The 72,089-nt window shown below is 39.0% G+C and overlaps 4 protein-coding genes across 4 annotated transcripts; 1 reads left to right on the top strand and 3 right to left on the bottom strand.

Moving 5' to 3' along the window:
• Positions 1 to 7,335: 7,335 nt before the first annotated feature.
• Positions 7,336 to 17,857, bottom strand: LOC139717766 (protein FAM76B-like). The gene is made up of 9 exons (XM_071629268.1): positions 17,665 to 17,857; positions 16,589 to 16,653; positions 15,380 to 15,440; positions 14,352 to 14,504; positions 12,451 to 13,070; positions 11,322 to 11,390; positions 9,215 to 9,356; positions 8,216 to 8,317; positions 7,336 to 7,654 (listed from the first exon to the last, which is right to left on the bottom strand). Exons 1-9 carry the CDS (start codon positions 17,755 to 17,757, stop codon positions 7,553 to 7,555), a joined length of 1,407 nt encoding a protein of 468 aa, XP_071485369.1. The 5' UTR covers positions 17,758 to 17,857; the 3' UTR covers positions 7,336 to 7,552.
• A 6,507-nt stretch (positions 17,858 to 24,364) lies between these two features.
• Positions 24,365 to 39,775, bottom strand: LOC139717767 (splicing factor 3A subunit 3-like). The gene is made up of 15 exons (XM_071629269.1): positions 39,654 to 39,775; positions 37,857 to 37,904; positions 36,892 to 36,944; positions 36,158 to 36,263; positions 35,163 to 35,327; positions 34,109 to 34,191; positions 33,434 to 33,572; positions 32,549 to 32,617; positions 29,624 to 29,808; positions 28,938 to 29,007; positions 27,627 to 27,788; positions 26,973 to 27,083; positions 26,374 to 26,464; positions 25,744 to 25,799; positions 24,365 to 24,621 (listed from the first exon to the last, which is right to left on the bottom strand). Exons 1-15 carry the CDS (start codon positions 39,747 to 39,749, stop codon positions 24,544 to 24,546), a joined length of 1,512 nt encoding a protein of 503 aa, XP_071485370.1. The 5' UTR covers positions 39,750 to 39,775; the 3' UTR covers positions 24,365 to 24,543.
• Positions 39,776 to 41,190: 1,415 nt separating this feature from the next.
• LOC139717799 (pyridine nucleotide-disulfide oxidoreductase domain-containing protein 1-like) lies at positions 41,191 to 52,555 on the top strand. Its single transcript, XM_071629298.1, has 5 exons — positions 41,191 to 41,346; positions 42,585 to 42,807; positions 44,478 to 44,735; positions 51,111 to 51,253; positions 51,842 to 52,555. Exons 1-5 carry the CDS (start codon positions 41,191 to 41,193, stop codon positions 52,553 to 52,555), a joined length of 1,494 nt encoding a protein of 497 aa, XP_071485399.1.
• Positions 52,556 to 57,592: 5,037 nt separating this feature from the next.
• On the bottom strand, positions 57,593 to 62,267 carry LOC139717768 (protein MIX23-like). Its single transcript, XM_071629271.1, has 5 exons — positions 62,219 to 62,267; positions 60,257 to 60,382; positions 59,710 to 59,856; positions 59,018 to 59,077; positions 57,593 to 58,096 (listed from the first exon to the last, which is right to left on the bottom strand). The coding sequence occupies exons 1-5, from the start codon at positions 62,261 to 62,263 to the stop codon at positions 58,040 to 58,042; spliced, it is 435 nt and encodes a 144-aa protein (XP_071485372.1). The 5' UTR covers positions 62,264 to 62,267; the 3' UTR covers positions 57,593 to 58,039.
• Between the last annotated feature and the right edge of the window lie 9,822 nt (positions 62,268 to 72,089).

The raw sequence follows: 72,089 nt of genomic DNA on the forward strand, positions 1-72,089 counted from the left end.
GAGAAATCATCATCAAATTGGGCAAAGTGGCTACACCCTAACAGAGACCATTACAAGTACACTTCGTAGATGGAATTCCACTTATACTGGGTAATGTCATTATGCATTTGAATACATTCAAGACAGCAAAAAAGAAGATGAAGAAGAAGAAAACCAAAATATGATGGCCAACCTTTGGTCTGGTCACTAATGAGGTAAAAAAGAAGGAAACAAAAGGAAGAAAAAAAGAGAGCACACTTCGTAGCTGACAATGACAGAAATGAAATGAATAAACTGCTTACTACACATACAAATATGCATGAGATGAGGACAGCTGCTGCCATATTACCTCTTCCGTCTCTTCGTCTCTTGAGGCCCGTTTAGACCTAGCACGATAACAGCAACGGTTCATATTTTTTGCTGTGGTGCGCCAAAAGGAACCGTCTCTGTTTCTGTTACTTGATCTTGATATCCTTGATGTACACTGTACAAACGCCTGGTGTGGCTATCCCGTACATGTAGGTAGCAATATATGCTTGAGTCGGAGGCATATCTTATTCACACTTGGTATTTTCAAGAAGGTCTTTAAATTTTTGGATTGTAGAAGCTTCTCTGACATTATCTGGGAGGTTGTTCCACTGGGGGATTGTCCTTGGGTATAGAGACTGCCGGTAGCAGCTCTTATTTGCTCTTATATGGTCGTACACAAATTTCTTGGAGGAGTGCCGTGTGGTTGGTTTTCTCTTGGTCGAATTGGAGCTTTGTAAATGTTTAATATTGCTGGGGATTAATCCTTGGGTCTCTTTATAGATGATGAGAAGGCGAGATTTGATTCTACGTCTCTCGAGGCTTTCCCATTCCAGTCGCTTCATCATATTTTTTACACAAGCTGATCTGTCATAATTGTTGTATGCAAATCTTGCAGCTCTTTTTTGGATCTTTTCGATTGCTTGTTTGTTGTTTTGTTGACTTGGGTCCCAAACTGCGTGACAGTATTCCAAGAGTGGAAGTTACAATATCACTTCCCTACCAATAATTTTGTTTCAAAATTAATCTTCAACTAGTGATTTTGTTGCTCTTGATTTTGACATGAGAATAACATTTTGGGTAATTTGTACCGAATTACTACCTTTTTTCTCAAAGATCCAGACATGGTTCCTTTTGGCACACCATAGCAAAAAAAAAAAAAAAATAATAATAATAATAATCGTTGCTGTTACTGAGGACGGTGTAAACGCACCCTAACACTATACGTATGAGATTGGTGGCATGGTCGATAGGGCTGCAGGACCTTCTAGCAGGATGATCTCAGTTCAAATCCCTGTACATTTGTTTTTAAATCTTCAATTCCACATATTTGGGGGTGAAGAACGACTACCTTGCAGTCTTGTGGGTAGTGATAACGGCAGGGCCCTCCTGCATGAGCAGTGTGTTGGACTGGAGAAACAGGTAAATTACAACTGGGGGGCATTTCATGAAGCATTTTGTCTGACAAACTTGTCAGACACAATTGCTCTCAGCCAATCATATGCAAGGATTTCAGTAGCTTATAACAGTTTGTCAGAAAAATATCCGACCAAAACGCTTCATGAAATACCCCGATAGCATGATTGTGGCAAAATTCATGGATGGTATTTTGCAGAATAAGGGCTACTTCGGTCCAGAGTCCCACTTTACTGTGTTAGCCAAACATTTTGATGGAAATGGAACATGATGATTTCCTGGTTTAGCTTCATATCGTTAAAAAAGAAGAGATCTTGGTATTTGTACAGACAATTTACACAAACATACACAGTTCAAATAATCTCGCCCTTTTCACTTCTATAGTAATATCAACACATGTAAAACTCTACAGTTGTTAATTTCCTAGCAATTAAAAATCTGGCTCAGAGGAAAGTTTCTACAATGAACGTTTCCAGTGCTACAAAAATATGACCACATTTTGTATAATCTGCTCTACATGTACAAATTTGCACATTTCGTCTCTAAGCCATTTTTATATACAATTTACAAACATCACAATATTTTGAAAACAAAATTTCTGTAGGTTATTTCCTCAATAATGCAAATCAAACAAGTCGATAATAATCTTCAGAGCCTACAATCAGTCTTTAACATACTTGCAGTAGTTGACAGTGCATTAAGAAACATAAATATATCATTAGTATATCCGATTAAGGTCAGATTACTTAAAAAATTATTCAGTCTACTCCTTTGCTAATAGAAGCAAAATGCAATGAGCTAATGACACATAAAACTGGACATACATTCATGAAAAATGGAGGCATAAAAAAAGCAAATGCTAGAAACAGAAATACAGCATTTATACATGTACATGGCTGAGTTCAATGGTCTACAATTAAGCACTGTTAAAATATGAACATTCACAGGCAAATCACACACTTTTTCACAGTGATACCAGATTAGGTTTGAACCCTTTTATGCTGAGAACACTTGAAATCACTTTACAGTGAATTCCATAACTTCCCAAAGCATTGTTACTAAAGGAGACCTCCTGATGATCGTCAGATTTTTACATTTGAACTATAAAATAGTTATACTAAGGACAGAGCTTCTGAATTTATGATAATCGGGATGAAGAATAAGAATATTTTTGAAATTTATAAAAAAATTGCAATGAACAAGGATAACGACATGGCAGGGTCACCATAAGAATACATGAGTAGGGACTCAAGGAAGCTGAACAAAAGAAGATGGTATGCATAGATTATACACAGGAGAACTCACAAGCAAGCAGTATTGTAATGGAATTGCACTGCTACATTTCTGAAATATGTGAGGCTCCTACGTCATCATCCTTGTTCAGTGTAATTTGTTTAAGGTTTTTCAAAGTGTTGTTTCTCTGCTCAAGAACCACAACAAATTTCACAAATCTATACAAGGAGCTCTTATTTTATGATACATGATGTGAAATTATGAAAATCGTTTGGAATGCCCCTTTAATCCTTTCTGCACCAGGAACTTTGGATAGCATATGCAATGCTGCAGAGTTTTCTGTGCTAATCAGTGCTCAGAGCGCATAAAAGGCTAAAACTGGAAAGATCAAATTGTCGCAGACAGCTTTCCATCTAAGAACATCTTTCATTACTCCCCTTGTTTCCCTCATCTTAACATTTTCTTGAAGGGAGTGCGCGTAATGAAGAATTGGGGAAGGGCTGGGGATGTGGAATGACTAATTAAGCTGGGGTAGCACATAGGGGGAGAGGTCCCAGAGTAGGGAATTGAAATTCCTGAGGATTTGCATGTGGACCAAGGAGGTTAGAAAGAAAAGAGCAACTGCAAAACAGATGGAAATATTCAAAGAGACAGAAAATAAAATATGGCATGTTCTGTTTGAGGAGAAGCTTATTCTGAACACTGAAACGGAAAATGGCTTCATATGATTTACAAGTCAAGTGGAAAAAAGCAATTGTTCAATCCTAGAAATTTGAAGAAGAATTTCAGGCAGGCTCAAGTCTAACTGATGAAGACTAATAGATGTTCAATCTCTATTACTGTATACGCCATGTACTTTGCGAGGTTTTAAGTTTCAAGAATTTCGCGAGTCGGGTGTTATTTGTGAATTTAAAATCATGAAAAATTGATGATCCTGATATGAATGCGGCATGCACGCACATAATATTTCTTGAACTCATTACGGTGCTCCACGATTGCGAATTTTAACAACTCACGAAATCGTCGGGAAGTCCCTGTTCACAGAAAATTAGACTCACTAAATATGTGGTGTATACAGCATGTGAATCAGCTACTGTCAGGTTATTGTTAACAAAGACAAAGCATATTGATGGAAATGTCGTAATTTGGTGGACACAACCTATTGCCTATCCCCCCCCCCCCCCAAAAAAAAAAAAAAAAAAAATGGTTTTCGTACCTTTACCCCTTTTCCCTTATCAATGAGATTTTCCTTTTTCTCAGCTAGGGTTGCTACAAATACTGGTCGGGTGGGAGGGGGGGGGGGGGGGGAATGGGTGGATTGTGGGGAGATTGGGAGGTGGAGGGTAAATTGTGTAAGGGGAACAAAAATAGAATGTGAGGACAGGAAGACAAGATGACGGAAGTTACACAGTTACAATGGGTGCGTTCTAGTGCTCAAAAGTGAACTAAAGCAAACTGAACCAAAGCGAACCGTACCAAACTGGGCCAGATTTGGAGTGTTCGAGTGCTCTGTTGAGAAAGCATACCTCATGAGTTATTTCTAGAGGGGGTCACACTTTTTGTAGCAACAGGGTCATTCACCTCACTGGCGCACTCAGACTACTTACAGATGTCCAGAAAAAAGAGAATGAACTATTGGCATAATGATGTATGTACGCGTTATGCCCATTCTCCACACGTGAACATTTGGTAAGCTGTTGGACCACTTTTGGCGTACATCATGAGGAGGTGGTCCACTTTTGGCTCAGTTCAGTGTGGTACGGTACACTTTAGGAGCGTTTGAGCGCTCCTCTGGCTCAGGTACAGTATGGTCCAGTTTGCTTTAGGAGAGCGCTCGAATGCACCTAAGGCTGCGTTCACATAGAAGTATACTATTCGGGTATTCGGGGCTCGTTTTCGAGGGCTCGCGAATAGCTTGAATCGAACGATAGGATTTCCTCACACCGGTTCACATAAGAGGGCACTATTCGAAAGCACCGAATAGCTGCGAATAGTATAGCAAAGTGGGAATCGAGCGTGTTCGATTTTCTTGCAGCGTATACCGTCTCTCGTTTATGAAATAATGACAATTTTGGTCTGGATTTGCCCTTTAGCAAAAATAAGCATGTAGACTGATATTCTGATGCAGTTTAAAAATTGTTAATAAGATTTGCTGGGATGTAGGAGGAAGAAATCCTCACTGCATGGGATGGTGAGTTGACGGTGCGGGTGATGGTGTACTGGGTGCCCGAATAGCGAATAACGAATACCGAATACCAAATACTTCTATGTGAACGCAGCCTAACGATGGAGGAGGACAAAGAAAGAGAGAGAGAGAGAGAGAGAGAAAGCGACAAAGACAGACTCAGTCCAGACAAGGGAGCGGGGGAGGAGTCATATGGAGGGGCAGGACAGAATGGAATAAAAATACTGTGAAAGCAGAAATCTTTTCAATTTTGCGAATTTTGTGAGAGTTAAGATTCGCTTAATATCAAAATGCACTGAAAAGTTCTTGTCCGCACTATTATGCATTGAATGCCAGTGGCAATTCGTGAAAAATTAATGCCGCCAGAAAGGCCGTCAGCTCCAATTCACAAAGATCCTTAACAATACGTCAGTTTACTGACATATTCAACTTGCATGAATGAATGTATTAAAGGTTGTCATTGGAAATCAGAAAGCTTGCCTTACATTTGCCCGACACATCAATAACTGCTGCATGCAAACTGGAGATAAATCAATTATATACCTTATTACTACCTCTTCAGGGAGAAACGTCCATCAATTATACATTAGTAAACTAAAATATCTTTTTGTAGGCTGGATGCACTTTCATTCATCATGGCTTACACAATTAAACATATGACTGTTATTATGAGATTTGCTTTGTCACCCATCATAAAATATATGCCTTAATTGTATGTATGCAATATCCCCCCATCCCCACCTCAAGATAGACAGACACACACAAGCACAAACATCCCAATCCTCAATAGGCGTTTTCACATCAGCCCGATAAAAATCCAAGCTCGAGATATTTTTTAATGTCCCAAGTCAGAAAAATAGCGCGCTATTTCGAAACATTGGGCTGATGTGAAAACACCTAATGTGACCATTCAAAAAACTGTTTTCAGCACTTGCCTGCTACAATATGTCAGGGCATTTTACTAACATTTCAACATTTCATTATTACATTTTGTTACGAAACAAGAGTCCAGAAATGATCTCCAAACCACAAGCAATTGATCGCTACTTCAACCTGACGAGTACGGAAGGAAAGTGCATTCAACTTTAAAATCCTAGAATGTGGCCCGGACACAATTGGTTTATGATTTACTCGTACATGCATGTAACAAACACACAGTGGATGGATTCTATGCATATCCTCATGGACAGGTCAATATTCACCTCTTACACCCAAACATCCCTTGGAGGATACTGTATACGCCAAATATTTTGGGATGTTTATATTTCTGCAAGTTGGGTGCTATTCATGAATTTAAAACACATGAAAATATTACTTCCGCTCCCGACATGAATGTGACATGCACACATACATTGTCTGTGATCTGTACTGTTCTCCACAACTGCGAATTTAACCACTCATCAAATTGTCGGGAAGTCCCGATTCGTGAAAATTTATACTCGCTATATACGGCGTATACAGTATGTGGGAGACACAGACCTAACCTTCTTCCTCTAAAACCTAGAGAGACCAGGACGGAATGACCGATAGCACTATTTCTGACCAATGTCCATCCTTTCAATACCCTTAACTCTCTCAGCTGACCATATAGGGTTTTTGAGTGCTCTGCATTTTATGAAACTTGATCAATGTAAATGCATGCATCAGATACATGTCCGTATGATGTTGACCTGTCTGGTCATTACTTAAAATCAAAAGCATAGAATTACCTCAACGTAACAACAGAGAAATACACAAATCTTGCTGTAAATAATGCATTGAAAACTGCCCAGAAGGCGGCGAGAACAGTATTCCAGGGTCCTCAAGCAGGCGATAAGTTGTGACAGCTGTAACTTTCAACCAATCACAGGTCACCGTGGCAAGAGTTGGCAGAACACCTTCACCCTCCTCTGTGTGCATTTGGACTGTTGCCATGGTAGCAGCAAATACTGTAACTCAAATTTACCACCAGTTCCCTCCATAAAACGCTGCAAAAACAAGGACTTATATTACCCAACAATACACTACATTACAGGTTACTCATAACATTGACGGATAGCTCGGATAGCTCCGATACCTAATATATATGAGAGAAAATAGGGAATATCAAAGCTCTATTGCATAAATATCAAACTCTGTTTAAAACACGCCTGCGGTGACTGGGCACCATATAAAAGCAGGACAAATATGATCAGTGATTTAATAGTTTATTAATATTCAAAGACTTAGTTTGCCTTTTGTCCTGTTCTAAATAAACTTAGGTCCACCAGGAGTAGATGCAATCCACTCAATGCGATAAACAGCACCACAGAATGGCTTCTCTGCGCAAACTCCAAAGCCTTCCGTTGGTGTTAAAAATGCAGAATCACAAAAGTGACAGCGACAAAAAAGTTTTGATGTCACCTCCTGAGTGTTGAAGCAATGCCTCTCAGACTGCTCAGCTCCGTGTATGCATAGACGGTGCAAACATTCTGCAGCGGTGTCGACACAGATGGCAGTACGTGGGACTGAGAAAAGATCATCGCTATCTGCAGCGTGACGCACACAAAAAAACACACACTTGATTACGTACTGCCCCGTCGAAAGTCGACGCGGGAGAGTGTTTTTCCACGTGGCTCGGGATGCCGCTCACACTCGAGCCTCGACGTTTGTGCTTCGCCATTGACGAGAAGAAAATACAAAGAGAGAGATCGTTTCTGTTTGCTCTACGGGCTCCAAAACCTGACTAGTCTGTCATATAGTCACCTTGTCTCTCTCCTTATCTTTTTCCTTCTCCTTATCTTTTGATGACTTGGAAAGCTGGGCGACCTGTTTTGTAAGGGCACGATTTTTGGCCTGCAGACAAACAAAATTTACACACATAAAAAAGAGAGATCTTGAAACAATTCATACCAACAGGTGCATCACAGTCTTATACACTACAAAACATATGTTTTTATATTCACTTCATTTGGTTCTGAATAATGGATCATATTCTTTTCAAACATACTTTTTAGGGTTGAGCAGCAATATCTAAACAAAATGACAGATATATATTGTCTTGGAAGCTGAAGTTTGTTTGTCTGTTTGTTTGTTTTTTCAAAGTAATAAATGCAAACAAAGGGAAACTGACGTGAAATAAATAAATAACAAAAGTAATAACACAATTATCGAGAAGTTTGGACCAACATTTCTTCTGAATGAAATAAAGACAATAAACAAAAGCCCAAACCAAGCAATCAACATTCAAAGAGTTGGTCATAGGCTAATTTTCTGGTTTGAGATTTCCTTTGCAACAATGTTCAACAGAGCCTCTTGTTGTGTGATCCTGGGAGAAAAGATTTCAAAATCATTTCTTATTTTTGGTAATTGCTGAATTCGTTTTCCAGCCTTAGATGACACACTTAGCACACACACCTGTAAGTCATCGACCGTATCCTGATGTTCCTTCTGCAGAGTTTGGAGTCTTGTGCGAAGATCTCTCTCGATCTGCATGTGGATGGCTTTCAGCTCTGTGATCTAGTCAAAAATGCAGCAAACAAATTGTCAAGAGACCACAAGGATCAAAACATACAGGCATTGTGAAGATATGTGTCACTCCTTGCACTGTGTAAAAATCCCATTGAATAAAAAAAGCTTAAAGGTATAATTTACCAAATGCAGATGAAACAACACCCCCGAATAAGTGCTTCAAAACAGTTCTAAAATGTGAGTTAAGGATAGAAACAACTAATGTAAAAATTTGAACCAGTATAATCGATGTTAACTACTGTTAAATACTTACACAAAATGTGAACAGTAGTTACAATAAAAATGTTTCCAGACTAAACCGTCTACAGTTATGGTTTAGTGAGAAAAATAGTGATACATTGTATCTCCTTATATTTCGGGATTTATTGCAAAATTTTTGTATGGTTGGATGTTTCGTGAAACAACTGACCTACACATATGCATCAAATGTGATATCTTGAACATTTTTTAAAATCAGGCTCCCAATGGTAAACAGTACCTTTGACAAAATATTGCCGAGGTACATAAGGGAATGCACAAAAATTCCAAGGAAATTTCATCTTCATCTGTACATGTAAAAAGCTACTCACCATCATCAGATGATATGCTTTGAAATATTTGATTATCCTGTTTCACAGTAGTACTGGCATAAGATATGAGTACGAGTTTGAAAATCATTTCATATTTTATCAATATGGCATCATCTGATTGACCTCACACAATATTTCATTTGCCATCGATCACTGAGACCTACGTTCTAGGTCATGTCACTATTTCTAGCCAATGTGAGCATATTTGGAAGCACACCCTCTTACATCATCTCCGGTGAATGAGAGGGACTCTGTCGTTAAAAATCTTGGAGGAAATGCCAGAGAAGAAAATTGGTTATATGCTTGACAAGCATACCTTCTTATCACGCTCCAAGATGGATTTCTCTTTCTCCGCCAGCACCTTCTTCAGGGAGGCCACCTGTTCTCTGAGCTGTGTCATGGCAACCATGTGGTCTGTGTTGCCGGGGTCGATAAAGGTCATATCTGTCTTGGATGATCTACAAAGTCAAGAGTGAAAAGGACATTAGTCCATCATTGTGATGTACAAACTGCATTGTAAAAAAACAAAAAACAAAACAAAACAAACAAACAAACAAACGATACGATGTGCTGTCAGGGTCAATGAAGGTCATGCCAGCCTTGGATGATCCAGAGAGAGAGAGAGAGAGAGAGAGAGAGAGAGAAGCAGAGGCAACATCCTAGCTCCATCACATAAGCTTGTATGTGTTGTGTCATGGCAATCAAGCGATATACATTGTCCAGTCTTTGTAAATCTACGGGGAAGAGGACAGCAGCAAAAAGAGATAACACCAAAATATATGACCTTTATTGTGCATCATGATCACTATGTACATTTGTAATCTCTATTACTTGGGCTTGATGATGTCTTGTTGAGACCACACAATCTGCATGGAAGATCCAAAGATGCGAGTGTAATGTGTGGCCTCCGGTAAGCCTCTGGTTATTTGCAAAACAGCTGATCTCTCTACAATCTTGTGGCTGGGTATGGTGCAGAACAAAATCCAGTCACAATGTACACCATCTCCACCTCCTGAAGAACATTTCCTGTCAATTCTAGTTGGCCGGATCTTAACCCTAATTAGGCCGGGCTAGGGGGGGGGGGGGCCTCCCAGGCCCCCCCCTCCAGATCTCGGCCGTCGACTGCACGATCGCGACGAAAATTCGCACACACGTTGCCTATGATGTAATCTAAAGTACCATGAAGTTCAATTTTTTTAAAAGTATCATTTATGCTTAATTATGCTAATTTATGCATAATGATGCATGAAATCAGACACTTTGGTATAAATCCCTAAATAAAGCTCAAAATGGGCACATTTTTTTGTGTAAATATTCTTTTTAGTGTCCTGAGCAAATATGAGAGAAAAAAATTGTGCCATCTGGAAAAATTTCTTAAGTATTTTATTGTTTTTTGAATTTCTTATGTATTTCTTTGTTTTTTCGACTTTATGTTTTTCATTTTTTTCGATGAAACTTGTTCGCGACATTGTTCCGAACAAGAAAATATGTTATTAACTGATTTTAATTGGTAAAACCCCAAACCTGTAAGCACAGTTTGCATTGAAATTGTACACGAATTCATGTTTTTGAGCAATATTTGGTCTGACATGCACGTACATATTTATGCGCAACTTCGGAACCGCGCGCCCGGGCATCGCAAATTTGGTGTCAAAAGATGCGGGAGACTCGAAAGAAAAAAGTCATGAAACGTCGCGGCGTTAGCTTTTCGCGTTAGCGATACATCGCGCAAAACGTCGAGGGGGGGGGCCTCGGAGTCATGAAACGTCGCGGCGTTAGCTTTTCGCGTTAGCGATACATCGCGCAAAACGTCGAGGGGGGGGGGGCCCTCCGCCTAGTTAGGGTTAAGACTGCTGTATATGGGGTTTTCCCACCCTGATAGTTTTCAGTTTGCAAACCTAGGACAGAGCAGAAATGTATTTGGATTCTACTACTATTGCCTGAACCTGTAACAATGGACACAAGTTCCAGCTGGAAGAACCAAGCATTTGGCGCAAAGCTATGAATATATAAACAAATCAAATAAAAAATACAACATATGATTTTGAAATATGTGTCGCCACAGTTTACGAGACAGTCAATTCAGGATAATGTAGACATGGGAAACCAAACACACACATATTGCTTGTAATGTTTGTGTCAACATTATGCATGTAAGCAGCATGTTCGATCAAATTTGTTTTTGATGCAAAAACTAATGGTTGAGGAATCTTTTCTTAGAAGGGAAATGAAGACAAATCTGTGTTTATATGATGAAAGTACAGTGGTTAAATGCATTTTATCTTATTCAATATGTCAAGCTCACAATATGACTTTCAGAATTCATTTTGTGTTGCTTATGCTCGGTATGAAAATTAATTCCGTTAATAGGAACACACATCTTGACTTCACAAATCAGAGAAATGAATGAGAACTACACTTACGCAGAAGGTAAGGCGCCGTTGCTGGAGTGTTCTGATTTGGTCCGTTTCAACTCAGGCTCATGAAGTGTTCTAAGGGTCAGAGTGAAAAACAAACACTTATTTACTATGTCACAGAAAAATCCTTTGAATGGAAAACAGGCAAATAAATTCCACTATACACACAAAAAGGGGGAGGGGGTAATACTGAAGAAACATGAAGGTATTTTGCTCCCCTTTCAATGTGAGTGGGTAAAATAGTACCAAATATGATTGAAAGATTCACTTTCCTGCTCAAATTACCAAAAACATCACCTACAGAGAACTTTATTTCTTACACATATCATACAAATAATTTCACAATTTCCTTCTGGTCGCATTCTCTTTATGATCTTTCAAGATGAACTCGGGGCATGCTGTTTTGAAAATCCTCCCACACAGAATATGAGTATATTTTTGTGAAATTTACAAATTTACCCAAAAAAAAAAGAAAAAAAGAAGAAGAAAAAAAGTCTGCTACACATCTGTGGCCTAGTAAAAACACATCAAGAAAAAAAAAACACACATCAAAAACCAAGAAAATAAAGATGACTAAAACAGTCTTGTGTACATTAACTTGCATGGTAGCAAAGTTGTACACTAAACAAGATATAAACATAACTGAGATTTTATACTTGCCTTGACACAGCTCAAGAAAAACATATTTTTCTGCCAAAGCAAAAGTATCTCAGAGTAATTGTTTCAGTTGAAAGAAGGGATGCATAAAGCCATATTTGTGCCAAGGAAATATGAGGCCCATACTGTTAGTTTGTCTAGGAGATTCAGACACATTCATATTGAGCACGGTTGCCACTTGAATATTGAATTGCTGTCTTGTACATAAACTGACCTACAATGTATGTCTTGCTCCTTGACTAAAACAAAACCCCCACCAGGACTTCTCAAAACACAGAAGTGTCTCAATATCGCGGCATTGCACTTTATGTGAGATGGTAAGCTATTGCTTCGGAGTAGTGATTGATTATCAATGTTCCTTCTTATCAACAGAAACAGACACATGGAATTATGTATCTAGAAAGATACTACATAAGTGAATAAATAAATCGCCCAAAATATGACATCCAAATATCGACAAAATTCCAGCCACACTCACTGTTTCTTCTCGTTGGATTTTGAGTTGTGGTGCCGATGGTCGCGGTCATCCTTTTTCTCCTTTTCCCTGTCACGATTCCTGTCTCTATGTCTCTCTCTACCCTTGTCCCTGTCTCTGTCCCTATCTTTCTCTCCTCCCCCTCCTCCTCCTCCTCCTCCACTTCCTCCTCCTCCCCTCTCTCTATCTCTGCCTTCTCTCGTTGATGAGTCCCGACTGAACAGGCTCCCGGTTCCGGGGCCGCTGGACGCGTTCTCACTGCGATTTCGCCCCACTGAGGTAGGTGTGTCGCGGTTGGTGTTCCTGTTTTTCAGGGGCGAGGCAGTGTTCTGTGACTGGGCGGTGGTGGTGGCGGTGGGATTGCCTGTTGGGGTCAGGGCTGTGGGCGTGGTGGCTCCTCCTCCTCCCCCATTTCCCCCATTCCCTCCTCCGCCCCCACTCCCTGCAGTGGGTCCTCCCCCTGCGCCCCCTCCTCCACCATTGCTGCTACCCCGCGTCCCTCCATCACTCGAGGAATTCCGATGGTGATCGCGATTCGTCAGGTCGTATTTCCTCTTCTTCGCCTTTTGAAGTACCCGTTTGTAAGACAATGTACACAACCAACACAGAAGTTTCCCATCAACCTGTGTGCAAAATTAATTCATAAAAGACAGGATAAATGAACAACTAATGCCTTTTCCTGGTATGCATTTGTTACAAGGAAATAAAAAACGAATACACAAATGACAACAAAACTTTGATGGCTCCTCAATTTTTGCTATGGGGCCTTCCTCTTTCATTTCCTAGTCAGCATTGGGATAAAATGTGAAAATACCTGCCAAATGATAATACATATTGTTGTTTTCTAAAACATAAACTTATAATGTTTTTCTTTTCGAATGGTCTGTTTAGTCTGCAAACTCTTCTCTCTTCCCACACGCCTCATATCCAAAGTGATCTACATCTTGAAAATTGTTTTTTTCTTCACAGTACATGCAATTAACTGAATACAACTTAGTGACTTCTTATCAAGTTTACAGATCATTATAAGGGCACCACATTATCGAATGAGGGTTACATCTGTCACTAAGAAGTCCTTGTGAACATTCTGGACATTAACAATGGGCCTCATGGCAAATTAGACCTGTCAAAATAACAACTTGCTGCAACTATGTCTATTCAGTTTACTACTGGAAATCATGTTCAAAATCTTCTTTTCTTTTCTTTCCCCCCCCCCCCCTAGTACATGCAATGAAGTACATCTTCGTGACTTCTTATCATGTTTACAGATCATTATAAGGGCACCACATTACTGAACAAGGGTTAAATCTGTCAATAAGAAGTCCTTGTGAACATTCTGGACATTAACAAAGGGCCTCATGGCAATTTAGACCTGTCAAAATAACTTGCTGCAACTATTTCTATTCAGTTCACTACTGAAAATCTTCTTTTAGTTTCTTTTCTTTCTTTTTTAAAATATTAGATGCATTCATAGAGAGTAACTCACGTGGTTGGTAAAAGCAAGGTCTGTAGTATACTTGGTGAGTTTCACTGCAATCTCTTCATTATTGCATGCATCTTGAACATGTCTTTTAATGTAGTAAATATAGCATCAAAGGCCCTGGCATCATTTCATGAGTTTGCTCAGATTTATGGTTCAGAAGCCAGCTTCTATACTTCATGCAGGTGACCAGAAAAATGTGTAAGTTTGTGATATCAGCTTTACTGAAATACAGTAATACCAACTACTGAAAACATAACCTGGAATACTGCATAGTAGTTAAGTTTGTGAAGTTTGTGAAGTTTCACAAGCTGCCTAAAAACAACTTATGTTTATGACTGACTTCATGGACATATCATAAACCAGTTATGTGTCCTCGCTGGCCCGAGCTTTCTTTCTTTTTGACTGAACATATGTTTAATACCTTCTTCCTCTCATCCTTCCGGTCAAAAGCACACTTTTGTTTACACTGCTCGCACGTGTGTGGGGGGCCATACTTCTTCTCCGAGTTTGAGCACCTCTGGCATTTGTTTCCGATGAATGCAGCGATAACGTTGCAGTATTCGCAGGGCTTGGGCTGTATGTGTGAAAGTGGATGATTGACGGAGTCACTGGAATAGGCACACAAACCTGATATTACTGAATAGAAGTGAAAGCCAATAGAGAGCCTTCATGCCAAAGATTAGCCTTCTGGATGGTAAAGAATACACCAATTTCTACTTTCTACACGACAACAATTATCCAGGACATGCAAGTACTTGTTCAATTGTACACACGTAGTTGATTGGAACTTCTTCTCCAGTAACTCTCAATAATACACAAGATGAAAATTAATTCACACAAAGTTTTGGATGGTATAGTATTGGTGGAGGCAAAGATTGGGCTTTTAACTTTTTGCGAGATACCAACAAACCATCTATGAAATAGTACAGAGCGCACCATTCTAAGACAACTTCAAACTTTATTTGATGGAAATCGGTTTTGAAATGGCCGAGACATCCAAAAACAACGTAAAATAAAGTGATTGTAATAAAAGGTGGGTTCCACCTTGTATTAGGATTACTCTGTTTGGGGCATCCCAGCCATTTCAAAACCAATTTTCATCAAATAAACTTTGAATTCCTCTTGGAATTACGTAATCTTTCATATTTCATAGGAGATTTCTCATTAATATCTCACCCAAAAATGTTAGAAACCTGAAGTTACGTCTCAACCAAAACTATATGATCCTTTACTTCGCTTTACCAAAACTTTATGTACGTACCATGTACCAACATGGTGACATTGGCTTGATGTTTCAATACTATTTTTTTTTAACACCAAGATGTATTTCCCTCTTTTTTTCTAATATCTTGTAAAGTCTGCTCCTGACAAAAAGAAGACCTACAGTTGTACTCACAGCCAATGTCAATTAAACGATGATGGGAAGAGAGATGAGATGGCAGAACTTACCGTGCCGTACGTCTTCACATTCTGTGCACATTTCTTGCAGATTGCATTTGTGCTGCTCTTGCTGCAAAGAGAAAAGTATGGTCAACACTTCCAGTTTGCATCCTGTCATAAGTGCCTTGTAATACAACACTGCGTGTATGTCTTTTCATCACAAATAAGGCATCTACATGTATATGGAACTCGAATTCATCATTGCAGGTAAAGGCATTGATCAACATCGAATTATATTGGGAATTTGTACAGTGCATCTACAACAGAAGATTTATCTTTCTTAAAGAATGAATTCAGTGAAATTATTGAACTGTGGGAGCTTGAGCAAAAGAGGGAGGGCAGCAGTACGAGTTAGGACATTTTTTATAGGATAAGAATTCTCAAAATGTATTTCATCAAAGCATCCTACGGAAATCTCGAAATAAATCAATGGATGAATTAAAAAAAAGAGCTTACAATAGTGTACTAAACTTACAAAAGTCAGTCCCCAGATTAAAATGCCTTGTGCAAGGTATTAAACAACTGAATGCTACAATGTACAATGTATGTAGGATACCTTGACAATGCTAAAATGGAACTAACTTGAGAATACACTTCATACTTGGCCAATTTCACTAAAAACTTAGAAGTATCTGCTCTGCTGCTTTTGTTGCAGTTACTACAAAATGTTCAGTGAACTGTTGCACACATTTGTTGCCAAATAGAAAGACATACAAGTGTATAGATATGCCTTAGATATTAATGTTTCACACAGCAGATAAATATTTCTCCACAGACAAAGCTTGATAATGTATCTTCACATCATCTGTCATCACAGTTCTCACTGCAGTAGTATGTTCAGTCATTCTCATTTGGATTTAATTGGGTTGTTGATGTATAAACCTTCTAAAAGTGCAATTTTGTCTCATCTTGATTTGTAGTCAGCCCCTAAATCATTACAAACTCAAGGAGCATGTACAGTTTTATCAGTTTTGAAATGACAACATACAGACTGTGTAATTCATATGTATGGGAACTCTGAAAGGGTTGAAAGATTTCCTTTCGGGTGTGACAAAAACACATGCCTGTACTAAAATGTGATCTTTCACAAGTATTTGATGAAGTTTTGGCCTTTGTGCTTTTTGCACAAGAATATTTACGATGTTTTCGGCTTTTCTTTATTTCAAGTTCACGACTGTCACCCTTGATTGTGTATGAACAGTGCTATAGTATTCTCACTTCTCTTGTTGAAATTCTGTTCTGCAGTAAGTACATTTGACGACTGGATAAGCCCCGCGACATTCCTGTGTGGGAAAAAAAGAAGAGAAAAAGTACAAGAATAATTACATTGTAGCAGAAGTTTGTTACAGAAAAATGAAGTCAAATAACAAGAAACCCTTCTTCTTCTATTTTTTTTTTTTCTGATTAGTACATTCCTCAAGCAGAGTATGTAATTGTAGTACTGTACTTGGCTGGTGTGATTCTATAAGGTGAAGTTTACAGGAACAAGCAACAAACAACATTCAAACTTGTGGTTTTGTTTATTTAAAAACAGTACATAAAATGTTTGTTATTAAAGCCACAACAGGTCATACCATTGATTAATTGCAATCAATCAGTCATAATATTGGCATACCTCCTGCTTCTGGAAGATAGTTTATCTGGTCTGGTCATAAGTGAATCTATCTTCTGATCTTGTGTAACTACTAGTACTAGGCAACCTAATTCACTGGGGCTGCTGTGGGCAAAGATTCAAACCCCTCTCACTGTCATCAGTGTCAGTGCACAACGTGACATGTTCATAAAAGTTTACAATTGCATCATACATGTAGATCTATTCCTAAAAACATGAAAAGACTGATTGATCACTTCTTTTTCCTCCCAGTTACAGTGCAAGGCGAATCTAAAATTTAGATAAAAAATCAAGCTCACGTAACACAACAATACACACAGCAGCTCAGCTCAGTCACACTGACATTCACAATGAGAAAGGCACAAAGAAAATCAGTTTATGCCGCAGACTACAACACTGATGTGATGATGTAAAAACATATTCAAGATATCTGAAAGTGTGTGGTGTACTAATTTGACGCCATTTCGTATTCATAAATACAGATTCTGGCACACAATATACGGATTTCCCACGTGAGTTCCTATCGATGTCTGCAGCTGCAGCGAGACGTAAGCTCCGCCCGTTGCATCCGGCATTGTTTGCAATGGGCAGTGGCTGCATTGCCTGCAAGTAAACTCGCGATACGAAAGCTGTGGCTGGAAAATGCACACAACGAAGTGAAGTGTGAGAACAAGAAGCTTACCTTGCAAAGCTGTTGTCCTTGTGATAATTCATCAAATGGATGTCTGCTATTGCACTTTGTGCACGCAAAAAGAGCTTCATTTTTCAGCGACATGTGGACATGAAGTTATCTTCAGACGATCGCAGAAAAACCTGTTCAGAGAAGCTACAGGCCAGGCGAATTCGGTGAATTTCCCGGCGAGATTCGGCCTTCAATTGTGTACTGTACTGTACGTACGAACGCTTCCGCGATGTTATTTCCTGTTTCAAAAAACGCATGGCCATGACCCATGTTCCGAAGCGCAAAGCACTACAAAAGAAATAATGACGAGTGAAAATCGCTAGCTGTGTAGCCGACGCGTCCAACATGGCGCATGAGGAGAGAGAGAGAGAGAAAAAAAAAGTAGGCTAATTTAGGGCATGTTGGTTCTTAAATTCACTGAGATAAGCATCTGTGATGTAATAGTACAAGTAATCCCAATCATAAATGGCGCTTGCCAGCAGGGCAGCACAATTCATATTACCTGACAGCAAAAGTGGCATAGAGTCAATAATATGAAGAGTTTCTTCCCAAAAACCGATAAGTCCATTTTTTGAAGATTTTGAAGTATGGTCTCTGTCATAAAGTACAAAATAATACCTTTTAAATGATATATTAGTCACTACATATAAAGGTACATTTTTTAAGTTATGGTCAAACGAAGCAAATTTTTTTATTATTCTCTTTATTTTTCTTGACCTTAAATCACAAATATCTCCATTTGGCAAATATGGACTTATCGGTTTTTGCGAAAAAAATCTTCATAATATGATTCAATATGCAAAATAATGAAATGGATGCTTCCTAAAGTGTTAATTGTGGACCACTCTGGTCACCTGGTCTGTGTATGTTCATCCTTTGTTTGAACATGACTGACGAATTCCATAAATTGTTACTTTGGTAAGCTATTATGCATTATTTCACTTTGAATAAAATGACTGAAGTTCCTTAAAAAAAAGTGAGAAACAGAGAATGGTCATTGTATTCACTTGTGCACATGAGCTAACTCCAAACTGGCTTATTGATGTAGATTATAAGTAGGCCTAAATCTGTCTCTTCTTTGTCTCATTCACAGTTATTGTACTACTCTCTAAAAAAACTCGAGTGAAAATATTCACTCCTAAAAGAGTGAATACAAAAAAAAGAGTGAATTTAGAGTGAAATTGGAGTGAATTTTGAGTGAAAATGTTCATTTTCACTTGTTTTAGAGTGACCTCAGGGATCACTCCAAAATCTTCGAGTGATCCCTGAGGTCACTCCAAAATGAGTGAAAATGAACATTTTCACTCAAAATTCACTCCAATTTCACTCAAAATTCACTCTTTTTTTTATTCACTCTTTTAAGAGTGAATATTTTCACTCGATTTTTTTTAGAGAGTAATACACCATTTACCACTGTGCATACAAACGATGTACTATTTAGAGAAATGATGCCCAATGTTCATATACCTGGTATACTGTATGTGGATTGAGTGAATGCAGAAATATTAGTAGAACGCATTGGTGAAGTTTGAGGAAAATTGTACTATCTGTTCAAAAGTTACTAACTGTTAAAGTTTCAACACTGCCGCTGCTGTTTGAAAAGACTTACAACAGTTCCTGGCGTCATTGCAGGACAGCAATGTGAAAAAAATATGAAGAGAATTCTGTAAAATTGGATTCTTATGAAAAGCACACATTCCTACAACTCGTTACTGACATTGTATATGAAGAGTTTGTTTGCAAAAAACGATAAGTCCATTTTTAAAGATTTTGAGTTACGGTCTCTGTCATAAAGTACAAAATAATACCTTTTAAATGATATATTGGTCATTACATATAAAGGTACATTTTTGAAGTTATGGTCAAAAGAAGCAAAATTTTTCTTATTATTCTCTTTATTTTTCTTTACCTTTAATCGCAAATATCTCCATTTTGCAAATATGGACTTATCAGTTTTTGCAAACAAACTCTTCATATAAAGTGTAATTTAATTCCCCCTACTTTCTGAAAGAGATAAGTCAAGTGCTCTTTCATCATGCTGGACAAATCAAAAGAAAAGCTGAATTTCTTTTATATTTTCTTTATGTATCATTGTCTTGCTGTGATGTCACAAAACTGTTGTACATTTTTTCTAGCCTTCTCAAACCAGCGATGTGCAGCTGCACTGAAGTTGTGAAAACTCATTTTTGAACAGATTGTCCAATTTCCCTCAAACTTCACTGATGTGTTTTACTAATATTGCTGCAATGCATTCACGTAATCCACATATGTGATGAATTATCACAAATTTAAACCATATAATTACAAGAATTTTTCATTTTTTTAAAGAGATATGAATTTGTCAGATGCTAAGTTTATATGCATATTTTCTTCCTTTTATGATCTCCAATTTTATATGGTGTAATGACAGGGCAAATATACATATATGAAGAGTTTGTTCGCAAATCGCAAATATCTCCATTTGGCAAATATGGACTTATCGGTTTTTGCGAACAAACACTTCATATATATATATAAATATATATATATATATATATATATATGAAGAGTTTGTTTGCAAAAACCGATAAGTCCATTTTTGACGATTTTGAAGTACGGTCTCTGTCATTAAGTACAAAATAATACCTTTTAAATGATATATTGGTCACTACATATAAAGGTGCATTTTTGAAGTTATGGTCAAAAGAAGCAAAATTTTTCTTATTATTCTCTTTATTTTTCTTGACCTTTAATGGCAAATATCTCCATTTGACAAATATGGACTTATTGGTTTTTGCAAACAAACTCTTCATATATATATATATAAATATATATATATATACACACACACATTATAACTGTATTTGGCTATCATTCCCCTTTCAGTGTATGTATAGCTGGTATGTGTGTGTGTTTCTGTATGTGTGCATTACTTGAGCTCTTTTGAAATTAAAGCACTCGTCTACACACTCCCCTACCACCTTTCAAAGAGCATACCGATAATAAATTCATGAATTGCAAATGAAGAGCTTAATGTTCGTATGCATTTTGTCTGTAATTCTTGAAGGGAAGTTTCACCCAAAATATATGTGGATATAATAAATGCAGCTATTATAGTAGAACACATCGGTGAAAGTTTGAGGAAAATCTGACAATCCGTTCATAAGTTATGAATTTTCAGCTTCATCTTTTATGAAGGGTACTCATTCTATTTGTTAGTGACATATATCATTCCCCCTGCTTTCTACAAGATGTCAGTCAATTGCTCTTTCATTGTGCTAGTAATATTAAATTTTGTGGAAATCTCTCTGTATTTTCTCTATATTGTTGTTCTGCAATGTGACATCACAAACTGTTGTAGTCTTGTCATCCAGCGATGGTGTCACCAAAACTTCAAAAATTCATAACTTTTGAATGAATTGTCTGATTCCCCTCAAACTTGTACTGATGTGCTCTACTAATATTGCTGCTTTCACTCATGTTTGGGGAAACTACCCCTTTAAACATTTGCTAAAGTTAACCTGATATACAGTACTTGCAATCAATATAGAATTAAGAATATCTGCCAAACAGAAATCTTGAAATATAATCTTGGTTACTATGACAATAATACTACAATCATGTAACATCATCATCTTTTGAAGTTTATGTCCACATAAGTAACTTGGTAGACTGAAAACTTGATAAATACATGAACGCAAGTATTTCCACTAAATGTACACATATTATTTGTGTTTTGTGTGATGTTGGGACTGAATGGTTATACTGCCGTCATGATCTGATCACATGATCTCTCTCACTCTCCGTCTTTATGTATGTACATGCAAGATGTGTATGAATATATGAAGAGTTTGTTTGCAAAAACCGATGTCCATTTTTGAAGATTTTGAAGTACGGTCTCTGTCATAAAGTACAAAATAATACCTTTTAAATGATATATTGGTCACTACATATAAAGGTACATTTTTGAAGCTATGGTCAAAAGAAGCACAAATTTTCTTATTATTCTCTTTATTTTTCCTGACTTTTAATCACAAATATCTCCATTTGGCAAATATGGACTTATCGGTTTTTGCGAACAAACTCTCCATATACAACCTGTATGTATGAATACATATGAATAATATGCACAATGCATAGCAGTGCTCTGAAAAATTATTATGCACAAACACACACACACCTGTACCAGAAAATATGTGCAGCATAATGTGCCAACCATCATAACATACTATGCACTGCATTTCATATACATAATATTATTAGGTGATGAATGACAGTTACATACACACTCCACTCTATCTCTGAGTGACATAAATTTATTACAAATTTCAGAAATACGCATGGAAATTACATTAATTTCTTTTGCTTTTTTTTTGCATATCTCTTTCTCCTGAAAGTAGAACTATAAGGGGAAAATAAACACTTTCCACTTCAGGAATTTATGGTCTGAAGTACTGGTGAACAGAAGTACAGAAATGCAAACATAATGGGTGTAGATTTATTTTTGGTTTTTTTTCTTCTCGCTCCCTTGGTAGACAGACAATTGAGTAATTGATCTTTGATTGATATTAACGAGGGCGTTTCATGAAAAAAAAAGAACACTTTACAGGAAAAAGACCAATGACGCTAACTATGGTATTTGAAAGAAATTATTTACACATTTACATGACAATATTACTTTACAAGCTTCATAGTAAATAGTAGAATACAAGTTCTAAAAAAAAAAACAGAGAAGGTAAATTTTCAGATCTCCCACAGATGGCAATAAATGCCAAGCTTCTGGTATTCAAAATACAGAGTTTCTTTTTTCAAAACATCATTAAAGCTAAGACATAGTTCTCATATGCCTGCAGAACTGTTGATCATTACTCCAAAATGTACATGTATGCACAAGAAATGTGTGAAATAACGCTGTAAGGACACAATTTCAGTTAGATAATGATGAAAAAGCAAGGTATTAGTCAAAAAGGTTCGCCGGAAGTCCACAATCTCAGAACTTACCCCATCGTGGTTGCTACGTAATTTTTCATATTTGATTATAGATACTTGAGAAATCAGGCCGCAGCAATATCCATCAATCTTCCGCACTAAGTGAATCGCATGCAGCTTGTTGGAAAATTCGATTGCAAGGGCATGATCGATCACCAAGTGACATTCTACCTCCCCACAATGCTGAATGGGAAGGACTCTTCTGGAATAAAATTTGTGTATTATGATCGAACTTATTCTACGCTTCTGATCTCAAAATACTCCAAAACAACTTATCATCCTGGCAAATCGCGTCAGCCAGGTAAGTTTCTTGGTAGACCCTTTCGATGTATTGCAAGAAAATTCCAAATGGTGATGAATTTTAAGCCTTTCTGAGAACTATGTTCTGACTTTACTTTCTATTTTGAGCCTTCCTGAGAGCTATGTTCTGACTTTAATTTCACTTGGCCACTAAAGGGTGCAAGTACAGGACTTATAGGCACATAACGCTGAGAGAAATGACCCTCCTCTAAAGGACGAGGCAATGGTAATAAAATGTTCTGCCTGTGGGCACTACTGGTGCTGACAGGGGATTTGAACCACAAACCTCATGCTTGAGAGTCTGCAGTTGATCTACTTTGCTGTAACAGCTTCTCAAAACTGTTCATTGTAATACAAAGTTTCACAATATAGACAAACTTCATCAGTCATAACTTTATTCCGTTGAGGAGGAGCTGATTTTGCTAGAACACACACTTCATATAGACATCTGCCCAAAGTATACTCGGGCCTTGTCTTCAACAGCTTAAAGACTGTTGTGAGACATCACACACTTGTTACAAGACATGAGGCCAATCATGATGACACACAATAAAGCATGGACATAGGGTATCTTGTCTGTAATGTAACCCTCTCTGGACCACTCTGGAACAGCGCAGAGAAAATGACAGGCTAATTATGATGTACAAAATACACAATAATCTCACTCCTCTTTCAGCACAGGACTATATCATCAAACAGGCTACTCAGTTAACGAGAGCCTCGCAACCACACTCCTATCAGGTACCATATTCGAGAACTGAATCGCATCGCCATTCGTTCTTCCCAAGAACTGTAAGGAACTGGAATTCCCTGTCGTCAGAAATTGTTTCAGCGCCATCTGTGGAATCATTTCGAAACCGTCTAACGGTTGATCACAGTGGCTAGTATTTTCGTCAAATTTTCTATGTGCTTGTAAATATCTGTAAATAAATTGTATTATAATGTAAATAGCACCAGTCTGCAAGAATCTTCAGTCTATTGAAGGAGGCAGACTTAATCAGAAGAAGAAGAAGAAGAACCCTTTGGCTACAGGAACCTGGTGGTCCTCTACAAAATCTATGAGGATATCGAATGGTGAAGAAATTGGGTTAAACATCATTCACTAATGAAATTGGTCAACCCAAAACAAATCTCAGGGTTGCAGGCTCAACAAAGGACAAATCTTGAAACACAAGCAGTTTTGTGTGGGTAAACAGGTGCAAAATGAATGCTCAAGTGTGTGTTTTAAATCAAACTCTTACTTCATTTACTGCTAACTTAGTAGTATTGATGATGTGTGAGGCAGGGGCGAGGGCATCTGTAAGCAGCAATCTGCATACAGAAGTTTTCATGCCTCTCCTATCATGAAAACGAAGGGTCATTGTCCAGAGAATGAAGCCATGGAGTCAAAGGAAGGTGCTTGCATCTGGAATGACCCATTGGGTTACTCCATTCCAATCAGCTGGACAGGTGTTCAGTGTGACAGAGTCCAGTAAAGGGACCTTGCTGACCACACCCTCTGTGTCCCCCTTTCCCATGCTCCATACTTCCTGAAGACGCAGACTCAGAGCTGGAATCTCAGCCTCCTGGGGCTGGGGGATGATGAATATTGAGTGAGACGAAAAGCAGTATCTACAGAAGTCCCTGTCGCTTGAGGTCTTCGAATGTCTTCTTATTCACTACGTTGCCACTGGTGTCTTCAAATTCCTCCTGTGTAATTGAAGAGCGAGAGAAAAATACGGAATTACGACAGATACTGTATAATCTGTCATTTTCGCAAGGGTTTAATTATCGCGAATCACCACTGGACTGCAAGTTCAACAATATGCAAAATGTTGCCATGCGCTACAGTAACAGTGCACTTGCGCGAGCCTCGGTGTGAATTTGCAAAGACAACATCTCGTGAAAATGTCTGTGACCTCCCCATTTGTGGAAATATCTATATGCCACAGTAACAGCTTATACAGTGGCAGCAGACTGCCTGACCTGGGCACTATTGTATAAGTCATTATTAAAATGATAAAATATGAATCTGATATGTTTTTTTTTTTCAATTAATTATTGATCCTACATTATGACATATCATGTGAATTTGATACTTGAATTCAAGTATAGATTTTCACACATTTTTTTTTCTCTCTTAAGATGAAAAGTACAAAGGAAGACAAATTAATCCCATCAAACTTCGAACTCCAATAAGATTAAATAGTAGTTGCTTCGGTTGAATACACATTAAAGCAAGGGTACAACGAAAGTAATAAATCAAATAAAAAATACAGTTGTATATATTGAAGAGAAAGTGCAGAAATTACAAAATATATAGCTGTGTCTCCTGTAGAGTAACAACAAGATCTCTATTTCTGAAAGTTCACAGTACAGGTGACTCCTATTATAACAGAGTCATCAGGACCAGCAGTTTTCTTTTGTTATATTGTAATTTGGTCATAACCGAATAATTAAGTATGTAAAGATTATATACTGTAAAATGAGGAATGTTCGTGTGCATTATAATTTCGCAAATTTCGCAAGAGCCAAGACTTGTAAAATTAATATGCACGTGAAAGTTCTTGTCTACACTATATGCACTGAATGTTAGAGGCAACTTGCAAAAATGTCATGCCGCGAAAATATCGTGTTTAACAGTGAATAATCTTCGGAATTGAATTTTTACTTCATTGTAACGAGAATCTTGTTATAACCATGTTTGTTATGACAAGAGTGCATTATCTTACACTAGCTTACTTTGTTTTATACTATGTACATTTTAGTTACATGCCTACATTGCTCTCAAGTTTGTATATCACAAATTCTGTTTGATTATTCCCTGTTTACCTCTGTGTCTGGGACCCATCTCTCAGATGCCTTGTTGTTCTTTAGCTTCTCCCACACTGCAGTAAAGAAGAAGAAGAATGACAAATAAAAGAAACTTATGTCAGAATTTGATGCAGTTACATCCAAACTCATCTTAATGCACCAAAGACATAAAATGTACTCAAAATTGTATGATTACATAAATTGAAGACAATCATATCAAACTCCATGTATGTAATACCACAAAACTGCGGTAATTAACAAATTTCAACTTATGTAGGATGGAGGGTGAGGGAAAATTTATTTCTAGAGAACAAATTGGACTGGTCTACTCTGACGGGTTATTGAGCAGATACAGTGGACTCCCGTTATAACGAAGTCGTCGGGACCGGCAGTTTTCTTTTGTTATGTCAAAATTTCGTTATAACCGTTATAACAAATAAACAATAAAAATACATAGAGTGGATAATGTTGCAGCCTGAATTTTAACTCCGTTGTAACCAGGATTTCATTATAACCGTGTTCATTATAACGGGATTGCACTGTACTGTAAACCAAAAACACAGAGGGAGCACACACACCAGTATGGTAAGCACCCAAAATAGAATACGGATATGCAAGAGATGAAATCAATAGCTCTTGGTTACTTACATGCGAGAGCATCTTCGATAAGGGTGACGTTGGCAAAGTGGGCTGTGTTGGGGATACCGAGACACCTCATACCATGGGCGTGCCGCCATTCCTGGTACAAAGACAAAGCACATGCCAAAATAGTTCATCATCACACAAGGCACATCTTAAGAGACAAAAATATTTCACAAAAGTTTAGTAAAATAAAATAATAAAAAAAATCAACATATTTCCCTCATTTACATGCTGGTATTCTGCATAGAATGATTGGGTTCCCTCCTGCTACAATATGGGCATTGAGCTCATAACAGGTGGTATTTGCATTCTAAAGACAACAAGTAATATAGGCACACAAATCTCACTTTTTCTTCCTTTCTTATTTGATGAGATATCATATTCTTCCTTTTAAATGAAAAGTCATCATATTTTAAGCCTTATCTACTACATGGCCAGCATTTGGTATCTTTCACAGTTTCTTCTGATTATAATGAAATTCGCTTCTACAAATCAATTTCTTGAAGCTGTTACACAGAGCTACGAGGTGTAGATACTCCATGATAAAGACAAGGGTGTGGCAATTATCATTAACTTTCAGTCACTTTAATTCTACTTGTACTTACAGCAAAGTGTCTCTGGAATGCTTTAGGTCCCCTGTAAGTTTGATTTCCGCAGATTTCACAGCTGTATGAGATGTTCAATCCATGCAGCTTGTATAACCAGTATGGAATGGGCTGGAAAGAAGATAGAGACGAGCACATCCCAAAGTTTTGTTACACAATCTTATTCTTCCAATGAAAACAGGCACGGCACAACAACAAAACTTGGTTTACAAAATTTCAGAAGTCCTGATACGCTTTAACTCTTTATATGTGCTATGTCTGCATGCTTGACTCAGTTGACAGCGTGCCAAGTTCGCATATTTTGCTCAAACACACAAAACCGCCCAAACAGATCGATACATCGCCAAATGCCAGAGTGCAATGAAAGCATCACTCAAGATTTCACTCCTGCCACAAATAGCTTGCATTATGTGGTGAGTGACCTTGAGTCCCCCTACCCTGAAAGACATTCCACTGCCCTTGAAAAAAAGATACATACATACATACATACATACATACAAACACACACATACATGGCACTATAAATAGATGTCAATACAATCACTTCATAACCTCATTGTCTTCACAGAAAAGAAAACCAAACACATATACTGTGAGGAATTGTTAACAGATGATTTAACGAGTGACAGTTTCACAAGTTGTCCCATTATATACCTTTCCATCCCAGCCAAGAGGCAGGTTCTTGGGGTTGTAGATGACCTCTTCTTCATCGTCGCTCTCACTGTCAGAGAAGTGCTCCTCATCCTCGTCCTCCCTCTCCGTTCCCGTCCTCGCCTGCTTCCTCTGCACGTTCTCCTTCGTCGCGAGGCGTTGTTCCTGGCAACGGGATAAACAAACATCTCTCATGGTAACACTGGATTTACATCTTCCTCTCCTGTATATGCCACTGACTGCTCAAGGCAATATGATAGTTGGACATATATTTGCAAATGATAAAATAAGCTAAATCATCTCAATGTTAAAATGTTCCTCTTTTTTCTCTCCTAAGTTTCACTGATTTTAATTTTCCTTCACCCAAAGACGAATCTTAATGCATGTAAAATTGCTTATTATCAGCTTTCTATGTCTAATCATAGTTGGCTACAAATCCCTGCAGAGAAAGAGGGAAGAAACAGGTTTGGTGGCTGTCTTTGCATGATAAGAATATTAAAAATAGAATCCGTCGATATCTGTAGGAATCACATTACAACATTAGATCATACCAGGGCTTGAAAGATGCACACTTTATATGCGACCCTGCATCACAAAACCAACAAAAAGTCACCAGACATGGAATATTAATTAACGGCAGATTCTGAAAGAGCACACTCTAAGCTTTGAAATGATGTATAACTCAACTGAAATGGACTCTCCTAACCTATCTAAATATTGGAGAGAAAACACACACTCTGGAAAGTGTGAACTCAGAAAAGAGGCTCTGAAGTACAGGGTCTATTCAAGCACAGTAATAATCTTTACCTAGATGTGCTAGCTGTGCGATGAATGGGACAAAAAACAGGATGTTAACTACAGGAGCAACAACAATGAAGGGATTATCAGATTAAGCTGAAATTGAGCATGCTCTATTACCACACTCTGTCTATGATTAGAGCGAAATTTCAAAGCAGTAGCAGTATTCTTTCAAAAGCTATTGGAGCTGAAAGTGAACAGTGTGCAAAGGATTTCCAAGAAATGAAAAGGGACCTCTATAAAGACATACCTGATCACACTACTCTACAAAGGGGTCGTAGAAAAACTGCTGAAAACATACTTTCCCATTCATTTTGTGATCCCAAACGTAAGCATAATATAGAAGAAGAATACCTCTTTCAACAAATTCATCCTTAATGAATCCACACATAAAATCAAGGGGTGCAACTTTTTGTTGGTTTTGTAATGCACGGTCACATATAATCATGTGGCTGCACAGGCTGGGCTGATTGCTAGCCTGTAATGATAGCATCATTGTGAATCAAGTGTACTCACTCCAAGCAGCTCTGTGAAGTAGTAAACTTGAGCTTCCAAGAAGGCAATGTCCTTCTGCTTCTCAGCATCCCTGAATTAATAACAAACAGACCACAAAAGAGACAAGTTGAGACAAAAAACAACATATAAAAAATTGATCATCAAGTAAATTCATTATCTGCATATACGCAACTTTTACTTCATACCGGCATAGGTTAGTACCTACTGTGTCTTCCCAACAAAATACAATGAAGAATGCAATCTCTTGTTTGCAACTTCTTTGGATTACAACTAAATATATATCAATGTTTGCAAAATGTTGTAAGGACCATGAAATGTAACTTCTACCATGATACGTATGCAACATTGAGCAAATGCGCAACCTTGATATTAATCAATGTTTGATAGAGACATTATGGTAGAGACCTGGAAGTAATTCCCTGAATGTGGAGTTTTGTCCGTGTTTGAACATCATTCACAGGCATGGATGTCACAGTGATGCATGAGAAATAATGGGCCACTGTATTTGTCTTATGATTCTTGACTTTGTTTCATTTGTGTGTTGCTGCTGTATTTTTTAAGTTTGTTCTTTTATTTGAACCATGTTATCTAATGCTTCTATTCTGATTTATTTTAAATTTATTCATTTATTTATTTGTTCATTCATTATCTATGACATTGGTGACAACAGCTAAACAATGCCTTACTTTTTGCCCGCCTTGGAGCCCTTGCCTGGCTTGCTCTTGGCAAAGAGGGCGGGGTCCAGCTGATCGAGGGGAAGCCCCTTGGTGGTGAAGAGGCGTTGGGCTCGCTCCTCCAGGGTCCCACCGCACTTCAGTCCCAGAGCCATCAGGGCTGACTTGAGACGATCCAGACCCAGTGAGGCCAGTTCCTGGGTGTCAGGAAAGGAAGGTGCAAACGTCAGCGTTACAGGCATTATTTACCATTTGCAGATGAAACAAAAACCCAGTGTTAGTGCTTTAAAATAGTTCTAAAATGTGAGTTAGGGATAGAAACAACCACTGCAAAAAATTGGAATCCGTATAATCGATGTTAAGTATTGTTAAATACACAAATTGTGAACAATAGTTACCATAAAATTTTTACACACTAAACCGTCTACAGTTATAGTTTCTAGGGAAAAAATACTGATATCTCCTTATATTCTAGGCTTTATTGCGAAAATCTTATATGGTAGGATGTTTTGTGATACAACAGACCTACACATATGCATCAAATGTGATATCTTGAAAATTTAAAAAAAAAATCATTGCTCCCAATGGTAATCATTACCTTTAACTCAGTCCAGCCTTTTCTTTGCAACTGATTGACAAATTGTGACCCGCGACAACGGTTTCAGGCAAAAGTCGCAAGAGCAAATTCCCTCCTAGGCGGGGTACAAAGATTTTGACCATTATTTTTGTCGATTTAGGTTTTTTGCAGAAATCGGATCTTTGATATGTTTTCTACATCTACACTAAATTTCATTGCATAAGACTAAGTTTTTCCTATTGAAAATGGAATTTTAAGCACCCTATGTTGGATCGCACTCGTCAGTTTCGAGATTCTTTCGAACGCCGCGCCAATATCACCAGCGTTGCTACGGAGCAGGGTCTCGCATGCGATTGGCTGGTGCGTCGCACACATTTACATAATTCGGCTTTCGGAGACACCAGTTGCAGCGTTTGGGGAATGCTTTGTCCACGCGTGCACGATTACATGCTCCATTGTTCTTGGTATAGTGGTTTATATACGCTCGCTCTGCAGTGCGTGCTCTTCGTTTGGCTTTCTATCCAAACTATTCTACCACAATGTTCGACAACGGAAGTGAAACAAAAATCATGTAGCATAACATAATCGTGTGAAAAGAAAACTAAATATTCTCAAATTTGTCTACTTGTACATTTAGTAACAATTATGACAGCAGACTGATTCAATGGAAGGTAGATGAGAGGAAAGGAGCGGTCACATGTGACCAATTATATTCAAATACTACACGTAAAGTTCGCACCAAACTAACGAGTCGTGTTTGTTTGTTTGTTTGTTTGTTTTAATTTAATTAGCACCACCGAACAAAGCAACATAATATGCATGTCTTGTAAAAGCAAAACAAACAGGAAGCGTGACCCTTGCCAGCACTAGCAATTTCCTGCCTTCAAAAGGGTCGCCAATGATAAAGACAAATCAGCCACAATGAAAACGCGATTTGTAAATGTGTGGATTCGCCACCGCTTCTGTTACATGCACACGGTCATGGCGTGTGAATGCCATGGTATTGCATATTGCGTGCACCATACACATGTACATGTAATGTACACCATCCGTGTAATTATCGTATTCACCATCTTAAAAGACGTACTGGTAAAGAAACCCGAGCGAAACGCATTGTTTTTCGGCTCCATACGCTGAGCTCCGAGGAAGGTGCCCGGGATATTTGACTCTCTCAATGAGCCAATCAGAAGGCGATGTGGTTGCTAGAGGCGGAGCTTAACATCAATTGGCACCATCGTACGGATGGGTGATTCTCCCCTCGCATCGCCGCTCGGACATTGTCTCTGAGAAAGAGGTGAATCTTCAAAGCCTGTTTTCTCGCAATTTTTTCAGGCTAACAACTTAAAAAGTGTATTTTATTTCTCTTTCTATGCCCACTTATGATGCCGAAGAACACAAGTGTTTTATATCAATGCAAAGCTTAGGAAATGGGCAATGTGATTCAGTGAGAAAATAAATTTTCAAAATTCCCGACTTTTGCCTGAAACCGTTGTCGGCGGTCACAATGGCCCTACATTGACATAAATAAGCACTGAATTGATCAGTGTTTTTGTAGTAGCAATGATAAAAAGTCATGGGCGTACACACTCGAACAGAATTCGAACCTACAACCTGATCTCTGGACAGGCGTCATCTCCAGTAGACCACCGAGCTTCCGCCCGACAGCAACTGTTGGTTCTAAACCTTATAGCATGCAGCGGGTACTGCGTAATTACTCAAATTCATGAAATTCTTATTTACATGTACGTCAATATAGGGCAATTTGTCAAGCAGTTGCAATGAAAACATCTCGACTGAAGAATTTCATGAATTTGAATAATTATGGAGCCTTTTCTTTGTCTTACAATACAAGTGCATAATGTTTCAACAAAATTTTGAAGAAGGTTGAGAGCCAGCTGATTTTGCAATGGAATTCCAAGCAGAACTTGTTTGCTTTCAAATCCTGGAGAAAATCCTTATCGTTTCATATTTCAATTCATTTTAATTTTTATTTAAAAACAGAATGATACTAAATCAGACACCATACCAACAAGCATATCAAAGTGAAACAACTGCATAAAGATAATTTGGCCAGATGGTTGTGCATAAAAACTAAATAAATACAACATGTATATGTCAACCGAACTACAGAGAATTAAAGTTTTGCTCTAGTATCCTTTTGGGTCATCAGCAATGGCATGAATCCCTATCATGATTCAACATTATGACAGCAGTAAGAATGAATAAATGAACACGTTTCAAATCAAAATTTTGTAATGAAAATCTGATCATGAGTCAAATGGGTAATAATCACACAATAGAACTCTTCCTTGAATATATGGAAAGCTACCCGATACTACAAACATTTATGACACACTCACTTCAGGTGACGAAAATGCAGACAGATCTAAATGAGCTCCGGCGTGGGTCATGGCGCTTGCTGCTTCTTTCTGAGAAAAAAAAAATACAAAGAGAAACAGAATGAAAAGGAATATTCAAACACCAATTTCATGAAACAAATAATGCACAGTTTTATGTTTGTGATGACAATGGAGATGCAGAACCCTTTCAGGTATCACAGTGTTGTGCAACATGTATCATTGTAAATACCTGTGAGTGCGCTGCATCTCCACTAATGCACTCTCTAGTGTGCATTATTTGTACAATACATTAATATCAAAAGGTGCAATTGTATGTAAGACATGATTTAAGTTTGAAATAGGGGCCACCATCTAGCATCAGCACTTTGGCTAACTCTTAAAGTGTACCAATACCCTCAGTATTATGTTTGTTAAATTTGTAGTATATACTTGAGACATGCCCTCTGCAAAATATTTCTGTCACTCTGATCTTTTATTTTTTTATTGGAGTTAAGATATAAATTGAAATAGACTTGTCAATCACCCGATTCTTTCAATCGAATGATAGTGCAATTGATATGTTTTCCAAATACACCTTGCAAGACAGTGATATGCAATGCATGTACGCGATCAGAACATGGAATCTTGATATTATTTGCAAAAAGGTATGAACATGCACACATCAGTATCAGCATGTAAGGAGCAGAACTTAAACATGTTGAGCAGAAGTGCCATATTCTTAAAGAGATTTGATCTGATTTAAAAAATTGAAATATCTATACTTTCATGGGCTATCACAGATGAGTCACGGCTGTTATTTTTTTCTTGTGTGTGTATTCTAGCTGTACACACATTTGATTTCTACGGTATTGGTACGCTTTAACAATGACAAGGACTAAAACTCACCGGCCATCCCATGAAGGTGCCTGCCTCCCACTGGGGGTCAAAGTCCTTCTTGACCTTGTCCAGTTCCTCGGGGAAGTCCAGAACTGGCTTGACCCTTGAGGCGTAGTCCTGCAGATAGCTCAGCAACATCTCCAAGTACCTGAAGTGTTCCAGAACAAGAGGTTGATTAGATTCCTTGAGATAAGACTACAACAGGCCCATTACAAAATGTAAAACAAAATACTCAGCCTAACCTATCTGCCCTCTGTTGCATTAAAAGTATTAACCGACGGTACATGAATAGAAGGAAACCAATGTAACTAGATAAATCTACCACTAAACCTATCTATCTGGAGATCATCATTTCATAATTTCTTTCCACAAAGGCAGTAAAAAACGGGCTAATCTGTAAATAGGCAAGGACTACACAGCATCAAAAATGCTCAAAAAGTCTACCTAATGGTGTTTTATACATGTAGCTGCAGGTAAATACATAGCATTGTAAGTACACACTGTGCAGTATTCATTATGTCATGGTTAGGGATGGTGAAATATGAAAGAAATATTTATCAAATAATCACTGTTGAGGCATACCACTGGCAAAATGTATTTTGATATCCACAAAATAATCTATTTCCTTTGCATCACATTGTGACAACCATTGCGTGCTTCCACAAAGATTTGTGTCATTTTTACCTCCTGTACTCTGCATTCTTCTTGTCCTTTGGTATCTCAAAGAGTCGATCAAAGACCGAGAGGTATGTGACATAATCAATTTTCTGGAGAAAGAGAAAAAAGAGGAAAGAATATCTTTACACATTAGCATGCTTTGAGTGAAGGTGGTGATTGCTACATATATAGGCACAACTAACAGTGCTAATCATCTGTGAGACTATCAGAAGTCATTTGTATTCAATAAGATGCCATTACCCATCATTAAGTACCATATTTCAAATGCATAAAAACAAAATACATAAAACAACAAGAGAGACCATTTTTGATATACCCTTTCAGACCACAATCTCACTGACATTCTATACAATCTCATGGAATCAATGGCATTTATAGAGCTAAATTGTTGAAAGATATTGATATATCTAGTTCGAAGATCATACACATGCTTATTTGGGTTAGCAGTTCAATGGGAAATGTTTTATATGCATGAATACTTTCTCTCCTTGAAGAAATAGTCTCATCAATGGATTTTTATTTTTTTTTAAAATTTGGGATCCAGTCTGTAACCAACAATTGTTTTTACATCATGCTATCTTGGGGATGCTTTCTAGTTGTATGTGACAATCTCTACTGAAAATGTAAAAATAAATAGCATCAGCACACATGTTAATTGCAAGAATACACATGTACATGAAACAAATTTATGTGTGTCACAGAATGAACTCCATGCAACTACACATGTATGTTCCTGATAGAATCCCATTTCTTTTGCTAATTTTCATTCATATTATATATTTCTGGTCGGTTTCTCTATATTATGTTTGAATTTACTCAATAAAATATCACAAGCCAATATTCAAGACATCCATGCACGTACATACACAAACACACACACAAACACACACACACATGTACACATACACACACAGACATACACTCACATACAAGTTGTACCTTCACACGCAAATGTCAAGAAAGAACAAGAAAAACAACACAACAACAGCAATATATCCTGATGTAGCTTCCCCTTCAAACTGTTTTGACATTGCTATCATGGGGGGAAGGGGGTACTCACCTCTGCACTCTTGAGGTTTATATACTTGTCGTAACACTCATGCATGTCAAGGTACTTCCCGTAGCCCTCTTCATCCTTGAAGTGGACTAAACTCTGGGCCTCGTCCGTTGGGTTCTCTCGCTCATCTTTAAGCTGCTCGAACTCGATGGACATCGGCACGGAAATCTGTGGGACGTTGGGAAGTATGGTATCATTATATGATGGATACTGGAGCACACTTGTCTGGCCTTTATTGAAGTTAGAGGTCTAAAAGTCAGTCAATGACAGGGCTTTGTCACTGTGGTTCACAATCTAACAAGAGAAGCTGATAGAAATTTGTAACCAGAGGACACTGATAATTGTTAAAAAGAGATGAACATCAAGTGGTGCTCACATGAGCAACAGCTTAAATGTAATCCAATAACAGGGATATGATTATGCTTATGCTCAGTTTTATTATCATTTAGGATTTCTTGCACTTTTGGTTCTGTACAATGGCATCATATGTTCCAAGGAAAATGGCATGTGCAAGAAAACCCCAAACCATACATGAAAATCATATTAAAGGGAAATATTGTATTTGTCCTGGAATGATGTGATACTTCCTCTTTTGGCACCTACAGCAGATCTCTTATAGGTGGCAATTTGCATTTGAAATATCATGCATCAAAATTCTACCCTTACATTTCACATCCTCTTTAATAAATAAGAAAACAACAACAACAACAACAAAACCCCAATAGTGATTAAAACTCTTTGTGGTTTTAGTCACTTCCCAGTAATTGAATATTTGAAGTTTTCACCAGGTGCCACTGCAACCAGATGTGTTGATATTTTCTGAAAAATGTTTACATACCACTGCACATTTGGTCCTGTGACATACTAAGCATGAGTCAATAATATTGACAAAGATACACTTGAAGTTGAGCAAACACATCAGAAATTGCCCTCCTATACATGGGGGCTGCAATTTAAATACAAAGGGGAAGAGGAAGGGGAGGTTATGCTCACAATACCTCATTTGGATGCCTTCTGTGAAAGTCCTTGATGGTTTTAAGTCTGTTGTAGAACTCAGCAAACTCATTTGGACCAGACAGGGCTTGGATTTCCTCCTTACGCAATCTGGATTTGAATTATGCCAAAACAAGGAACAAAAGGGCAATAATTAACTAATGGGTACCGGTACACAAATTGTACTCAAGAGTTAATTCATCTCTTATGGAAACATACATGTGTATGACAACTATTATATTCATTTTGTCTGCCTCATTGCTACAAAATCTACAAATTATTTCACATGGTTCTATACCTTCCCAATCTGAGAATATAGTACATGAATTAAGAGCACATCATAGAGCAATACTGAAGTAAATACCATTTCCATTTTCACATAGAATACACATATACACACACACACCAACAAGCTGAAATAAATAAGCAAACACTTGATATCAATGGAATCAAGAATCCAGTGGCTATGCCCAGAACTGAAATAATTTGTGTACATACAAAATATGTGGACAATTTTAGGTCATGAAAAGTCATGACAAGTGATGAAAGTTGTTTCATTCTCAAGCTGCTTCTAAAAGACATGATGCAGATCCAGGCCAAACACAGCATAAAATCGCAAATTGATAGTGATTCTTCCATTATATTAATGTGTGCAGGATGGTGATAAAAGATGACAGAATCTGTTCAGCATGTGTCTTGTATCAAATCTGCTTTATTAGACAACCATTCTCATTCTTACCCATCTTTGTCCTCATACAGTTCCTTCAGCGTGTTGGTTCCATCAATATATCGCTGAAAATATGAAAAAAGGGCAAACAGATATTTAGGAGAAAAATCTGAATAAATAAATTTATAAGCATGGATTTTTCGTGTTATTGTTTTCACAATAACAAACACGACATTGAGACAGGCCCATCATAGCATAAAATACCACTGTCAAGCGAAGTGAACTTATCACACCATGATAAAGACATTCTACACCTTAGGTTTCAGTACGTTTCAGAGAAACTAAAGGGAAAGTAAATGAAAAATCTCCTTGTCACTGTAGTAAAAGATGGATACATGTATGTAAATGCCATCTTCACACAGTAGTTATTCCACAAAGCTTGGACCTGCTTACTATAAAGACAAGTACAAAACATGAACTATGGACTCCGTTTCCACTTGAAGTAGAGACAAACTGAAAAATTGTGTCAAGAACTCTGAATACTCATGATAATGGAGTGCATGAAGATCATGAAACCCGAGGCAGCATAGGTTTAGAATTAAAAAACCTTTGTCACACAGAATTTTTTCACCAGTTTTGTGTGATTTTGTGACAATGAGCCAAAGTCACAAATGAATGTCACTGTACTTTTTAGTTTCATATCAAACATATTGTACAGGTATCTGAGATGTACAGGTATCTGAGATGTACAGTGTATGTCTCATTCTGGCAGCATACATGTGACACTTAAACCTTATTTACACTTGCACATAATGCTTATGTTTCATATTAAATATGAATTGATTTCAGTAAAAAAAATAGTGGGATAACTGAGGCCTGACGAAACAAGACATGTGAAAGAATTAGAGAAATTCAATGCTAAAAAGATACTCATAACATTTGTAAGCCTTGAGCACTTAATGAAGTCATCTGCAATATATGGATGCAATATGAAGACATGTATGACTAGACAAGAGCATTTATAAAATAATACTTACATCAAGGAGCTGCTTTGCTCTGAAGTCCGAGTTTATCTGTTCTCGGTTCTGCAAATGAATTAAGATAACAAAGTGACATTATCAATCCATACAATGTATTATTACCAGTAATAAATTTTTTTTTTCTTTTGGTTACTGTACTGCATTCCACCACATCAGTACTATCACTTGGACTTATGTATCACATGAAAACTGAGACTCATGGGGGGGTTGTTTCACAAAGAATTTAAGTCGAGCTTATTGAAATTCTAAGATCAACTTAAAATGATGATATGCTGCATGTGTCTTCAATGATATTCTTACTTCCACATGAAAATGAAAATATGTAAGAGTACCAAGACTTTTTCATGCAGGCAGGAATTAATAAACAAAATGAAATCAGGAACGTCAAAGGAATTTTTCTGTAAATTTTGTGTTGATCACGATTTAAAGTGGATTCTGAAAACAATAAATTAGATTTGTTGAACAGGAAAACCAAATGGCATGTCATTCACCTGTATTCACCTGTCTCTGGAAAGTCAATAGTCTTGTATGGTAAATGCCCTCCAACTTTCAGTAAACTACCACTGCATGTCAAACTTGAATACCTTTTCTTCTTCATTGCAGTGATGACTGCTACTATTTGAGATAATTACTCTGCGGTATGTGAATTTGTTGTACTTCTTTGACAGGAATGCATCAACTTCTGACTTGAATCTGTTAAACTGTAATTAGTCTACTGTCTAGTTGCTTCCAAGCTCAGAGTGTGATGGTATCCTCAAAAATACAAAAGAAAAACAAAATCTCTGTACATGCCGATGCAGTGAATAAATGTACAGGGGCTGAATGCAAGTGCCGAGTCACCAAAATTTGGACACGAACGGGCGCCGCAACGTACCCAATGCAACCTTGCAAAAACATGGTATGGTGCGCGCTCATTTTTCAGCTGCCTAAGTTGTATGCGTATTGACATTGAACACGCACAGCCCGTGTCCGAATTTTGGAAGGGCTGTCCAAAAATTGGGGAATTGACAAGGCCGTAACTTTTATTTTGGGGATTTTGTGAAATTTTATGATGTAAGTGTATTTAACAAAATCAATATTGGGAAAATGTAGTTTGATATATTTAACATACATTGTCACTTATAATTATGTAGAGTATTTTTTTAGTTTAACAAATAATGCAGAAAAGCTTAAGTGTCCGAAAATTGGGGTTTATAGATAATATCTATCTCAATCCAAAGCTGGTTTTACAACACTGTACAACCACCAGCTGACAACAGGCACAGAGACCAATCATGGCATGGCCAGGCACACCCCATACCCATTATCGGGATTAGACTTGAGACGTGATGGAGTCTGTGCACGTGAGAGCTACTACAGACGTTATACTGTAAAAGTGGATATTTTCGCATGACTAATTTTTCGCGCTTTGCCGAGTGAGAAGAGTTTCGCTTGTTTTTAATTCCGCGGATTCAAGACACCAAGTAAATTTACACGAACATACGGCAAGCAAAAATATTCGCGTGCTTTTATTTTCGCGCTGGTTTCTGGTTGCCCGAAATGCGCGAAAATTTCAACACCGCGAAAATTTCCACTTTTACAGAAGTACAAGCTGTGCTGTGTGCACTCACTGCACCGCACTCTTACTGTACAATAAAGATAAGGCCTAAAGATAAAGTCTTTCCAGCTTGAATAAACACACACGCAAACACACACATAAACAAACGAGTGGGACAACACGAAACATTCATCATGCTGCATACCGCACGCAAAGTAAGCAGACTCAGTTATCACATTTTACCACCCTGAGCTCACATTGGTTTTCTTGTGAAGGGTCTCTTTGACGAGTGCATCGATGACTCTCTCCCGCTCTTCGTGTATTCTTCTCTGCTGCTCAAGAATTGTTTCCATTTTGATCACTTGTATTGCATTATGTCTTGAAACTGTTCACGATTTCAACACGTTGCGAAAATGCAGGCGCTTGGCATTATGCACGCACGCGCGCAGCTAGCCGTACCTTGTAAAATTGTGTATGCCATTATTGTACAGACGCGATTCGACATTGCGACAACACCGAGGCCAAGGGCTACAACTGTTGAATGCTGCAACTACCGGTAGCTAGCTGCAGACACCGTAAATTACCAAGCTTACACCCGCTGTCGCCCCGGCAGCTAAGGCAGCCGACCCGGCAGCCCAGGAGTACTACTGAGCGCAGCAGGCCAGCTTGAACTTGACTTGCTAGGTGTGGTAAAACAGTTATTTTTGTGTGTGTGTTGATCTGACATACCGGGTACTCTCTCTTGTCTTAATATCTTTAACAACAGTAAACGAAAGTCCTTAGACTTAGTTCCAAGAGTGACAGTCGAGAGTGACTGTTCGAAATTTGTGTAAAACTTTAATTACAGTTCTGGTTGAGGTGAGGATTTAGCTTTTAACGTTTTGCGAGATATTCAGAAACCACCCTATGAGATGTCAAAGAGCATGCAATTCTAAGGGGTATAAAAAGTTTATCTGATGAAAATCGATTTTGAAATGGCTGAGTGAGATAGACCCTATCCAAAAACAAAGTGAAACAAAGAGATCCTAATCAGTATACAGTAATAAAAGGCATTATGGCCTGTTGCCTTTTATTATTATCACTTTTTTGGATATCTCAGCCATTTGAAAACCAATTTTCATCAAATGAACGTTGAATCCTCTTTCATATTTCATAAGAGGTTTCTCATTATCTCACTTAGGAATGTTGAAAACATGAATCCCCACCTCAACCAGTACTGTACAGTCCCTTTATAACATTTAGTTTGATTGTTAACTAATTTAACCACAGGTCTACTAAAATTTAATGTAAATGTTAAAATTATTACTGTTAGGTTTGCAATACTTGAGTGTGGGTGGGTTCTAGCCTGTTAAACTAGTAGTGTAGATCCTAAGGGGTAGATAACTTATAATATATATCAGTGCATGCCTGGATTGAAACGTGAAACCGCTTAAAATCTTCGAGTTCCTCATTAGGACATTGCCTTTGATGCTATCATTATTTAGTACCGGGCTTTAAAATTAAAGACACAATAATGATGATCTACCTCTTACCATACTCTAGATTCTATACAATCTGAAAAACAGATTATACCAACCAAGAGTTTTACATGTTGTGTACCTTGTCCTTATTTCTTCTTGTTTGAATTCATGAAAGTGAAGCCTTATCTATATTTAAAGTCTTGATGTGATTCTTGTTCTTCCATCCAGGCCTATCTTCATTGAGTTATTGCCAAAGAAATCAAACTTAAACCTTTCAAACATTCGTGAGAGGGAGATAGAGCCAAACAGGTCGCTGCGCGAAGAAGAGGGAAGGATGGCGTCAGTCGACTCCGAGCACGACATCGTCATCATCGGTGGCGGTATCGCCGGGGTTTCTTGCGTGGAGCAGCTGGCATACTCGTGTCCCGAAAGAAAAGTCAAACTCTTCACTGCTTCTCCTGTCGTGAAAGCTGTCACAAACTACAAGAAGGTACGAGGGATGAACTTTAACTTCAATCAACCAATCAAACATACAAAATAATGATATGATGCAGTGAAACAGTAAAAAGGAAAATCTTAAAAATGTAATATAATTTATCATCAAAGGGCAGGATGAAACTTATGTGCAAAAGTCTTAACTTATTTACAAAAGTATGAATTAAACACATACACATCTATGCATGGAGGCCTACAAACACACACATCATACAACATGGCTTGCTGAGTTTCAGGTACTTGTAACTTGGAGTTGATAACAAAAGGTATATTTTCTTTTCCCCAAAAATGTAGAACCTAGGCAGTATAGTGGTTGACTGGCATCACAGCACATACTAGCACTTAAGTTAAACCTGAAGTCAAATATGAAAAAGTCTGTCATAATGGGTTGTTAACCATTGAGTATCAAGTGTTTGTCCGTGTTCTGATCAAGATTTAACAGACTTGGTTTTGAACATCCATCCAGCAGACTTGCCTTTCATAAATTCATGACCAATCTCATTAGAAACAGTTTTTTGGTTTCATCTGTTGAACACTCACTGTCATGGATTTCTTTTTTTAAATGTGCACTTTCCTCTCACTTTGAAATGAGCCATTTTTTGCCACATCTTTGCACTCCAGGTCTAGGGCTTGCTGCTAATTCAGCTCCGCATCCCCCTTCACTCCTGCTGTTGCTATTATTTTCTTTCCCCATATAATATATTCTTTATCCTTCTGTTGTTCCTTATCTTGTTTGAAGTTGCCTCCCTATTCATCTTTATCCTTCACAGGTTGCACCCTATGATCCTTGGGATCATCACTGGCCTACCCCTACCTTTTGTCTGTTCACCCTGTTGCTTTAAACCCCCCCCCCCCCCCCCCCCCCACTTACCTGTTTGGTTCCCTCCTTTGGCTTCTATTATTAAACCCACCCATTTTTTTTTCATTGTTCTGTGTCCCTAGCCCTCCTCAGACTGTGCTTATTGTGTGAAGTCCATATATGTGATTGCTTTCCCAGCATGTTTGTCATTTTGCCTCTGACAAAGATTCTACCTTCTATGTACTACATGTACATAGGAAGGTCAGGCCCCTTTTGACTCCATTTTACTCTATTTGGTGGTCGCTATTGGATAAGCAGTTTTCAACAGCTCTTTGTTTACTACCTTGAAATGTGTTTTTCTCAATCAACAACTAAGAAAAACATTCCATTTTATGTGCGTGTTATATTGTCCCATTAATGATCTTGCTGAGCAGATGTCACGTGCCTTGGAGGAGTTTGACGTGGAGGAGAAGTCATCGCAGTGGCTGGAGCAAACTCACCCCAACGTGGAGGTCATTCATGCCAAGGTGACCGATCTGCATCCCGACCAGCACCTGGTCAAGACGAAAGATGGCCGCAGCTTCCCCTATGCCAAGGTCTGCTTGTGCACCGGTGGCCGGCCCAAAAAGATTGCAGAAGACAACCCATACATTTTGGGTAAGAGCTTGATGTGTGATCACAAATACTAGTACCAGGGTATGTGCTATTTGCACAATAATGATAGATTCTGAACATTAATCTAATCATAATCAGGCAAATAAGCTTGGACATTGAAATAGAATACAGTGGACTCCCGTTATAAGGAAGTCCTCGGGACCAGCAGTTTTGTTTCGCTGTATCGAAATTTCATTGTAACCGAACAAATAAACACTGAAAATACATGGAGTGGATAATGTTGCGGCCTGAATTTTTACTTCGTTGTAACAGGAATTTCGTTATAACCGTGTTCGTTAAAACGAGAGTGCACTGTATGTATGATTAATATCCATGGTGAAACAATGAAAATATTGGTAAACTTATAATAATGTCAGTTCGGTTCTTTAGATAAAAGCACATATTACTGCGGCAGTATTTCTTTGGACTTGAAGAGACTCCATGTGTATACTGTAGATTTGCTGTGAAATTCTTCCAAGATAAAAGTGTGGAGAGGCAATTCTTGTAGGTTGATGTCTATCTACTGTAGAATACAGTGTACACCTGTACTTCATAGGATGCTCTTAAACAGGACGGAATTGCCTAAAACTGTATCTTATGTCTAATACTGCTTTGCTGAATCAAACATAAGACAACCCTGCAAGTATTGCTGTACTGATTAACCTTGTAGCATTTTTGGTCTGCTATTGCCAGGGCTGCACACTAACCCATTTTTCTAATGGTCCGATCTGTCTGTTGGACGAGTAGGTACCCAATTTTTCCATATTTCAGTTGTCTATTCCTGAAAAAGTTACGGGTCCGACAGTGATTTTTAGTGGTTGGGGACCGTTGCACCAGTGCCAGTGTGCAGCATTGGCTATTCATTTGTTTTCATTCTTGAAGAGTCACTGATTCATTTTCATTTTCAGATTGATTATTTCATGTGCACTCTTGTACATCGGGATATGATATCCTCTACATTCATCCCTTCATGTCTTGCTATGTATTCACATATACCGGTGCTCACTGGTATATATTATATTCAGGATAAGTCCTATCATCCAATGTAAAACATTACTTGTCTTCTATCAAATTTCAGGAGAAAGTGTATTCTTAGGTGTATTGTAAATATAGATAATGATATATAATTATATATCAATTTATATAGCGCAAAACCTATAGACATATATTCGTCTGCACTGCAAAATCTTCTGATGTTCTTGATTATGATAGACAGTTAAATGAAACGATGTGTTTTGAGTCATTGAATAGTTTAAAGGGATTGGACATAGTTTTGGTTGAGACCTAACTTCGGGTTTCTGATTTTTTTGGTGAGATAATAAGAAACCTCTTATGAAATGCGAAGGAATATGTAATTCCAAGAGGAATTCAACGTTTATTTGATGAAAATTGATTTTGAAATGGCCGAGATATCCAAAACAGAACGATCCTAATAAAAGGTCAGACCCACCTGTTATTACGATAGCTTTATTTTCCTTTGTTTTTGGATGTCTCAGCCATCACAAAACCAATTTTCATTGAATAAACTTTGAATTCCTCTTCAAATGGTATGCTTTGTACTATTTCATAAGTGGTTTCTTGATATCTCACAAAGCATTAAAAACCAAATTCTCATCTCCACCAATACTATACCATCCCTTTAATGTACTTGTCCCCATTTTCCCTTTTCACAGGAATCAGGGACACAGAAAGTGTGCAAACCTTCCAAGAGCACCTTGAGGGAGCAAAGAGGATAGTGGTGGTCGGTAACGGGGGGATAGCCACCGAGCTGGTGTACGAAGTGGAAGGTTGTGAGGTCATTTGGGCCATCAAGGATGCCTCCATTTCCAGCACGTTTGTCGATGCTGGCACGGCGGAGTTCTTCTTACCCCATGTGGCGGCTGATAAGGAGCAGTCGAACACCGGTCCATCAAAGCGACTCAAATACACATGTAAGCAGTTTCTTTCATTTTTTTCATGAGGGATAGGGTGGCTTATATTCCATGTACATACCCAAAGGCAAAGATGCAAATTCTGGAGTCAGAAAGCAGGCCTGAGCATGCAATGGACTTTGCCGTTTTAAAAAAGAAGAAGAAGAAGAAGAAGAAGAAGAAGAAGAAAAAAAAAAAACACTTTTACACACACACACACACACACACAACAAATCTGTGACAAAACAGTCGATGAGAAAAAATGCCATGAGGAATTTCAGTTATCGTAGTAGGTGCCTCAGTGAACAGGGTTCAAAGGAAAAAGGATAACTGATCCGCCCTAATTTCAATTTGTGTTTGGGACACAGTGGACATCCAAAAATTATTTAAGTCTTGGATGTTACAAGATAAGCTTGTACAAAGGTCACATAATAGGGGTAACAGGTCCAGGGGGCAGATCCAGGAATTCCGTAAAGGGGAGGCGCCTTTACAAAATTAAATGGGGGCGCATGCCCCCCCCCCCCCCATTTTTTCTTTTTATTTCTTTTGTTTTAACAAAAAATAAAGAGGGGGCCCGCGCCCGGTGCGCCCCCCTCTGGATCCGCTACTGAGGTCAACTATTACATCAGTTTGTACATGTAGGCATCTTTGACATTTTGAATTTGAAATGTGACTGTGTGTGTAGGGGCATGAAGATAATAAAAGAAACAGCTAGATTTAAAAAAAACACAGTAAGTGTGTGTCACTGTGTGAGGTCTTTGGTTTTCCTGCCATGCATCTAGGATTTTTGCCTACAGATACACTTTGAGGAGTCCTGATATCTTACAGATATGTTTCTTTACAATTGAGGGGGTCGGTGCAATATAGTGCTAACCCACACAATAGTCATTTTGAGATAATCGCTGTTGAATGTTTGGAAAGTCCATACATTGTACATTAACAAAACATGAATGCATGCATTTTTTTACCATCTTACTGCTTGAATTCAAATATGATATTTTCACGGAGGTTAGAGTGATGGATAAGGATTATGAAAATGCATGTAACTCAATTTTTACAAAAGTGTGGGTTAGCACTATATTGCACTGACCCCTTCAATTTCATAATCAAGTGTTCATGACAGTGTGTGTCTGTGTGTGTGTGTATGTGTGATTCATTGTAGCAACTAAATCTACAGGATGACATCTTTCAGGAATGTGGACCAATTAGCCTCCACTAGTTAGGGCATTTTAGAAAATTTCTGGACCATCTGTGAAAAAATTGCTTACCAATAGCTTTCTTCACCAGTGTGTTCATAAAGGTGTATACTAACACCTCTCAATTAATTCCAACCCAATTCCTTGTGGAAAATTCTGGGGAGCCAATCAAAGTTGGGCACCCGGAGGGGGGTGGGGCAAAAATGGAAAAATATATATTTTTTCCAATATAAGCATGTGAGATGTCTAATTAGGGGTTTGTGGGGGTGCTGAACCAATTCCAACCATTAGTTTTGAGTAAAAACTACTATCTGACCGTAAAATAGGCCACACCTCCTTTTTGCCCCCGCCGAAATACGTGAATATTGGTATTTGTATACCCATCTCATTGGGTTTATATAGTGGGTTTTTAGGGTGCACTGAAAACATTTGTGTGCGATGGAAAGTAGTCGTTCCCATTTCTCTTATATCCATTACACCAAATGTAATCCTATTACTGCTGGACATACTTATTAAATGTTTGAATCTCAGTAAGTTCGAACCAACATCCTTGTGGGAAAAAAAAATAACTGGGGAGCCAGAACAAGGGGGGGGGGTCAAATAATGGGAAGATTTTCTTTTTCAGTATTAGCGTGTGAGATGTCTAATTATGGGTTTCCGGGGTGCTGAATGGATTCAAAAAATCAGTTTTAGGTAAAAACTACCACCTGACCATTAAAATAGGCCACACCTACTTTTTGGACCCGCCGAATCATGTATTGTTGGTATCTTACACATATCTCAGTGGGTTTATATAGTGAGTTTTGTTTGTTTGTTCATTTCCATCCGAGAAGATGGCTGGATAGCCCATATTCAGCTACGTAAAGCTGGTCTTCCATGGGGTCCAGTTGGATGTGAGGCGGGACCACTTCACCGGGTTAAACACCCTGCTCTTTGCGATGAATGAATGAAGCAGGATCTTTTACGTGCATGAGCTGTGACTCTCTCATACACGGGACCTCCATTTTATGTCCTATCCGAGGGACAGAGTGTTTTTGCCTCTTGCTAGAGGGGACGGTATGCTTACACACAACATTGCTCAGTCCAGACTCGGGTTCGAACCCGGGCCGCGTGATCGTGAGGCAGACGCGCTACCGACTGAGCCAACTGACCGCTCTAACTCTTTAAGTTTTTAGAAAGCTAAATTGAGTTCTATCATTGAATTTGAGCTATACCCGCTTTAAAAAAACAGTGTGTAAAACACTGCAACATAAGTGTGCAATTGGAAGTAGTCGTTGCCACTTCTCTTACTTTCATCATGCCCCATTATAATCCAACAGAAATGTATCTCAATAATGAAACCTTGGTACTTTACCCTACTCCTCGACATCGATCTCCCTCACTGCTCTCATCAGCTGTTTGGTTGATGTTCTGGCAAGAGTTACCATGACATTTACCGCAAGCAGAAATACACTTGACTCCTTACTTTTAACAACTGCACCTAAGTGTGCTACAGTCCCCCTCACAGTTGCAGCTGACAACTTTCAGCAGATAGTCCGGTGCGATGGGGTCTGTTGAAGGGACCCGTGCGTAACTTTGGTCACCGAGCTTCCATCAGTAGTCCAAGACTACTGATTCTGGAGTTTGCCACATTGATGGAGTTTGCAACATTAGCCAGTCTCTGATTTGGAGATAAGCTCGTAGAGAATGCTGCGCTGCGGCTTCTGTTGTCGGGGGCAGTTTCTCAGGTTTGATGCTCCCAGCAGCAGCCCGCTTGCTGAAGATGTCAAATCTCAAGTCTCCCGAGTCTTTGGGTGGTTTTCCATGGAACATGAGCTTAAATAATTTACAGCCGGCTTTAAAGATATCATCTTTCTTGGCTTCGATGTCCACAAACGCCTCCATGGCCCTTTCCGCCTTGTCAGTCTCGCAGAGCTTGTTTACCAAAGTTGAAATGCTGAACCCAGAAATCGCTGACACTGTATCGCAGCCGGAGAAGCTGTGCAAGGAGATCAAATACTTCCGGTATCTCTCTGGGAGGGCCTCCCTGATCTTTGCGATATCATAAGATATTTCTTTGGATCTTATGAGGAAGATGGGGTGGTCTGCAGCATGGTGAATCAGCAAAACCATGATGTCGGTGTCCTCAGCCCTTACCTCAACAGGAGAATCTTTTGCCTCATCTAGAGCTGCCCGGACTATAATAGTGTCTGCATCATCGTGGCATTGCTGTACACTGGTCCCATTTCTACTGAATGTCTCAGCAAGCAGCAGAATGAGCTGGGCCTTGTTGCTCTTGTTGTCGAGGAACTTTTCTCTTGGAACGAGGCTTTTGATGTCTGGGTGAATCAGAATGTCACTGCATGCATTCTTTGCTCGTCTCAGGTGATCATGGTCCTTAGTGGAGCTGCCGTATCCATCCAAGACCACAGTGATTTGGAAAAACTGGCTCCCAGTGGACTTCAAAAACTGGATGTAGCTCTCTGCAATGCCCTTCCAGGTGAGGTTAGCCTCCCACTTCACGTTGTGCAGGAGCCACCCATCATCAATCACCAGACTCGTGCAGGGGGTTTGTTCAACGGGTTCCACAAATGCCTTCAGAAATCTTGCTAGGGTAGCCTTGTCTGGCTTTCGCAACTTCTGGTCTTTGTCAAATAGAGGCATTTATTGTTGTTGGCGTCAACTCAAATCGCACAGCTTCTTTGGTTTTGACTTTACGCTCACCGATGATGATTAGACGTTTCAAGAGCTTGAGTGAGTCAATAACCAGCTTCTTTCAATTGACTTTGGGTCCACTTCTCCGGCTGTCTAATGACTCCACTTTGTGCTTAGTTTCCATTGAATCCAGAACCGTTCGTCCATTCATCTTGGCCTGCATGGCTCTGCCAACCTCCTCTGCCTGATCAGCGTTGACTGGGTCCTCTGGAGTGCTGCTGAATCCTGTTGAAAAGGATACTAGGGTCTTCTTGTCCCGTGTAACCTCGAAGGGGTTGACCTCCTCCAACCATCCGACAATGGTGTTGACAGCATCTTCGTCATTCTTCATCTGGGCTCTTGTGAAGTCTGTGTGGTCAGGAACCTCATGCTTGTTCATACCTTCGTACCTTGTTCAAGCCCGTGGTGAATGAATAAGAAGTGGTTTAGCGTCTGAATCCAACACCTGTCAGAAGATTCATTACGGAATCGTCGTCTGTTTAGACCGCTTGAGGATTTGGCCTCACGTATGAATGTGGTTTCTATCGTGATGTCAGTCCATTTACCTGACCACTCATGGTCTGAGAACCTGACTGCATGGTTTCCATACACAGTGAATTCGGCAAGAGCTTACCAAGTTCACTGTGTATGGAAACCATGCACCCTAGCAAGATTTCTGAAGGCAGTTGTGGAACTCGTTGAACAAACCCCTGCACGAGTCTGGTGATTGATGGTGGGTGGCTCCTGCACAACGTCAAGTGGGAGGATAACTTCACTTGGAGGGGCATTGCCAAGAGCTACATCCAGTTTTTGAAATCCACAGGGAGCCAGTTTCTCCAAATCACTGTGGTCTTGGATTGACACGGCAGCTCCACTAAGGAACATGATCAGCTGAGCGAACACAAAGAATGCATGCTGTAACATTCTGATTCGCCCAGACATCAAAAACCTCGTTCCAAGAGAAGAGTTCCTCGACAACAAGAGCAACAAGGCCCAGCTCATTCTGCTACTTGCTGAGACATTCAGTAGAAATGGGATCAGTGTACAGCAATGCCACGATGATGCAGACACTGCTATAGTCCGGGCAGCTCTAGACGAGGCAAAAGATTCTCTTGTTGAGGTGAGTGCTGAGGACACCGACATCATGGTTTTGCTGACTCATCATGCTTTGAACAGACCACCCCATCTTCCTCACAAGAGCCAAAGAAATATCTTATGATATCGCAAAGATCAGGGAGACCCTCCCAGAGAGATACCGGAAGTATTTGATCTTCTTGCACAGCTTCTCCGGCTGCGATACAGTGTCAGTGATTTCTGGGTTCAGCAAATCAACTTTGGTAAACACGCTCCGGAAAACTGACAAGGCGGAAAGGGGCACGGACGCGTTTATGGACATCTGAGCTAAGAAAGATGATATCATTAAAGCCGGCTGTGAATTATTTAAGCTCATGTTCCATGGAAAAGGGAAAAATTACCAAGGTTTTAATATTGAGATACATTTCTGTTGGATTATAACGGGGCATAATGGTAGTACGAGAAGTGGAAACGACTACTTCCAATTGCACACTTATGTTGCAGTGTTTTGCACACTGTTTTTTTTTTAGAGTGGGTACAGCTCAAATTCAATGATAGAACTCAATTCAGCATTCTAAAAAAGTCACTATAATAAACCCACTGAGATAAGTATAAAATACCAATGATACATAATTCGGCGGGTGCAAAAAGTAGGCGTGGCCTATTTTAATGGTCAGGTAGTAGTTTCTAATCAAAACTAATATTTCAAATCCATTTAGCACTCCCAGAAACCCCTAATTAGACATCTCACATCCTCCCATTGTTTGACACCCCCCCCCCCCTTTGTTGCCTAGGTTTAACTGGCTCCCCAGTTTTTTCCGCAATTATGTTGGTTCAAACTTATTGCGAATCAAACATTCAATAAGTATGTACAGCAGTGAAAGGATTATATTTGGTGTAATGGATATAAGAGAAATGGGAACGACTACTTCCCATCGCACACAAATGTTTTCAGTGAACCCTAAAAACCCACTATATAAACCCAATGAGATGGGTAAAAAAAAATAGCAATATTTGCGTATTTCGGCTGGGGCAAAAAGGAGGCGTGGCCTATTTTACGGTCAGATATTTGTTTTTTTCTCAAAAATGATGGTTGGAATCGACTCAGCACCCCCACAAACCCCTAATTAGACATCTCACACGCTTATATTGAGAGAAACAAATGTTTTTCCACTTTTGCCCCGCCCCTCTCCGGGTGCCCAATTTTGATTGGCTCCCCAGAATTTTCCACAAGGATTTGGGTTGGAACTAATTGAGAGGTGTTAGTATACACCTTTATGAACACACTGGTAAAGAAAGCTATTGGTAAGCAATTTTTTCACAGATGGTCCAGAAATTTTCTAAAATGCCCTAACTACACGGGGGATGGGGGCAATTTGTATTGGATCCATGGATGCTATTAGGGGACCCAGTCTAATTTCTGTAAGTCTATATTATTCTCTCTCCCACTCAGTAACAAAGTCTACAGAGTCGGACGACAAGCAGAGAGAAAGATCCAGCCTGGGCAGCGCCCTCGGCCCTGACTGGAGTGCAGGGCTGGACATGAAAGGTCAAGGGTCACAGTCCCATATGGTACACATTGAATACCAATGTGAGGTGAGTTGTTAAGTTATTGAAGTAAGTAGACAGCTGTGAACATCCAAAGCATTGAGACAGGGAAACTTCTTAAAGAAGAAAAAAGTGAATGGATAGATGTGTATGCCAATTGTGTCAACATACAAAACTGTAAGTTGAAGGTGAAAACCAAAAGAACAATGGAGAGTATACACAAGACAGTGTACAATGCAAATACACAATACACACATGTACTACATATCATGACATTATATATTCAAAGTGTGGAGGAAGAAGTAAAGGCAATTGCCCTGTTGAGGCTTCTGCTGCTTATCAAATACAACAGTTGTATTTTGAACAGTGAGACCAAGAATGAAACAAAACAAACATGCAAACAAAACACACTGGCAAATAAATTTGAAATGATTGAAAGTTTAAGTAAAATTTTGATTTCTAATTTCCCAGTTATATGGCTGCAAGATTTTGACTTTTGTTGTTATGTTTCGAAAATGCCATTCACAGATTACGTTTTGTAGAATTTTTGAGTGTTTGGAAAAGATGCCAACAAAGTGAAAAGAATGAGTTGGACTCTATTCTTCTTATTGGTGTTTCTTTTTGCACCTTCTTTAGGTTGATAGGATTCTATCTCCAGAGGATTTTCAAAAGCTGAGTGTGGAAGAGACTGTTCCAACATTTGGAGACAAAGCATCAGAATGTGCACCCTCATGGCGCATCTACATCAAGCTTACAAATGGCAAAATCTACGGTTGTGACTTCATCGTCAGCGCAACAGGTGTGCTACCAAACACCACCATTCTTGGCAGCATCGGTGGTCTGAAACTTTCGGAGGATGGAGGGGTCGCCGTTGACGACCACATGAGGACTAGCATCGGGGATGTGTATGCCGCGGGCGACGTGTGCACGGCAACATGGGAGCCTGCTCCGAACTGGACGCAGATGCGTTTGTGGTCGCAGGCACGCCAGATGGGCGCCTACGCCGCCAAGTGCATGGTGGCGGACGAGTGCAGCGAGACCATCCCACAGGACTTCTGCTTCGAGCTCTTCGCCCATGTCACCCGCTTCTTCGGCTTCAAGGTGGTGCTGCTGGGAAAGTTCAATGGCCAGGGCCTGGGGACGGACTATGAGGTGATGCTGCGCATGACGAAGGGCGTGGAGTACGTGAAGGTCGTCATGCACAATGGGTTGATGAAGGGTGCCATCCTCATCGGAGACACGGACCTGGAGGAGACCTTTGAGAATCTGATCTTGAACGAAACTGACCTCAGCCCCTTTGGGGTTGACCTCTTGGACCCAAACATAGACATCGAGGACTATTTCGACTAAAACTGTCCCGCAATCTGTAGTAGAGTGATTGTATGCATTGCTCGTGAACCAGCCATTGGCTAGTTAGAGATGGTCAAACATAGGAAGGGCCATTCAAGTTCCAGTATGTTTGATGAAGTTAATGTAATGGTATACCATGATCCAATGACATGGCACTATCCAACATAGATAGGTTCATCAGGATAGAATAACAATTGATTGCTGACGTCAAGAGGTTAATTTCTATGGTTGATGTTAGGTTCCCTGGCTGGAAATGAATAGGGTTCCCACAACCCATGATTGGTCAGTCCATATCAATGTGATACATGATCACCAAGTCTGAGAAAAGGTTTTGCTCTCACCTTCTATGAAATATCTCTCAGATTAATACCTTTTTTTTCTGCCTTTTATATACAACGTGTAGACTTTTGACAAGGCCCTCTCGCTGTATGATGGCTACAATGGGCGAGTGAAGCGAGTCCAGCCGAGCGCGATAGCACGAGGGCCTTTTGAGATCTGCTTCACACGTTATCATTTGACCGCTGGAACTCTACTGAGTAGTCATATTTATGGGTTTTAGTCGACCAGTGGAATTAGGCGCTACCCACACTCTCTGTCTTTACGTTGTCTGGCATGTCCAGCATGTTTGCATGCATTCACCGTATACAAATCTGGCTCGGGCAGAAAGACACACAGATTGGTCGATTTTTGCCACCCAATTCCGATAGCAAAAACTGGTAATTTGAAGGGTTAACAGAAGGATGCAAAGCAGATTTTAAAAGGCCCTCGCGCTGTCGCACTTGGCTGGGCTCGCTTCGCTCGCCCCCATTCGCTCACCACCATACAGGGAGAGGGCCTTGGCAAAATGCTACCTTTCATAGTGTTAGTGATTCATCTCCTTCCAATCTGCATCCAAATGTTCGCTGTCATTTTTATTTTTGTCTATCTAGCTGTTATTTTGTGTGTGTGTGTGTGTGTGTGTGTGTGTGTGTGTGTTTTGGGGGAGGGGTGGTTCAATGTAGGGCATTTGCAACCCAAAGGCAAGTGAAGTCTGTTTTATGCATCATACAAATGTAATTGAAAATTACAGCTGTATATCATTTTTGCATCTTGATCATCACATGGTTTCCTTTTCCAGTTTACATTAGTGTTGAATAACATGTTAGAGCTTCTGTATCTAGATATGTGATGAGCATTGTGCAATCATTGATATTTTTGTATGTTGATTTGTATAATGTATTTTGCATTGTGTGCATGATATTCTTGTGCAATAGTCAGTATAATATATCTGTAGGTAATGTATGGAGAAGTCTTTATGGAATGTGGCTCCCCTGACTGTGGATTGACTAGTTTTCTCCTTTAGCTTCTATTCACTGCACCTGGACTCTTGTCAGGCGTTGGCTGTGTTTTGCCTTATTCTTTTACATGCTGAAATTACAAAGAGGATAAGAAAATGGTAATATGTACAATGCTCACCTGTTAATCGGGAACCGCTTTAGTGAGAACCCCCACTTAAGTGCAACAAAACTTGATGCTTGATGTAACAGATTTTTCATGTGTTATTTCCACCGCTTAATCGGAACCATAAACCGCTTTATCAGGAGATATTCTGGCTGAAACACTTCCATTGTCCGTCATTAATGTCTAAAAATAATAAGTAAATCCTTTGAAATCTGTAATCGCAGGGATTTCATTTCCTTACCAGAAGGGTTATTTTCAGCCTACTGTAAAACATGATATTTCTGCGAATTGGAGCCAACGGCCTTTTTCGCAGCATGAAATTTTCGCGAGTTGCCTCTAACATTCAATGCGTATAGTGTAGACAAGAACTTTCATGTGCATTTTAATTTCGCGAATCTTAGCTCTCGCGAAATTCGCAAAATTAAAATGCACGCGAACATTCCTCGTGTGACAGTATTTCCTAACCAATTCCAGATAGATTGTGCCGATTGCACAGTCTAAATATTTGCTGTTATGTCGTAGGACATAGTGCAGGCAGTCGTATGGAGCGCTGTTGGCTTCTACTCATGCACTTACCACCCCTTCAGTGTTTAACATTTGTGCCCACTGCCAATTTTCTTGTCCCCAAAAATGTATTTCACCATGCCAACTAACTAAGTTCTGTGTAAGTGGTGAAATAAATAAATTCCAATACACCTGTACGTTCTCAACCCTCAGTCTTGTGAAACTGAAACAACACTTGCTGAGAAAAAGAAAATGTGCATGCTGAAACATAGGCCTACAGGTACATTGTACACGTGGATTGTCTAAATACCATCATGACTTTCACATGTTAACTACCAAATGTTAACTCAATCATCAAAACTGTAATCAAAAGGCAATTTCCTGGTCTGGAACTGATTTACATACATACATGTCTTCCTTGATTCAATTATGGCAGAAAATGTCAATATTGTATGTGCAATACTTCATGCACAAGATTTTGTTCTGGTGTATGTTTCTTGTCAGTCATGTCTCTCTCCACTATAGAAGACTATTGTTAATATGATCACATGGGAGTATCGGTTACCTCACACTATTCCTCAATCGAATGAATCAACATTATTCTCAATACTATAAATATTTTTGAATTCTCCCTTCTGTCCCACCATGTCTTGGTCGAAAACTAACAGAGTGCACTTTGTGGTCGTACATTGATGTTTTAACTACATGTATCTGCATTGTGTATTGAATCAAGGATATTATTTCTTGTGCATGCCATCCTTTTTAGTACAATGTACTCTTAGTCAAGTTTGTAAAATATGTACAGTACAACTGTCAAATATATATTTTCACACAGTCACTCATTCTTTTCCCAATTTCAATAAATTTTATTCTTTGAAATTGATGTACATTGTATGAGGAACAGTGATTTCCTGCTTGAACATTCAAGATCTGATTCCACATCTCGCCATTGAATGTTGACGAACGTCGTGTATGTAATTTCAAATCACAGACACGAGAACGAGTATTTGCCAAATGACATATTTTTGTATGAATGACTAAATGTCATAAAATTGTAAGGAAACAAAAACAGCAGTTCACCTCACTCTCTGCAATTTCTCTACAATCTCCTCAAAGAATACTGATTATTATTGAAGTAGGAGAATATCTCTGTATAAAATTTGCAGCACAGATTATCACTGTCAAATGCAAAATTTAAACGCAATAAAAACTAACAATTAACCCATCAACCACATGTACAGGAACTCGGTGGTTCTTGTACAAAGGCAATGAGCATTTCTGATACTCACAGGGAGAGGGTTAAAACATGCACTGCAGTAAATACAGAGACTCTCATACATTATTGTACCGGTATAAAAAAGTATTTCAGTACATAATGATGGCTGGTTTCACACAATTGGACTGAAGATGTCCAAGATTGCTTTCTTCACATTAACTCGATAAGTAAAACAAAGGAATACAAGTACATTAAAAGTTCAGTCCAAAATGCTAGGACTTTTTCTCCATTAACATGAGGCAGTGTATTCCTTGATTGTAGTACAATTTCTTTGTGTGTGTGTGTGTGTGTGTGTGTGTGTAACATGTAAAACATTGTTTTTATTAATGTACTCCTGCAAATGCAACATGTTGGTCATGACATGACACACTTCTTGTCTTTCATCATCCTATGTTTATCATCACCTGACATACTAAATAGCCATGATCTACTATAGATGGAGAAGACCTGTACCTTAATGTTACTTACACTACAATGTATAGATTTGCTTGGGCAATTTTGCACTACACATACAGTCAACTCCAAGCGGAATTTCTGCACGAGTTGAATAAAATCGTCAACCCAAAGCATAAAAACTATGTTGTAATTACACATTATAAACTGAATATCACTCAATTTTAAAGCATCCAAAATATTGGGAAGACACAATTTCTCTTCAATGCCGACATCCACACAGACCAGGTTAAACTTCTATCTCCATGAAATATCAATGTTCATCTTCATAATGGCTGACACTTCCTTTGACCACACTCCTTTCAGGACATATCAGTTAATCACAAATCAATCCAGAGTACCCAATACACACAAAATCTCAAATGTGACAGATGCAAAGTCCAACAAGAAATGGAGGAGCCTTATCCCATGGTGCAACTAATGGCTGCCATTCATTCGTGCAATGTATTACACTCTCTTGGTCCTGATATTGTAACGATTAACATTGACTTTCATTGGAATATGCTCTAACTCGAATGGTTACACACCGTATCAACTGATATTGAAACTCAACTCAATTCTGTTAAATGGAGGGACCTACATCAAGTCAAATATACCAGTGACACCGAATCTCTTCAGAGCTAGAAGGTTGTGAATTCAACTCAAAACAACTGGCCTAACTCTCCTCTGTTTTTATGAAGCTAATTCGAAGCCATTTTTGTCCTTCCATGAAGTTAGGAAAATAAGCAGAATTTGTGTGCAGATACTGACCATTCTCACACTCACAAGTTAATCAACTGACACACTGCTGTTTTCAAGCAGGGAGAAGTCATAATAATGTTGTACTGTATGTGGTAAAATATCAAGGATGCAGGATTGACCATGTTTGCCTTTTATTCTCGCAGCTCTGGTTTGGCAGGTTGCTTTTGGACTGTGATTGTTACAATGCAAATTAAGCTGAATCATGCACAATTCCAACAGAGCGCTGCTCTCCAATGCTCTGCCTACATTATGCAAATCAAACCGACTCTAGGGTTTCAGAGATGATAATTGATAGCTCTTGTTCTCGCAATCACAGATGTTTAGGCACACTTGTGACTCATAACTACTGCACCTCAGATTCAGAAATAATGCCAGCATGAGAGTGGATATTTTCGCATGAGTAATTTCTTCGCACTCCGCCAGGTAAGATGAATTTCACGCTTTTTGAATTCTGCTGAATCCAAGACATGAATTACTGAAACATATGGCAAGCAAATATATTTGCATGCTTTTATTTTCGTGCTAGTTTCTGGTTGCACAAAATATACTAAAATGTTGTTAACATGAAAATGTCCACTTTCACAGTAATCAAATTTGGTCTGCTGAGCTATTTGCTTTGGTCATTACTAAGTATACTGTCTAGCGAACAGAAACCACCAACTTATTTCTTCCATAAAAATATGCCTGATTTCAGAACTTTATGTTGTTGCAATATTACACCATCTTCCATGTAAATAAGAGGAGCTTTGCTTGTCAGAAGAGTGCAGACTACAGTAAGTCATGTATATTCTTCCTTTGTCATGAGAATGCACAAAATACACAGGACCTAACAAGTATCACTCTGAATTTCAAAGAACAAGTACATGTATGGTTTGATGCACTGGATCATCATTTTTTACTGTTGCAACAAAAAGAAAAGGAAATACAAAAGAAAAGTAGAATGAAAAATGGTCAAGCAAATACATTCACATTGGAAACAAATATTCAGTAACAATGGACAATTTCTGATGTGAAACTTGCTCCTGACCAGTCGCTCATTCTCGGTCCCCTTGGAAGTGCATGCTTTTTTGTCATGAGGCGTCTGTTTTCGGTGGTACATAATGGTTTCTACATCTTTCATGGAATACCTGGACAGGAGACAGCACAGGAAACACATTGAGAATTCACAAGGTGTTGTGTTTGAACAAGATTTTTAGAATTTAGGCAATACTTTACCACACTCACACTTGTCAAGAGACACTCAGCTCTGAATGTTAATATGAAATATACCAGATGACCTAACTTTAATAACACCAGCCATGATTTGAGAATCCCTAAGCAGTTATATTCAAATACATGAGAACGTCAATAGTGGAGAACACAGTGAGATATACCCTTTTTGTAAAAGCTGTTGAATACTTAACTGATTTACAGTTATGAAAACACGTACAAATTTTGAGAAAAATGCCTCCTCTCAAAAGTTTTTTTGAAATAAGCATGAATTGTTATTCCTTAGGGAAATGCAGAATTAATACAGTACAACATTATCCATTGAGGTTGAGGACGAGTCCTGAGTATACTCGGGCAGGTGTCTATGGAAAATGTGTGTTGTAGCAAAATCAGTCCATCCTCAACGGGTTAATCTACTTTTTACAAAGTCACACTCAAGAAGGAGAGTGAAATACACAAATATGGAAAAAAAAAACAACCCCCCAGAGCTGAACAATTGTATTGACCATCTATCTTATTATGGGTATTCCATGGTATATGTCAATGTGCATAGATATAGGGCATTTTTTTTTCTTTTTATTCACAAGTAAACGTTTCCATATGAACATCAGAAAATAAGACTTACCGTATTAGTTTATCACAAAGTAAGGAAGGTTGGTTAAAAAACAAACATACAACTATCTCTATGCTCTGGTATACTCCTGAAGTTTTTAAAGCACATGAATCATTCTGTTTCAAGAATTTTTTGAGGCTGAATTCTGAAAATCAAGAAAGGAAATCAATGTAAAATGTGAGAGCGTAATTCAAAGAGTCGTGTAAGCATAATATTTTGGGTTTACCTTTAAGGATCTATCTTTCACAACCTCCTCTATATTCATTTCTGATTGCATGAGCCTCAACTGCAGAGAGAAAGAGACAGATAAATAGATTAATAGATAGCTGGATGAACAGATACATGCAGAGGGGATGTACACAAGAATATGAACGAATTCTATTTTCACACATAATATCAAAAAAATTGTCATATTATGTAATGTGCTTCTGATGTCCTACATTGTAAACATAATCTCAAACACAGTGTAGAATAACCATTTTCATATCACATGTTGTGCCATTGATTCACTGCGGATGGATTTAAACATAGTATGTGTGAATTCTACTGTGTATTAAAGTCAAAAGGATTTTCTGTAGTCCCTTTGGATTTGACTCAGGCTGGGTTGACTGCATGGAAATAATACTATTTTCACACATTTTAACTACAATACTACTAGTCTGGTAAATGGTCTGTATTACAACAGCAAATTCACTGTAATATGCTACAGGATTAGTGAGTGAAGAAAAGTACAAATAACAAAGCAGTTACAATATACCTAATATGAAAACAGTCAATGACATAACATAATTTTACATTACATACAGTATTCAAATATCCTCATTTTTACGCTACTTTCACATTGCAAGAAATGCACAAAAATTTCCACTGTGAAAATTTCCTCGTGTACAGTAACAAAAAGTTGGGAATAAGTTTTACCTTTGACTGCTCCTTTCGTAAGTCTTTCATGACTTTGAGGTCATCTGGGTTGGCATCTCTCTGCTGTTTGAGGGTGCTCACTGATGCCGACACTTCAGCTATGCAGCGCTTGATTGTCCCTTCCCTGTATGCATATGCAGCTGAAAGCTAAACAAAACAAAAACGTCATGAAGAACAGATTGACTAAAAGAGCAAAGCCAGTTTACAATGAACATTGCAAGTCCAAGTTAGCTCTTGTAAAGGCAGGTTTGGGGAAAATAATGGATTCTTTGATGCACTGGTGAATCTTCTATTGAAAATCAAGAGTGCATGCAATATCAGGAAGTTTTAAAACAAAGAACTGTCTTTGGGATTCCTAGAGATTGTCATCAAATTCTGATGGCAAAAAGTCATTGAGCAACTTATCTAGTATTTCTCATAAACAGCTATTAGACAAGAGTGTGGTAATGTACGTTTGTAGAGTGGTATGGGAAAATTAGTGTGGTGGAGGGGAACATGAGGAACACTTTGTCTTCCTTCAGTTACAAGTTGTAGTCAGACTTTGTACCTGATTGTACAATCCTTTGCATGTTTGTGTAGCGTCAACTTGTCCCTTGAAGGATGTCGTTGGTACTGTGGTGTTCAGGGCGTAGATGATCTTGTCATCTATTGTTCTCATTTCCTTCAGTGCTTCCTGAAATGGAATATAAACAAATCTTTCATGGCTTTTGTTATACATTTGTAGTCATAATGATACATACTATGCAGCTTTAGGCAGCAGTTCAAGAGAAAAGACTTGAGTGACAAAAAAAAGAAGAGTATCCGTACTTTTTATATGCCTTGGCATACAATCAAATTTTAATTATGCTGAGACTATACTTGAGGTGCAAGTGAAGTGTACTACTTCTAGCTACAAATCAAATTAAGGTGGACTCAATTGCACTTAAACACACAACGCAGTTGACGACATAATCTATGTGTAGACCACTCACTACTACTAGTTGGAAAAATACTAATGGTGTATGAATCTATGCCATGCCATGGTGGGCTGGCTCATGCCATAGACCATGGCTCATACAGTCATAGTGCCTGGTTGGGCTAGGAATAAGGATGAACCTAGACGAGAAAACCATCTGTCCAGAGGAGTTTTTCGTTTTTGTGTGTTTTTGTTTGTTTGTTTTTTTACTTTTATGGCCCTATTTGGCCTCCGTCCTAGGATGAGGAGAGCCAGAGGATTCCACCTTGAATCCTAGATTGTGAAGCAAGATGTATGAAGTTTCCTCGATCCATGGAACGTATCCCCGAAGACAAGATACGTTGTACCATAGTTATGGGTAAACTCAGCCTAGCGGGTAAACTCGGCTCCAAGAGCACGCATTTTGAAGTAGCCGAGTTAAAGAAAAAACAACAACAGCAACAAAAACAGCACCAAGGTTCGACCTTCCTTGCCAAAATCAACAGCGCGCAACACAAAGGCATTTACACATAGGATTTACATGTAGCTGTCGGTCAAACTTTGGGCAGCATTATGGTCAAATCATGGCATGGGATGGGCGGCTCACGTACTACTAGTACTACTTGACCAATCTTTCGCCCTTTCGGTCAAGGATGGACCTGCACTTAGGCATCTACATGTAGGATTTACATGTAGCTGGCAGTCAAATTGTGGACGGCATTATGGTCAAATCATGGCATGGGCCATGGGATAGGCGGCTTACGTACTACTTGACCAATCTTTCGCCCTTACGGTTAAGGATGGACCTGCACTGAGGGGTGAGCTGAGCTGCGTATAAAACCCAGGCCATAAATAAATGGATAATGGATGCACGCAAGTTTAGAATAAATTATTCAGTTAATCTACTAACCCTTTCAGGACAATGGTTTGGAAGTATGGTGAGAAATGGATCACTGCCGGTTCATTCACAGTCTTGACCTTCCTACTCACAGTCACAGTCCTAGGCAAGAGTTCCTTTTGGGACAGCGACAGCCACCCAAACGGTACCCAACAGTGAGTGCGTACATGCGTGCATATCCGTGCGTATCGCAAGCAAGGTTAGTGTAGGCTAGCTAGTAAATTAGATAATCTCTAACACTAGTAACAGTTACTCTAACGTTAGGTGTAACGTTAGAAGTTGTAGACTATTTGTTAGGCCTATAAATCTGCACTGACCCACTGTAGTACTACTACTACTGTACTAGTGTAATTGGGGTGGCTGCCCCAAAAGGAACTCTTTCTCAGTCCTACACACTCATTAAATTTCACTTGCCCCAGTCATCGCCATGATTGGCATGAATGATGCAAAAGCGTAAATTTTAAATTTTAAATGAAACCACAGCCAAGCAACGTGAAACTCAATACATGGGACTGTAGTATTTTTTCATAACACTTCTGTTGGGTCCTCCTGGGATTCTACCTTACAGGTTTGACAACTACGGTGCAGATGAGATCATAGAAATTGTCATAAATAATGAAAGAGTAACTAAAATAGAGCAAGATCGCGAATGCATCAGAAAATTCAAAGCTTCTCACCTGAAATTGTGCGAAGTCTTCGCACGACACGTGAGGGAATTCCATTTCGGTAGCAGCACCCACGTTATCGTTATGAAACGCAAAACGCACGTACACACGACACCACTAGCGCTAGCGCACGACGACCTGCATGAGCTAGCGCTGTATGTGGCGCTTCACATTTACTCTCGCTCGACCGACCTATTTACCTCTCACGATCGCACGTACGCAGTGTTTTCGATCGCGATCGTAGTCAGGTGACTCTATTGTGTACTCTCTACTCACAATAAATATTATAATTCTAAATTCTGTCATGTTCTGTTTCTAGGAGCACCCGAAAGAAATTCAGTCATCATATATTTCCAGTCTTGTCTTTCGAAAAATCTAAAAAATGGGTGATGTTTCGCATGTAGTCAAGGGCGAAGCAAGCGAATCAGAGTCTGACGAGGATCTAGCGCTAGAGGCAGCCGCAGAACTTGTAGCGGGGCAACGGCAGTTATCCATCGGTAGGGACGCCGAACGTCAAGGACATAGCCTTCAGAAATTGGACACCCGCTTAATTACGTGTTAATCAATCCGCACCATCTCGTAACCCCGCGTACGTCAAAATGAATGAGGGGTCAAATTGCATCCGCCGCCATTAAAAATGAAATGAATCCTCATAAACTTACCACAAATTCTACACGTTCATCTCACTTTCCTACCCCGATATGCAGTTATGACAAACTTTGTACATTGTAAATCATTATTACGGAAAGACTTGCCTAAACATGATGTGGAAGACGCAGAATATTCCAAAATATATCCGAGTACATGCTGACGGTTGACCTTCAATCGATGACCATGCTGAGTAAAGTGATTGCGCAATGCCTGGCCCCGCCCTCCCCAGGGGCCCCGTGTAATCCTAGTAGCGGGCGCCCCACACCTTTTCACTTCTTTGGCTGGGGCCCTGTCGACGGTACATCAAAAAAATCCAATTTGTAGTCGAAATGACAGACATTTGTCCCCTTTATTTATCTTTTCAGAAACTTATTAGATTGTTTGCTTTGATAAGGAGCTATACATAAAAAAAAATGTAGCACTTTTACTGTTGATAGGACGCGTTGGGAACATGTATCCACATTTGCAAAATATTTTTTATGATTTTTTCCATTCGGTTTGGGCCCCAAGGGCCCTAGCGCATTTTTGCGCAAAGGAAAAAACCCTTTATTCATGAGATGATGTCATGCAGGTTCTGTTAATAGGCGGAGCTAACGCCGACTGAACTCCGGTGTTTAGTCTTTGGCCAAGGCAATTACGATAATTATACAAATAATACACAGGTGAGAGTACGTCAATGAAGTTGTAGCGCACTCAAGGGTATTTACAATTGTGAAACATGCACGATCGAGGCGAAGCCGAGTGCATGTTGCACTACATTGTAAATGCCCGAGAGTGAGCTGCATCTCCACTAATTATTTGATTTATGAAATGGGTCGGAAACTAACAGAATTTTTCATGTACCTTTGTGGGTCAATACCAGTCAGCTACATGTAGCACTCGCTCAAAAGTCAAGATGTCCGAAGATGTTCGTCCCAAACATTTACGCACGTCGCACTCGGAAATCCCGCACATATACGTAGGCCATCGCCACACATGTTATGCACAAGGAAAGGCCGGCTGGCATGGCACGGCAGCCAGAACTAGAAATGAATTAAGAGAAAGGTCAATGACAATTTGACAGTTGACAATTGACAATGACAATGACAATTTAATTTATCTCATGTCACCCAATCAGGGTATTGGAGATAACCATGTGAATTATACATTTGAGATTACATATCGAAAAAAAAAGAGAAAAGAAAAACGATACGAAAAAGTACAATGAAGGTACATAAATTTACTGGGGAAAAATGTGTAATCTTATGCAATGAACCAAATAACCAAATAACGAAAAGTTGTTTAACTAGAAGTTGTTTACAGGATTGACAGCGCGTACTAAGTAGCGCGCGACGCACTTGTAACATCTGCGCATGCATGTATAAGAAAAATCATGAGCGCACACGTGACTCATTTCAGCGCTTCCAATTGGCTACATTCTTGAATCCATTATATAATGCCATATATTTTCCCCATATGCGCACGCGTACGCGTACGCACGCTATACGTTACACACGTTTACCATAACGCTACGGGACAGCATGCAAGGCTCCCACCGTAAACTCTGTATTCCAATTTAAATGATCTCTCCTTTAAGAATTCTAACCAAAATTGATCTAATTGTCAAATATCTAACAAACTATTTTCATCTGCCTTGCTTATAAAGAACGCAGTACCTGTTGTATGCAGGTACTCGTATTTGATCGCGTGTTATCCCCACGCACCACGTCGGGTTTGGTTTATGCTGTAAAACGAGGAATTTTCGCGTGCACTTTAATTTCGCGAATTTCGCGAGCGCCAAGATTCGCGAAATTAAAATGCACGCGAAAGTCCTTGTTTACACTATATGTATTGAACGCCAGTGGCACTTCGCGAAAATTTCATACCACGAAAAAGGCTGTCGATCCAATTCGCGAAAAATTCATGCCGCGAATATATCATGTTTTACAGTATACTAAGTACGTACGCGTACGTGTACTCTATGAACAGGGGGCATGTTCAGTGCTGTAAAGCGATCGCGCTGTGTGCGTGACTGCTTGGACGTGGCCTATATAGTATGACATGTATGTTATTGAATTAAACTGATATGTGCCTACCTTTGCTTACTTATGCAATAAACATAGACTCAACATCACATAAGCCAATAATAAACTAGAAAGAATTGAGGTTGTAAAGCTATACTCTCATTACGATGTTCCAATCGTAGGCATATATTCCTGTGACATATTGCCGAATTTGCATACCACGATTACCAGTATAATACGGTACCAACTTCATTCATATTCGAGTTTGAACTTCATCAGGATTTCACAGTTAATTGAAACTTCATGATATTATAAGTACAAAGAACATTATATGATACGAATAAATGATACTTCCAATGGAATATAGCTGTGCTGAGTTTCCCGTTGACATCAAGAAACCACGCCGTGCAACACATTCGTTCTCTCTCGATCCCGCACTCACGATACACCTCTGCCTCTCTTCTACTGGCAGAGCAGAATTAATCCGTACCAACTTCATTCATATTCGAGTTTGAACTTCATCAGGATTTCACAGTTAATTGAAACTTCATGATATTATAAGTACAAAGAACATTATATGATACGAATAAATGATACTTCCAATGGAATATAGCTGTGCTGAGTTTCCCGTTGACATCAAGAAACCACGCCGTGCAACACATTCGTTCTCTCTCGATCCCGCACTCACGATACACCTCTGCCTCTCTTCTACTGGCAGAGCAGAATTAATCCGTACCAACTTCATTCATATTCGAGTTTGAACTTCATCAGGATTTCACAGTTAATTGAAACTTCATGATATTATAAGTACAAAGAACATTATATGATACGAATAAATGATACTTCCAATGGAATATAGCTGTGCTGAGTTTCCCGTTGACATCAAGAAACCACGCCGTGCAACACATTCGTTCTCTCTCGATCCCGCACTCACGATACACCTCTGCCTCTCTTCTACTGGCAGAGCAGAATTAATCCGTAGCTGCAAACCTTTCTGTTAGAAGTGTTAATCAGCATAACTTACTGCTAGAAGACCTGCCATAAATATGAATATAGATACAACATAAACAGACTAAAAAATTGAATGGTCTTCTTACCAACTGTCATGGCGACATGGACCTTTTTCTGCGGAAGAGAGGAAGAGATTTAGCGTGTAACAGTACTCTATGAATAGAGCGTGCCTTCTGTTTCACAATGCGATACTACGTGGCGTGGCGTGGCGAGGGACATTAAACAGAGAATGGCCTTGTTTTGATCACGAGGAGGAGAAAGGCCTCCTGGGTAATATAAACAAAACCGAGAGAGAGGTGAGAGAGAGAGAGAGAGAGGGGGAGAGAGATGGGGTGGGGGTGGGGGTGGGGGGTAGATTGTGTGTTGTGCAGCAGTGAAAGAGTGAGCTCTATAGTAAGAGGAAGATTGAATTGAAGAAGAAAGCAAAAGGAGAAATTGTACTGCAGAGATAACAATCCATGCTTTCCTTCAAACAACATATCTTTTAGTGTTCATGGTTATCTATATAATCATTTCGTTTTATTTCAGGTTATAGGGCTATCATACTTGTTATCTTAATTTTCATACAAAATGATTCATTGTGTCATATGATTCTGTTATGTTTCTGTCACTATTATTTTTGGAACGAAAATAAAAGATTACTCATACTACAACGGTATAAAAGGTGAAGACATACTTTATGTCATTTCTCGCGTTATTTCAGTGTTGTGTCTCGTGTATGATGTTCGGAAATATTTGATTGTGCATTGTGTATTGTGATATAACTCATGCATCTATGTTGACAATTATTTTGTACATTGGCGGGTGTAGGCCTACATGTATCTTTTACATACACCTGAAGCACTTCAACTCAATATTGATACGCAGCTTACAGCTGCGCTACCCCTTGAGCCCATAGTGTTCGTATTTTCTATGGCTTTCCAGCCTCTATTGCGATAAGAAGTTAAGACGCTTAAGCTCAATCTTAATTGGTCATAAACTTGACCTCCCAAGCACACAACAAAGGCCTCTTTCAAATTTTGTAATCCCCTGTTGTTTGAACCCGACTGCTGGTAGCCTTGGCGTGGGAACTATGTTGTCTTTTGCGATAACCTGGGCTTGAAAAGTTAGCCGGAATGCCATATGCTATAGTCAGTATACTAGTACTTCTCGAACGCCAGCGTGATAGGATCACCGAATCTCTAACCTCGTACATATCAAAAGTCGTTATATGCAGTATCAAACTTTTCAAAGCCTCCAACATTGGTAAGCTATACGTGTTTCTTCTATTTTGCATTAACTTGTTGGGTGTGAAATAAGTAAAATGATGATGTTGTATCCGCTTTCAGTTACACGATGCTTTTATTATATTTGAGGAGTTTCACATGAAGTTCGAAATTTCCTGCTTCTTGCTGGGATTTCTTCGTCATCAGAATTAACATTCAATACATTATTCTAACGTCTTGATATATTACAACTACGGTGTATTTCAATTACCCTTTATAACATCTTGAAGATGAACTATGCAATTTGTCTTGTGTGAAAGTGACATTTCCGGCGTATATAAACACAAATAACTTTTGCGGTAACTTTACAGTATGTCGGTCAAGGTTGATTATTCTGTATGATTGTGTGTGCTTTTGTCATGTCGGTATAATTTGGTAGTAGATGGATACATTTTATATTGAAATGAGAAACAGTGAGTTAGCAAGCATAGAAGCAGCGTAGTCTCATTGTAGTGGTCAATCCTTGTTAGCGTATACACATCCCTGATGATTATATTGTTTTGAACTTGCAAAATAGTATTTTAGAATTGGTCTTTATTGCTAGATTCGTATATATCTTCGTTTTCAAACTTGATATCGTGTGCTTTTTATCTGTTTGTTTCATTCCAGAATTTTATTTATTGTCCTTATGTTCACCTGCTGTTCTTCGACTTTTTTTCCGGCTTTTGTTGAACCACTTCGGAGTGATGAATTCGTTTCGCGAACTCTAGATAAGTTAAACGGTTGATTCATCAGGTTCTTTTGTTGGATGTTTTGTCGTACATGACCAATACTCCTCTTTACGCGCTTAGCAAATTTTAATCGCGTATAAAGCGAAGCAGCCGAAATAATCATCGTTGACTCATATTCAAACACTTCGAATTCGGTCTTTGCGAGAAAATGAGAATGGTAAAACGGTCACTAATAAGTCTTGTAGTTTGTTTGTTTTTTCGCTGAATTCCCGTTTCGAAGCATATTATTGTTCGGGGTTTTTTTCAGAATAATTTAATGTTATTTCGGCGAATATGTTTGCGATAAAGCAGTTCAAAAATGCGGAGGTATGACGCTGAATTGTTGCTGTGGCCAAGAATTGGCTGATACGCAGGTATAGAACCGTGCATCAATTTTGTTTTTCATGAAGCATAAATTGTGACTAATTCCGGTTTTTATTGTTGTTGTTTGTTTGTTTGTTTGTTGTTTTGTTTTTGTTTTTGTTTTGTTTTGTTTTGTTTTGTGTTTGTTGTTGTTGTTGTTGTAGTTTTGTTTTGTTTTTGTTTTTGTTTTTTTTAGGGGGGGTTATACACCAACAAACAACATCAATCTTGGTTGAGCGCACTTGGGAACTGCCCCCAAGGCCCTGCCCAAGCCCTCTTTTCATCCCGTAGGATCAGGCGAGGAGTTAGTTCCTGCATGGTTCCTGTATTTATTGTCGTATGCTTGCAGGTTCATGTGGGCAGAGAGGTGACTGTTGCAGGCTCTTTTCTTCACATTACTAACATCTTCCTTCTGCCAATCAGAGTCTGTGACTTTAGCTTGTTGCTCTTGGCTCTTCGGTACCAGTGGCGTGTATTCCTCTGCAAGTCAGCTTCAAGGAGCTTCGTAGGCCGTGCGATGTATTAGCTTCTGTTGGGAGATAAGAAAAAAGGCGGGAACAATGATGCGGTCATACACTAACATGCATGACAAACAAACACACACACACACACACACACACACACACACACCCTCACACACACACACACACACACACACACACACACAAGGAGAGAGAGGGAGAGGGGGGAGAGAGAGAGGGGGGGGGGGAGCACACTCCTGCACACACTCGCTCGTCATCAATCTCTCTTCACACATCAGTCTGTTATCTTCTCTTCCTCTCTCTCTCTCTCTTCCCCCTCCCCCCCCCCCCCCCCCCCCCTTTCTCTCTCCCTCTTCCTCTCCAGCGGCATTGTTTATAAACCTCCCTGGTTTATATTACCCATCAGGCCTCTCTCCCGCTAGTGATAAAGGCAAGGACTCTCCCAAACATACGCCATTTTGTATCTCCCATGCGCTTGCCACGAATATTAGAGAACTGACCTGAAGCGATCCAAGCAGCTTTCATCAGAAGGGATTCAGATGTTCTGGGCGGCATATGCAATTGGTAAGAAGACATTTCAGTTTTCTATTCCTTTGATGTTCATACAGTCATGTGATGTGTATTATGTCAGTATAGTAAGTTATATCAGGCAGTTTTCTGATCATAGAATAGCTTGACCGAAGATCGGTTCCTATCTTGTTCGTTGTTGCCGGGAATTATGTTCCGGCCCGGGCGGGGAGGCATCACGAAATCCCTTCCTTCCTATCTGAAGGAGAACCGTAAAAGTAAAAACAGACAAGGAAAACAATTTACAAAATCCCCCCAGACAGACGGATTTTTCCGCGTACATAGATTCAAGACAAAAAAAAAAATCCGTCCTTGCGGAGTTTTTAGTATTTTTTTTTCCATTCACGGCTCTCCTCCGCCTCCTTTACTAGAGTAGAGGGGATTGTATGAATGAAGCGAGACGCAGCATTCTCCGCGGACGGACGGAACATTATCCCGACGACCAGGTACAAAAACGATCTTCCGGTCAACAGAGATCAACACTTTAATACGCGTACGGGCAATCCATCTAATTCCAAACGTAAGATGTTTGGTATGTAATAGCCATTTATAATCATGGATTAAGGGCTGGAATATTAAACACTGACAAATAGAAGTGATGCATATGAATCATAGTACACAATGAAGTAGAGGTTACTAGTATCCTTTCTGAGGGGAAATCTGCGTGAGTTCACGTATTATTGTTTGTTGGTACATTGTATCACCAATGTCCCATGCAATGCTCACTCGAGATTATTGGAACCATGGCTTGCTCCTGTTATTAGGCTTCAATGTGCTGGTCATGATAATTATACAAAATAAGCAAAGAAATCTTCAACCAAAACAACCATTGTTAAAGACGGAACTTGACTTCAGTGCATATTCAATGCAGCCAAAACCTAGTTTGCAAGCACAAACCCTTGTTGGTCGTATTAGGAGTCTGCATGTGCCAAGACTAATACACGCACCATTGCACTGCAGCCTCTCCCAAACACAGGGCCTATGGGACAGTGCCGAAGTGGTGCATATAGTAGTCTTGGCGCAGACTCCTTTACGACTAACAAGGGTTTGTGCCTGCAAACTAGCCAAAACCGGGATGCTTTTGTCCCCTGCCTGAGCTATCCCATGCTAAATGTATCGGAAACGCTGCTCCGCGCACGGCACCTGTTGTATTAACGGTGTCAGAATGATCAGCTCCACCCTTCCAACTTTGATTTTAAAAACGTTTAAGATATCCCATAATGATTCATATGTGTTGTCTGTTGTACACTAATCATCCTAACATTTTTTGCAAAAACCTAAAATATAAAGAGATATCAGTATTTTTCCTCATTAAACTAACTGTTGGCGGTTTTATAGTCTGGAAACTTTTTCTGTTGTTCACATTTTGTATGTTTGACCAAACTTACATAACATCGATTATACCGGAGTTTAAATTTTACAATAGTTATTCTATCCATGCATAGTTCACATCTAAGAAGTATTTTGAAACACTAATACCGCGGGGTTTTTGTTTCATCTGCAAGTAGCAAGGCCACGATTTACGACCATTAGATCAATACAATGAATGAACACCAAACATTTTGTCCTTCCCCCATTCATTGTTTGGAATTGATGTTGAGTCTAATCCCCCTTAATGGATGTATACCTTCTCCATGCCAAAACTAATCCCTGTTCAACTTCAAGACCCCGCCCCATTGTCATCTTCATTGTATGTTGATCATTTTTTGTGTGTTTGAATAGGGGCTGTATCGAGTGAGTCGTACTTTTCAAGTGTATATGGGATTTGACGCTCGAAGTTATACATGATATATATTATTAGAACTAGAAGAGATTTGATTAAATACTTAAATAGCGAATGTGTGTATCAGAAGTCATTCTGCAGCGTAGTATAGGAACCTGATTCCAATACACAACAATAGTATTCGAGATTAACTCATTATACGCGATAAAAGGAATTTTTTTCCATATTGACATTCTTTTGCTTTGATAAGCATATTGTGTGAAAAACAAATGAAGTTTCGTTCCAAAAATGGAGGAAATAGCTGTACACTCGCATTAGTATAACTAGTATTCCCCGATCCTTTGCGAAATCAGTTTCCATTATATATATATATATATATATATATATATATTTATTTATTTATTTATTTATTTATTTATTTATTTATTTTTTGGATAAACTGTAGATATCTCAGCACATTAGCGTTTCCACGACGATCTGCCATTGGAAGCACAGACGCACCAGAATTCATCGCCTGGCGGGAGGATGGACTGCCCTCCGTAGCCTCATCACTCCTGCTGCCGTCAGGCCCTGGCTGAAAGTCACACCCTTCAAGGCGAGATGACAGGTCACAAGCGAGCCGGAAGGACGTGTATTAGTTTGCATCTATAGGCAGAGTTATAACACATTTCAATTAGGGTGCATTCAAACGGTATTACATGCATATACAAACATATTCTTGTCTTCCTAATAGATGTTCTTTGTGAAGAGTGAAACTAGATGTACAAGTATATAGGCCTAGTCATCGGCGATGCTGATTTTAATGATAACCAAATGCTGACACACGGACAATTTAATCAAAACATAGCTGTGTATTTTGGTTGTTATCCATGGAGGTTACTATGAAACGTTGAATTGTCACACAAGTCCTACTCAGAAATTATGATTTTTCAGACTGATACTTAACTAGTAATAGAAGGCCTTTTTACATGACTATATAAGTGCAGATTTCAATATAATCGTTCTTCATTATACCTCCCTACAACGAGGGTAAATATTGAGGCTGTTCATATCGCCATTATCGTTTCATATTTCTATCTTGTGAAGAAAGATAAATGGAGTATAGTGC

This window comes from Diadema antillarum, unplaced genomic scaffold (assembly GCF_040938485.1).
Source record: "Diadema antillarum isolate AM-2024a unplaced genomic scaffold, OU_Dant_1.0 scf00000082, whole genome shotgun sequence".
Lineage (NCBI taxonomy): Eukaryota > Metazoa > Echinodermata > Echinoidea > Diadematoida > Diadematidae > Diadema > Diadema antillarum.

What these genes read in the sequence shown, in the direction of transcription:
- LOC139717766 (XM_071629268.1), bottom strand. Translation starts at nt 17,757, where the DNA reads ATGTCGCTGAAAAATGAAGCTCTTTTTGCGTGCACAAAGTGCAATAGC. An exon ending in AAATCCAACGAGAAGAAACA is followed by an intron (nt 11,391 to 12,450) that starts GTGAGTGTGGCT and finishes TCTGACCCTTAG; the next exon opens with AACACTTCATGAGCCTGAGT. An exon ending in ATACGGTCGATGACTTACAG is followed by an intron (nt 7,655 to 8,215) that starts GTGTGTGTGCTA and finishes GTTTGTCTGCAG; the next exon opens with GCCAAAAATCGTGCCCTTAC.
- LOC139717767 (XM_071629269.1), bottom strand. Translation starts at nt 39,749, where the DNA reads ATGGAAACAATTCTTGAGCAGCAGAGAAGAATACACGAAGAGCGGGAG. An exon ending in GAGCAAAGCAGCTCCTTGAT is followed by an intron (nt 36,945 to 37,856) that starts GTAAGTATTATT and finishes TCATATTTTCAG; the next exon opens with CGATATATTGATGGAACCAA. An exon ending in AAGAATGCAGAGTACAGGAG is followed by an intron (nt 33,573 to 34,108) that starts GTAAAAATGACA and finishes GGAACACTTCAG; the next exon opens with GTACTTGGAGATGTTGCTGA.
- LOC139717799 (XM_071629298.1), top strand. Translation starts at nt 41,191, where the DNA reads ATGGCGTCAGTCGACTCCGAGCACGACATCGTCATCATCGGTGGCGGT. An exon ending in CTGTCACAAACTACAAGAAG is followed by an intron (nt 41,347 to 42,584) that starts GTACGAGGGATG and finishes CTTGCTGAGCAG; the next exon opens with ATGTCACGTGCCTTGGAGGA. An exon ending in AAAGCGACTCAAATACACAT is followed by an intron (nt 44,736 to 51,110) that starts GTAAGCAGTTTC and finishes TCTCCCACTCAG; the next exon opens with TAACAAAGTCTACAGAGTCG.
- LOC139717768 (XM_071629271.1), bottom strand. Translation starts at nt 62,263, where the DNA reads ATGGAATTCCCTCACGTGTCGTGCGAAGACTTCGCACAATTTCAG. An exon ending in GCAAAGGATTGTACAATCAG is followed by an intron (nt 59,857 to 60,256) that starts GTACAAAGTCTG and finishes TGTTTTGTTTAG; the next exon opens with CTTTCAGCTGCATATGCATA. An exon ending in TACGAAAGGAGCAGTCAAAG is followed by an intron (nt 59,078 to 59,709) that starts GTAAAACTTATT and finishes TTCTCTCTGCAG; the next exon opens with TTGAGGCTCATGCAATCAGA.